The sequence below is a fragment of the Coregonus lavaretus genome, assembly GCF_964263955.1.
Source record: "Coregonus lavaretus genome assembly, contig: HAP1_SCAFFOLD_991, whole genome shotgun sequence".
Lineage (NCBI taxonomy): Eukaryota > Metazoa > Chordata > Actinopteri > Salmoniformes > Salmonidae > Coregonus > Coregonus lavaretus.
The window spans coordinates 124,718-183,843 of NW_028161979.1; the positions used below are offsets into that span (position 1 = coordinate 124,718).

General features: G+C 42.5%; 1 protein-coding gene across 1 annotated transcript; it reads right to left on the reverse strand.

Moving 5' to 3' along the window:
* Positions 1-20,959: 20,959 nt before the first annotated feature.
* Positions 20,960-28,521, reverse strand: LOC311119784 (E3 ubiquitin-protein ligase Mdm2-like; the record flags this gene model as incomplete). The annotated part of the gene is made up of 6 exons (XM_084194439.1): positions 28,477-28,521; positions 28,057-28,094; positions 25,481-25,544; positions 21,877-22,040; positions 21,057-21,324; positions 20,960-20,967 (listed from the first exon to the last, which is right to left on the reverse strand). Exons 1-6 carry the CDS (start codon positions 28,511-28,513, stop codon positions 20,960-20,962), a joined length of 579 nt encoding a protein of 192 aa, XP_084050565.1. The 5' UTR covers positions 28,514-28,521.
* Between the last annotated feature and the right edge of the window lie 30,605 nt (positions 28,522-59,126).

Here is a 59,126-nt window from a genome sequence, read left to right on the forward strand (position 1 = left end):
ACAACAGGCAATACAACTAGATTAGACAACAGGCCATACAACTAGATTAGACAACAGGCAATACAGCTAGATTAGACAACAGGCCATACAACTAGATTAGACAACAGGCCATACAGCTAGATTAGACAACACCACTAGATTAGACAACAGGCCATACAACTACATTAGACAACAGGCCATACAACTAGATTAGACAACACCACTAGATTAGACAACAGGCCATACAGCTAGATTAGACAACAGACACTACAACTAGATTAGACAACAGGCCATACAACTAGATTAGACAACAGGCCATACAACTAGATTAGACAACAGGCCATACAACTAGATTAGACAACAGGCCATACAACTAGATTAGACAACAGGCCATACAACTAGATTAGACAACAGGCCATACAACTAGATTATACAACAGGCCATACAGCTATATTAGACAACAGGCAATACAACTAGATTAGACAACAGGCCATACAACTAGATTAGACAACACCACTAGATTAGACAACAGGCCATACAACTAGATTATACAACAGGCCATACAGCTAGATTAGACAACAGGCCATACAGCTAGATTAGACAACAGGCCATACAACTAGATTAGACAACAGGCCATACAACTAGATTAAACAACAGGCCATACAACTACATTAGACAACAGGCAATACAGCTAGATTAGACAACAGGCCATACAGCTAGATTAGACAACAGGCCATACAGCTAGATTAGACAACACCACTAGATTAGACAACAGCACTAGATTAGGCAACAGACACTACAACTAGATTAGACAACAGGCCATACAACTAGATTAGACAACAGGCAATACAGCTAGATTAGACAACACCACTAGATTAGACAACAGGCCATACAACTAGATTAGACAACAGGCAATACAACTAGATTAGACAACACCACTAGATTAGACAACAGGCAATACAGCTAGATTAGACAACAGGCCATACAGCTAGATTAGACAACAGGCCATACAGCTAGATTAGACAACAGGCAATACAACTAGATTAGACAACAGGCAATACAGCTAGATTAGACAACAGGCAATACAGCTAGATTAGACAACAGGCCATACAACTAGATTAGACAACAGGCAATACAGCTAGATTAGACAACAGGCAATACAACTAGATTAGACAACAGGCAATACAGCTAGATTAGACAACACCACTAGATTAGACAACAAACCATACAACTAGATTAGACAACAGGCCATACAGCTAGATTAGACAACACCAATAGATTAGACAACAGGCCATACAACTAGATTAGACAACAGGCCATACAACTAGATTAGACAACAGGCCATACAACTAGATTAGACAACAGGCAATACAACTAGATTAGACAACAGGCCATACAACTAGATTAGACAACAGGCAATACAGCTAGATTAGACAACAGGCCATACAACTAGATTAGACAACAGGCCATACAGCTAGATTAGACAACAGGCCATACAACTAGATTAGACAACAGGCCATACAGCTAGATTAGACAACACCAATAGATTAGACAACAGGCCATACAACTAGATTAGACAACAGGCCATACAGCGAGATTAGACAACAGGCCATACAACTAGATTAGACAACAGGCCATACAACTAGATTAGACAACAGGCAATACAACTAGATTAGACAACAGGCCATACAACTAGATTAGACAACAGGCAATACAGCTAGATTAGACAACAGGCCATACAACTAGATTAGACAACAGGCCATACAGCTAGATTAGACAACACCACTAGATTAGACAACAGGCCATACAACTACATTAGACAACAGGCCATACAACTAGATTAGACAACACCACTAGATTAGACAACAGGCCATACAGCTAGATTAGACAACAGACACTACAACTAGATTAGACAACAGGCCATACAACTAGATTAGACAACAGGCCATACAACTAGATTAGACAACACCACTAGATTAGACAACACCACTAGATTAGACAACAGGCCATACAGCTAGATTAGACAACAGGCCATACAGCTAGATTAGACAACACCACTAGATTAGACAACAGGCCATACAACTAGATTAGACAACAGGCCATACAACTAGATTATACAACAGGCCATACAGCTATATTAGACAACAGGCAATACAACTAGATTAGACAACAGGCCATACAACTAGATTATACAACAGGCCATACAACTAGATTAGACAACAGGCCATACAGCTAGATTATACAACAGGCCATACAGCTAGATTAGACAACAGGCAATACAACTAGATTAGACAACAGGCAATACAGCTAGATTAGACAACACCACTAGATTAGACAACAGGCCATACAGCTAGATTAGACAACAGGCCATACAGCTAGATTAGACAACAGGCCATACAGCTAGATTAGACAACACCACTAGATTAGACAACATGCCATACAACTAGATTATACAACAGGCCATACAGCTATATTAGACAACAGGCCATACAACTAGATTATACAACAGGCCATACAGCTATATTAGACAACAGGCAATACAGCTAGATTAGACAACAGGCCATACAGCTATATTAGACAACAGGCCATACAGCTATATTAGACAACAGGCCATACAACTAGATTAGACAACAGGCCATACAACTAGATTACACAACAGGCCATACCACTAGATTAGACAACAGGCCATACAACTAGATTATACAACAGGCCATACAGCTATATTAGACAACAGGCAATACAACTAGATTAGACAACAGGCCATACAACTAGATTATACAACAGGCCATACAGCTATATTAGACAACAGGCCATACAACTAGATTAGACAACAGGCCATACAACTAGATTAGACAACACCACTAGATTAGACAACAGGCCATACAGCTAGATTAGACAACAGGCCATACAGCTAGATTAGACAACACCACTAGATTAGACAACAGGCCATACAACTAGATTAGACAACAGGCCATACAGCTAGATTAGACAACACCACTAGATTAGACAACAGGCCATACAACTAGATTAGACAACAGGCCATACAGCTAGATTATACAACAGGCCATACAGCTATATTAGACAACAGGCAATACAACTAGATTAGACAACAGGCCATACAACTAGATTAGACAACACCACTAGATTAGACAACAGGCCATACAACTAGATTATACAACAGGCCATACAACTAGATTATACAACAGGCCATACAGCTAGATTAGACAACAGGCCATACAGCTAGATTAGACAACAGGCCATACAACTAGATTAGACAACAGGCCATACAACTAGATTAGACAACAGGCCATACAACTAGATTAGACAACAGGCAATACAACTAGATTAGACAACAGGCCATACAACTAGATTAGACAACACCACTAGATTAGACAACAGGCCATACAACTAGATTAGACAACAGGCCATACAGCTAGATTAGACAACAGGCCATACAACTAGATTAGACAACAGGCCATACAACTAGATTAGACAACAGGCCATACAACTAGATTAGACAACAGGCAATACAGCTAGATTAGACAACTGGCAATACAGCTAGATTAGACAACAGGCCATACAACTAGATTAGACAACAGGCCATACAACTAGATTAGACAACACCACTAGATTAAACAACAGGCCATACAACTAGATTAGACAACAGGCAATACAGCTAGATTAGACAACAGGCCATACAGCTAGATTAGACAACAGACACTACAACTAGATTAGACAACAGGCCATACAACTAGATTAGACAACAGGCCATACAACTAGATTAGACAACAGGCCATACAACTAGATTAGACAACAGGCCATACAACTAGATTAGACAACAGGCAATACAGCTAGATTAGACAACAGGCAATACAACTAGATTAGACAACAGGCAATACAGCTAGATTATACAACAGGCCATACAGCTAGATTAGACAACACCACTAGATTAGACAACAGGCCATACAACTAGATTAGACAACAGGCCATACAACTAGATTAGACAACAGGCAATACAACTAGATTAGACAACAGGCCATACAGCTAGATTATACAACAGGCCATACAGCTAGATTAGACAACAGGCAATACAACTAGATTAGACAACAGGCAATACAGCTAGATTAGACAACACCACTAGATTAGACAACAGGCCATACAACTAGATTAGACAACAGGCCATACAACTAGATTAGACAACAGGCCATACAGCTAGATTATACAACAGGCCATACAGCTAGATTAGACAACACCAATAGATTAGACAACAGGCCATACAACTAGATTATACAACAGGCCATACAGCTAGATTATACAACAGGCCATACAGCTAGATTAGACAACACCACTAGATTAGACAACAGGCCATACAACTACATTAGACAACAGGCCATACAACTAGATTAGACAACACCACTAGATTAGACAACAGGCCATACAGCTAGATTAGACAACAGACACTACAACTAGATTAGACAACAGGCCATACAACTAGATTAGACAACAGGCCATACAACTAGATTAGACAACAGGCCATACAACTAGATTAGACAACAGGCCATACAACTAGATTAGACAACAGGCCATACAACTAGATTAGACAACAGGCAATACAACTAGATTAGACAACAGGCCATACAACTAGATTAGACAACAGGCAATACAGCTAGATTAGACAACAGGCCATACAACTAGATTAGACAACAGGCCATACAACTAGATTAGACAACAGGCCATACAACTAGATTATACAACAGGCCATACAGCTATATTAGACAACAGGCAATACAACTAGATTAGACAACAGGCCATACAACTAGATTATACAACAGGCCATACAACTAGATTAGACAACAGGCCATACAGCTAGATTATACAACAGGCCATACAGCTAGATTAGACAACAGGCAATACAACTAGATTAGACAACAGGCAATACAGCTAGATTAGACAACACCACTAGATTAGACAACAGGCCATACAACTAGATTAGACAACAGGCCATAAAACTAGATTAGACAACAGGCCATACAGCTAGATTAGACAACAGGCCATACAGCTAGATTAGACAACAGGCCATACAGCTAGATTAGACAACAGGCCATACAGCTAGATTAGACAACACCACTAGATTAGACAACAGGCCATACAACTAGATTATACAACAGGCCATACAGCTATATTAGACAACAGGCCATACAACTAGATTATACAACAGGCCATACAGCTATATTAGACAACAGGCAATACAGCTAGATTAGACAACAGGCCATACAGCTATATTAGACAACAGGCCATACAGCTATATTAGACAACAGGCCATACAACTAGATTAGACAACAGGCCATACAACTAGATTACACAACAGGCCATACCACTAGATTAGACAACAGGCCATACAACTAGATTATACAACAGGCCATACAGCTATATTAGACAACAGGCAATACAACTAGATTAGACAACAGGCCATACAACTAGATTATACAACAGGCCATACAGCTATATTAGACAACAGGCCATACAACTAGATTAGACAACAGGCCATACAACTAGATTAGACAACACCACTAGATTAGACAACAGGCCATACAGCTAGATTAGACAACAGGCCATACAGCTAGATTAGACAACACCACTAGATTAGACAACAGGCCATACAACTAGATTAGACAACAGGCCATACAGCTAGATTAGACAACACCACTAGATTAGACAACAGGCCATACAACTAGATTAGACAACAGGCCATACAACTAGATTATACAACAGGCCATACAGCTATATTAGACAACAGGCAATACAACTAGATTAGACAACAGGCCATACAACTAGATTAGACAACACCACTAGATTAGACAACAGGCCATACAACTAGATTATACAACAGGCCATACAACTAGATTATACAACAGGCCATACAGCTAGATTAGACAACAGGCCATACAGCTAGATTAGACAACAGGCCATACAACTAGATTAGACAACAGGCCATACAACTAGATTAAACAACAGGCCATACAACTACATTAGACAACAGGCAATACAGCTAGATTAGACAACAGGCCATACAGCTAGATTAGACAACAGGCCATACAGCTAGATTAGACAACACCACTAGATTAGACAACAGCACTAGATTAGGCAACAGACACTACAACTAGATTAGACAACAGGCCATACAACTAGATTAGACAACAGGCAATACAGCTAGATTAGACAACACCACTAGATTAGACAACAGGCCATACAACTAGATTAGACAACAGGCAATACAACTAGATTAGACAACACCACTAGATTAGACAACAGGCAATACAGCTAGATTAGACAACAGGCCATACAGCTAGATTAGACAACACCACTAGATTAGACAACACCACTAGATTAGACAACAGGCCATACAACTAGATTAGACAACTGGCCATACAACTAGATTAGACATCACCACTACAACTAGATTAGACAACAGGCCATACAACTAGATTAGACAACAGGCCATACAACTAGATTAGACAACTGGCCATACAACTAGATTAGACATCACCACTAGATTATACAACAGGCCATACAGCTAGATTAGACAACAGACACTACAACTAGATTAGACAACAGGCCATACAACTAGATTAGACAACAGGCAATACAGCTAGATTAGACAACACCACTAGATTAGACAACAGGCCATACAGCTAGATTAGACAACAGGCCATACAACTAGATTAGACAACAGGCCATACAACTAGATTAGACAACACCACTAGATTAGACAACAGGCCATACAACTAGATTAGACAACAGGCCATACAGCTAGATTAGACAACAGGCCATACAACTAGATTAAACAACAGGCCATACAACTAGATTAGACAACAGCCCATACAACTAGATTATACAACAGGCAATACAGCTAGATTAGACAACAGGCAATACAGCTAGATTAGACAACAGGCCATACAGCTAGATTAGACAACACCACTAGATTAGACAACAGGCCATACAACTAGATTAGACAACAGGCCATACAACTAGATTAGACAACACCACTAGATTAGACAACACCACTAGATTAGACAACTGGCCATACAACTAGATTATACATCAGGCAATACAACTAGATTATACAACAGGCAATACAGCTAGATTATACAACAGCGCTAGATTAGACAACAGGCCATACAACTAGATTAGACAACAGGCCATACAGCTAGATTAGACAACAGGCCATACAACTAGATTAGACAACAGGCAATACAACTAGATTAGACAACAGGCCATACAACTAGATTAGACAACACCACTAGATTAGACAACAGGCCATACAACTAGATTAGACAACAGGCCATACAGCTAGATTAGACAACAGGCCATACAACTAGATTAGACAACAGGCCATACAGCTAGATTAGACAACAGGCCATACAACTAGATTAGACAACAGGGCATACAACTAGATTAGACAACAGGCCATACAGCTAGATTATACAACAGGCCATACAACTAGATTAGACAACAGGCAATACAACTAGATTAGACAACACCACTAGATTAGACAACAGGCCATACAACTAGATTAGACAACAGGCCATACAGCTAGATTAGACAACAGGCAATACAACTAGATTAGACAACACCACTAGATTAGACAACAGGCCATACAACTAGATTAGACAACAGGCCATACAGCTAGATTAGACAACACCACTAGATTAGACAACAGGCCATACAACTAGATTAGACAACACCACTAGATTAGACAACAGGCCATACAGCTAGATTAGACAACACCACTAGATTAGACAACAGGCCATTCAACTAGATTAGACAACAGGCCATACAGCTAGATTAGACAACACCACTAGATTAGACAACAGGCCATACAACTAGATTATACAACACCACTAGATTAGACAACAGGCCATACAACTAGATTAGACAACACCACTAGATTAGACAACAGGCCATACAGCTAGATTAGACAACAGGCCATACAACTAGATTAGACAACAGGCAATACAGCTAGATTAGACAACAGGCAATACAACTAGATTAGACAACAGGCAATACAGCTAGATTATACAACAGGCCATACAGCTAGATTAGACAACACCACTAGATTAGACAACAGGCCATACAACTAGATTAGACAACAGGCCATACAACTAGATTAGACAACAGGCAATACAACTAGATTAGACAACAGGCCATACAGCTAGATTATACAACAGGCCATACAGCTAGATTAGACAACAGGCAATACAACTAGATTAGACAACAGGCAATACAGCTAGATTAGACAACACCACTAGATTAGACAACAGGCCATACAACTAGATTAGACAACAGGCCATACAACTAGATTAGACAACAGGCCATACAGCTAGATTATACAACAGGCCATACAGCTAGATTAGACAACACCAATAGATTAGACAACAGGCCATACAACTAGATTATACAACAGGCCATACAGCTAGATTATACAACAGGCCATACAGCTAGATTAGACAACACCACTAGATTAGACAACAGGCAATACAACTAGATTAGACAACAGGCAATACAGCTAGATTAGACAACAGCACTAGATTACAGTTTTTTCCAACTGCTTACACACAAAATATTTTCATGTCACACGATTTTTGAAACCTCTCACTCAAAGTGCAAAACTACACACAAAATCTCCAAAACCATAAGCTATTTCTCAGCCTTTGACTCAGTTGTCAATTGCATAAAAAACTTTTTTCAAAACACTACACACAATTCTCTACCTAAAACACAAAAATCTAACAGGAAGTGACTTGCTTTCCTTTTCCAAACACAACCAATCAAAATGCTACACTTATTCACCAGGTCAAACACACTCTCCTCACATGTTCAAACACTAATTGCTTAACTGATCACTAACCAATCACTGCTTTACTGTAGTATAGGACTGTTTTGAACAATGGATGCCAACAATGGACAGAGAGCAAGAGGAGTAGGAGGGAGAGAAAGGGGACAACAACGAGGACAAATTCAAAGACGAATAGTTGGAAGAGGAGGAGGAAGAGGAAGAGGAAGAAGAGGACGAGGGCAAAGAAGAGAAGGAAGGAGAGCCATCTCTGATGAGATTAGGGCAACACTTGTTGATCATGTGATCAACCACGGTTTGACCATGAGAGAGGCTGGACTGAGAGTCCAGCCCAACTTGAGTCGATTTACAGTGGCGTCCATAATTCGAACCTTCAGAAATGAGAACAGGTATGCAACTATCTAATGACTATTTTAGCATTAAAGTAATGTACTGTAAAATACGTATGACTGCATAGTATTGCATAAACATTTGTAACTCTAAGCCATCCATTTACTGCACTGCATTGAATGAATGAGGTTGGTTATCATGCTGTACTACATTTTTGTGTACATTGTTTACAGTTCCTATGCTGAACACATACTGTGTTTGAATTTTGTACAGAGTGGAAAGGCAAAGACATCATGGAGGACGAGGACGCTTGTTTACAGATGTACAGGAGACTGCAATTATAAATATGGTTTTGGCCAACAATGCAATTAGGATTTGAGAGATAAGAGAACATATCTTGAATAATGACACCATATTTAACAACATCAATGCTGTAAGCCTGTCGATCATACAACGCATCCTCCAACGGCACCAAGTGACGATTAAACAACTTTACAAGGTGCCATTTGAGAGAAACTCTGACAGAGTCAAGAATCTGCGAAATACGGGGTCCTCCATCACAATGCCATACTGGGTCCGTACAACACCGGCCATATGCTCACTTTTCTGGATGCAATTTACACAATGCTTGTCCCTGATCCAGATCAGGAGCCTGCTAGATTTGTGGTTATATGGGACAATGTTAGTTTTCACCGGGCTGTTCTGGTCCAAAACTGGTTTGCCACCCATCCACAATTTGTAGTTTTGTACCTACCCCCATATTCACCTTTTCTAAATCCCATAGAGGAATTCTTCTCAGCCTGGCGCTGGAAAGTGTATGATCGCCAACCCTATGCCCGCATGCTGCTTCTCCAGGCAATGGAGGACGCATGTGGGGACATAGAGGTTGCCTCTGTCCAAGGTTGGATACGCCATGCTAGGAGATACTTCCCTCGATGTTTGGCAAGAGAAAACGTATCTTGTGATGTGGACGAAGTATTGTGGCCAGACCCAGCCCGGAGAAGAGATGAAGCGTAGCTTAGCACTGGTGACTGCCCCCCCCTACCAATTCCTGGACTGCCCCCCCGGGACCCCACACACACAATTGTGTTCTTTACTGTATTCTAAAGAATATACTTTTGGTTTACATATGTTTATGGTTTTGTTGTATGCTACTGTATACAACAGTAATGTTTGGCCTAATAAATATTTTCTGTTTCTACATTGCATTGGTGTTTACAGTGTATTTGTTACCCCTCTCAGTAGATTACTTTCACTGTAGAACATTGTATTGAAATGTAGATATAAGCCTATGAAAGACCAAAGAGCTTTAGATTTAGAACAACAGTGTTTACATGGTATATCCAAAAATTTACTATTATGAAAGAAGTGTATGCCATTTAATGCAAATGCTTCATTCTGACATGTGTTTATGGCATTTTGAATGCAGTGTTACATTTTGAAGAAGATGTGAGGCATTTTGCATTTTGTGTGTGCAGTTTTGGGAATTGTGTGTAGCGTTTTGAAAAAAGGAGACATCGTTTTGAAAACGTGTGTAAGCAGTTGGAAAAAACTGTAAACAACATGCCATACAGCTAGATTATACAACAGGCCATACAGCTAGATTAGACAACAGGCAATACAACTAGATTAGACAACAGGCAATACAGCTAGATTAGACAACAGGCAATACAGCTAGATTAGACAACAGGCCATACAACTAGATTAGACAACAGGCCATACAGCTAGATTAGACAACAGCACTAGATTAGACAACAGGCCATACAACTATATTAGACAACAGGCCATACAACTAGATTAGACAACAGGCCATACAGCTAGATTATACAACAGGCAATACAGCTAGATTAGACAACACCACTAGATTAGACAACAGGCCATACAACTAGATTAGACAACAAACCATACAACTAGATTAGACAACAGGCCATACAGCTAGATTAGACAACACCAATAGATTAGACAACAGGCCATACAACTAGATTAGACAACAGGCCATACAACTAGATTAGACAACAGGCCATACAACTAGATTAGACAACAGGCAATACAACTAGATTAGACAACAGGCCATACAACTAGATTAGACAACAGGCAATACAGCTAGATTAGACAACAGGCCATACAACTAGATTAGACAACAGGCCATACAGCTAGATTAGACAACAGGCCATACAACTAGATTAGACAACAGGCCATACAGCTAGATTAGACAACACCAATAGATTAGACAACAGGCCATACAACTAGATTAGACAACAGGCCATACAGCTAGATTAGACAACAGGCCATACAACTAGATTAGACAACAGGCCATACAACTAGATTAGACAACAGGCCATACAACTAGATTAGACAACAGGCAATACAACTAGATTAGACAACAGGCCATACAACTAGATTAGACAACAGGCCATACAACTAGATTAGACAACACCACTAGATTAGACAACAGGCCATACAACTACATTAGACAACAGGCCATACAACTAGATTAGACAACACCACTAGATTAGACAACAGGCCATACAGCTAGATTAGACAACAGACACTACAACTAGATTAGACAACAGGCCATACAACTAGATTAGACAACAGGCCATACAACTAGATTAGACAACAGGCCATACAACTAGATTAGACAACAGGCCATACAACTAGATTAGACAACAGGCCATACAACTAGATTAGACAACAGGCCATACAACTAGATTATACAACAGGCCATACAGCTATATTAGACAACAGGCAATACAACTAGATTAGACAACAGGCCATACAACTAGATTAGACAACACCACTAGATTAGACAACAGGCCATACAACTAGATTATACAACAGGCCATACAGCTAGATTAGACAACAGGCCATACAGCTAGATTAGACAACAGGCCATACAACTAGATTAGACAACAGGCCATACAACTAGATTAAACAACAGGCCATACAACTACATTAGACAACAGGCAATACAGCTAGATTAGACAACAGGCCATACAGCTAGATTAGACAACAGGCCATACAGCTAGATTAGACAACACCACTAGATTAGACAACAGCACTAGATTAGTCAACAGACACTACAACTAGATTAGACAACAGGCCATACAACTAGATTAGACAACAGGCAATACAGCTAGATTAGACAACACCACTAGATTAGACAACAGGCCATACAACTAGATTAGACAACAGGCAATACAACTAGATTAGACAACACCACTAGATTAGACAACAGGCAATACAGCTAGATTAGACAACAGGCCATACAGCTAGATTAGACAACAGGCCATACAGCTAGATTAGACAACAGGCAATACAACTAGATTAGACAACAGGCAATACAGCTAGATTAGACAACAGGCAATACAGCTAGATTAGACAACAGGCCATACAACTAGATTAGACAACAGGCAATACAGCTAGATTAGACAACAGGCAATACAACTAGATTAGACAACAGGCAATACAGCTAGATTAGACAACACCACTAGATTAGACAACAAACCATACAACTAGATTAGACAACAGGCCATACAGCTAGATTAGACAACACCAATAGATTAGACAACAGGCCATACAACTAGATTAGACAACAGGCCATACAACTAGATTAGACAACAGGCCATACAACTAGATTAGACAACAGGCAATACAACTAGATTAGACAACAGGCCATACAACTAGATTAGACAACAGGCAATACAGCTAGATTAGACAACAGGCCATACAACTAGATTAGACAACAGGCCATACAGCTAGATTAGACAACAGGCCATACAACTAGATTAGACAACAGGCCATACAGCTAGATTAGACAACACCAATAGATTAGACAACAGGCCATACAACTAGATTAGACAACAGGCCATACAGCTAGATTAGACAACAGGCCATACAACTAGATTAGACAACAGGCCATACAACTAGATTAGACAACAGGCAATACAACTAGATTAGACAACAGGCCATACAACTAGATTAGACAACAGGCAATACAGCTAGATTAGACAACAGGCCATACAACTAGATTAGACAACAGGCCATACAGCTAGATTAGACAACACCACTAGATTAGACAACAGGCCATACAACTACATTAGACAACAGGCCATAGATTAGACAACAGGCCATACAACTAGATTAGACAACAGGCCATACAACTAGATTAGACAACAGGCCATACAACTAGATTAGACAACACCACTAGATTAGACAACAGGCCATACAGCTAGATTAGACAACAGGCCATACAGCTAGATTAGACAACACCACTAGATTAGACAACAGGCCATACAACTAGATTAGACAACAGGCCATACAACTAGATTATACAACAGGCCATACAGCTATATTAGACAACAGGCAATACAACTAGATTAGACAACAGGCCATACAACTAGATTATACAACAGGCCATACAACTAGATTAGACAACAGGCCATACAGCTAGATTATACAACAGGCCATACAGCTAGATTAGACAACAGGCAATACAACTAGATTAGACAACAGGCAATACAGCTAGATTAGACAACACCACTAGATTAGACAACAGGCCATACAACTAGATTAGACAACAGGCCATACAACTAGATTAGACAACAGGCCATACAGCTAGATTAGACAACAGGCCATACAGCTAGATTAGACAACAGGCCATACAGCTAGATTAGACAACAGGCCATACAGCTAGATTAGACAACACCACTAGATTAGACAACAGGCCATACAACTAGATTATACAACAGGCCATACAGCTATATTAGACAACAGGCCATACAACTAGATTATACAACAGGCCATACAGCTATATTAGACAACAGGCAATACAGCTAGATTAGACAACAGGCCATACAGCTATATTAGACAACAGGCCATACAGCTATATTAGACAACAGGCCATACAACTAGATTAGACAACAGGCCATACAACTAGATTACACAACAGGCCATACCACTAGATTAGACAACAGGCCATACAACTAGATTATACAACAGGCCATACAGCTATATTAGACAACAGGCAATACAACTAGATTAGACAACAGGCCATACAACTAGATTATACAACAGGCCATACAGCTATATTAGACAACAGGCCATACAACTAGATTAGACAACAGGCCATACAACTAGATTAGACAACACCACTAGATTAGACAACAGGCCATACAGCTAGATTAGACAACAGGCCATACAGCTAGATTAGACAACACCACTAGATTAGACAACAGGCCATACAACTAGATTAGACAACAGGCCATACAGCTAGATTAGACAACACCACTAGATTAGACAACAGGCCATACAACTAGATTAGACAACAGGCCATACAACTAGATTATACAACAGGCCATACAGCTATATTAGACAACAGGCAATACAACTAGATTAGACAACAGGCCATACAACTAGATTAGACAACACCACTAGATTAGACAACAGGCCATACAACTAGATTATACAACAGGCCATACAACTAGATTATACAACAGGCCATACAGCTAGATTAGACAACAGGCCATACAGCTAGATTAGACAACAGGCCATACAACTAGATTAGACAACAGGCCATACAACTAGATTAAACAACAGGCCATACAACTACATTAGACAACAGGCAATACAGCTAGATTAGACAACAGGCCATACAGCTAGATTAGACAACAGGCCATACAGCTAGATTAGACAACACCACTAGATTAGACAACAGCACTAGATTAGGCAACAGACACTACAACTAGATTAGACAACAGGCCATACAACTAGATTAGACAACAGGCAATACAGCTAGATTAGACAACACCACTAGATTAGACAACAGGCCATACAACTAGATTAGACAACAGGCAATACAACTAGATTAGACAACACCACTAGATTAGACAACAGGCAATACAGCTAGATTAGACAACAGGCCATACAGCTAGATTAGACAACACCACTAGATTAGACAACACCACTAGATTAGACAACAGGCCATACAACTAGATTAGACAACTGGCCATACAACTAGATTAGACATCACCACTACAACTAGATTAGACAACAGGCCATACAACTAGATTAGACAACAGGCCATACAACTAGATTAGACAACTGGCCATACAACTAGATTAGACATCACCACTAGATTATACAACAGGCCATACAGCTAGATTAGACAACAGACACTACAACTAGATTAGACAACAGGCCATACAACTAGATTAGACAACAGGCAATACAGCTAGATTAGACAACACCACTAGATTAGACAACAGGCCATACAGCTAGATTAGACAACAGGCCATACAACTAGATTAGACAACAGGCCATACAACTAGATTAGACAACACCACTAGATTAGACAACAGGCCATACAACTAGATTAGACAACAGGCCATACAGCTAGATTAGACAACAGGCCATACAACTAGATTAAACAACAGGCCATACAACTAGATTAGACAACAGCCCATACAACTAGATTATACAACAGGCAATACAGCTAGATTAGACAACAGGCAATACAGCTAGATTAGACAACAGGCCATACAGCTAGATTAGACAACACCACTAGATTAGACAACAGGCCATACAACTAGATTAGACAACAGGCCATACAACTAGATTAGACAACACCACTAGATTAGACAACACCACTAGATTAGACAACTGGCCATACAACTAGATTATACATCAGGCAATACAACTAGATTATACAACAGGCAATACAGCTAGATTATACAACAGCGCTAGATTAGACAACAGGCCATACAACTAGATTAGACAACAGGCCATACAGCTAGATTAGACAACAGGCCATACAACTAGATTAGACAACAGGCAATACAACTAGATTAGACAACAGGCCATACAACTAGATTAGACAACACCACTAGATTAGACAACAGGCCATACAACTAGATTAGACAACAGGCCATACAGCTAGATTAGACAACAGGCCATACAACTAGATTAGACAACAGGCCATACAGCTAGATTAGACAACAGGCCATACAACTAGATTAGACAACAGGGCATACAACTAGATTAGACAACAGGCCATACAGCTAGATTATACAACAGGCCATACAACTAGATTAGACAACAGGCAATACAACTAGATTAGACAACACCACTAGATTAGACAACAGGCCATACAACTAGATTAGACAACAGGCCATACAGCTAGATTAGACAACAGGCAATACAACTAGATTAGACAACACCACTAGATTAGACAACAGGCCATACAACTAGATTAGACAACAGGCCATACAGCTAGATTAGACAACACCACTAGATTAGACAACAGGCCATACAACTAGATTAGACAACACCACTAGATTAGACAACAGGCCATACAGCTAGATTAGACAACACCACTAGATTAGACAACAGGCCATACAACTAGATTAGACAACACCACTAGATTAGACAACAGGCCATACAGCTAGATTAGACAACACCACTAGATTAGACAACAGGCCATACAACTAGATTAGACAACACCACTAGATTAGACAACAGGCCATACAGCTAGATTAGACAACACCACTAGATTAGACAACAGGCCATACAACTAGATTAGACAACAGGCCATACAGCTAGATTAGACAACACCACTAGATTAGACAACAGGCCATACAACTAGATTAGACAACACCACTAGATTAGACAACAGGCCATACAGCTAGATTAGACAACACCACTAGATTAGACAACAGGCCATTCAACTAGATTAGACAACAGGCCATACAGCTAGATTAGACAACACCACTAGATTAGACAACAGGCCATACAACTAGATTATACAACAGGCCATACAACTAGATTATACAACAGGCCATACAGCTAGATTAGACAACAGGCCATACAGCTAGATTAGACAACAGGCCATACAACTAGATTAGACAACAGGCCATACAACTAGATTAAACAACAGGCCATACAACTACATTAGACAACAGGCAATACAGCTAGATTAGACAACAGGCCATACATCTAGATTAGACAACAGGCCATACAGCTAGATTAGACAACACCACTAGATTAGACAACAGCACTAGATTAGGCAACAGACACTACAACTAGATTAGACAACAGGCCATACAACTAGATTAGACAACAGGCAATACAGCTAGATTAGACAACACCACTAGATTAGACAACAGGCCATACAACTAGATTAGACAACAGGCAATACAACTAGATTAGACAACACCACTAGATTAGACAACAGGCAATACAGCTAGATTAGACAACAGGCCATACAGCTAGATTAGACAACACCACTAGATTAGACAACACCACTAGATTAGACAACAGGCCATACAACTAGATTAGACAACTGGCCATACAACTAGATTAGACATCACCACTAGATTATACAACAGGCCATACAGCTAGATTAGACAACAGACACTACAACTAGATTAGACAACAGGCCATACAACTAGATTAGACAACAGGCCATACAACTAGATTAGACAACTGGCCATACAACTAGATTAGACATCACCACTAGATTATACAACAGGCCATACAGCTAGATTAGACAACAGACACTACAACTAGATTAGACAACAGGCCATACAACTAGATTAGACAACAGGCAATACAGCTAGATTAGACAACACCACTAGATTAGACAACAGGCCATACAGCTAGATTAGACAACAGGCCATACAACTAGATTAGACAACAGGCCATACAACTAGATTAGACAACACCACTAGATTAGACAACAGGCCATACAACTAGATTAGACAACAGGCCATACAGCTAGATTAGACAACAGGCCATACAACTAGATTAAACAACAGGCAATACAGCTAGATTAGACAACAGGCAATACAGCTAGATTAGACAACAGGCCATACAGCTAGATTAGACAACACCACTAGATTAGACAACAGGCCATACAACTAGATTAGACAACAGGCCATACAACTAGATTAGACAACAGGCAATACAACTAGATTAGACAACAGGCCATACAGCTAGATTAGACAACAGGCCATACAACTAGATTAGATAACAGGCAATACAGCTAGATTAGACAACACCACTAGATTAGACAACAGGCCATACAACTAGATTAGACAACAGGCCATACAGCTAGATTATACAACAGGCCATACAGCTAGATTAGACAACAGGCAATACAACTAGATTAGACAACAGGCAATACAGCTAGATTAGACAACACCACTAGATTAGACAACAGGCCATATAACTAGATTAGACAACAGGCCATACAACTAGATTAGACAACAGGCCATACAGCTAGATTAGACAACAGGCCATACAGCTAGATTAGACAACAGGCCATACAGCTAGATTAGACAACAGGCCATACAGCTAGATTAGACAACACCACTAGATTAGACAACAGGCCATACAACTAGATTAGACAACAGACACTACAACTAGATTAGACAACAGGCCATACAACTAGATTAGACAACAGGCAATACAGCTAGATTAGACAACAGGCAATACAACTAGATTAGACAACAGGCAATACAGCTAGATTAGACAACAGGCCATACAGCTAGATTAGACAACAGGCCATACAGCTAGATTAGACAACACCACTAGATTAGACAACAGGCCATACAACTAGATTAGACAACAGACACTACAACTAGATTAGACAACAGGCCATACAACTAGATTAGACAACAGGCCATACAACTAGATTAGACAACAGGCAATACAGCTAGATTAGACAACAGGCAATACAGCTAAATTAGACAACACCACTAGATTAGACAACAGGCCATACAACTAGATTAGACAACAGGCCATACAACTACATTAGACAACAGGCCATACAACTAGATTAGACAACAGGCCATACAGCTAGATTAGACAACAGGCCATACAACTAGATTAGACAACAGGCAATACAGCTAGATTAGACAACAGGCCATACAGCTAGATTAGACAACAGGCCATACAGCTAGATTAGACAACACCACTAGATTAGACAACAGGCCATACAACTAGATTAGACAACAGACACTACAACTAGATTAGACAACAGGCCATACAACTAGATTAGACAACAGGCCATACAACTAGATTAGACAACAGGCAATACAGCTAGATTAGACAACAGGCAATACAGCTAAATTAGACAACACCACTAGATTAGACAACAGGCCATACAACTAGATTAGACAACAGGCCATACAACTACATTAGACAACAGGCCATACAACTAGATTAGATAACAGGCAATACAGCTAGATTAGACAACACCACTAGATTAGACAACAGGCCATACAACTAGATTAGACAACAGGCCATACAGCTAGATTATACAACACGACTAGATTAGACAACAGGCCATACAGCTAGATTAGACAACAGGCCATACAACTAGATTAGACAACAGGCCATAGAACTAGATTAGACAACAGGCCATACAGCTAGATTAGACAACAGGCCATACAACTAGATTAGACAACACCACTAGATTAGACAACACCACTAGATTAGACAACTGGCCATACAACTAGATTATACATCAGGCAATACAACTAGATTATACAACAGGCAATACAGCTAGATTATACAACAGCGCTAGATTAGACAACAGGCCATACAACTAGATTAGACAACAGGCCATACAGCTAGATTAGACAACAGGCCATACAACTAGATTAGACAACAGGCAATACAACTAGATTAGACAACAGGCCATACAACTAGATTAGACAACACCACTAGATTAGACAACAGGCCATACAACTAGATTAGACAACAGGCCATACAGCTAGATTAGACAACAGGCCATACAACTAGATTAGACAACAGGCCATACAGCTAGATTAGACAACAGGCCATACAACTAGATTAGACAACAGGGCATACAACTAGATTAGACAACAGGCCATACAGCTAGATTATACAACAGGCCATACAACTAGATTAGACAACAGGCAATACAACTAGATTAGACAACACCACTAGATTAGACAACACCACTAGATTAGACAACAGGCCATACAACTAGATTAGACAACAGGCCATACAGCTAGATTAGACAACAGGCAATACAACTAGATTAGACAACACCACTAGATTAGACAACAGGCCATACAACTAGATTAGACAACAGGCCATACAGCTAGATTAGACAACACCACTAGATTAGACAACAGGCCATACAACTAGATTAGACAACACCACTAGATTAGACAACAGGCCATACAGCTAGATTAGACAACACCACTAGATTAGACAACAGGCCATACAACTAGATTAGACAACAGGCCATACAGCTAGATTAGACAACACCACTAGATTAGACAACAGGCCATACAACTAGATTAGACAACAGGCAATACAGCTAGATTAGACAACACCACTAGATTTGACAACACCACTAGATTATACAACAGGCCATACAACTAGATTATACAACAGGCCATACAACTAGATTATACAACAGGCAATACAGCTAGATTAGACAACAGGCCATACAGCTAGATTAGACAACAGGCCATACAACTAGATTAGACAACAGGCCATACAACTAGATTAGACAACAGGCAATACAACTAGATTAGACAACAGGCCATACAGCTAGATTAGACAACAGGCCATACAGCTAGATTATACAACACCACTAGATTAGGCAACAGACACTAACCAACCAGAACATTGGTAGCTGTGGTATCCTTGTGTTGGTGAGATTTTATTATTATTATTATGGATAATATGAAACATACTGCTTTCGTGATTTCAGTGTCGTCATCGAACGAGTCCTCCTCCTCTGCTTCAAAGATGGTGACTTCACACACCTGTGAGAGAACCACAGAGACAGTGAGTCAACAGCTGCAGTTTGACCCCAGGACACTAGAGGGCGCTGTTTGAAATGACACACACACACACCAGTGTTTCCTCGGGGGGTCCGGGAGCATGCCCCCCACCCCCCCAGTGATAGCACCACAGCTAAATGAATGCAGCGGAAACACACACACACAGTTGAAAAGACAGTGAGCTGAGACCTCGTCCTCTCCAGACACTGAAGCCTCTTCGGGATCGCTGTAGGCATCCGAGTCAATGGACTCCACCTCAAACTCCACGCTGAAGTTATCAGAGTCCAGATCCTGGCTCAGAACATCGTCACACACGTCACTGACCGATGAACCTACTTCCTGTTGAGAGAGAGAGAGAGAGAGAGCTCAGTAACATGGGACTTACACAGCTAAAGTACTGAACGACCCCATGTCACATCATCTGACCATTATGTGTAGGAATTAAATCATCTCATTCCTTCATCTGTATAATTTCGTAACCCAACAGGTATTCTCTAGTTTAGGATCTCACCCTCCTTTAATTTAGGATTGATGAAACTACAGTCTTAGACAGGGTTAATAGTTGTACTGCAGTAGGCTACACAGAGATACACCAGGCTACTCATAGAGATACACCAGGCTACTCACAGAGATACACTAGGCTACTCACAGAGATACACTAGGCTACTCACAGAGATACACTAGGCTACTCACAGAGATACACTAGGCTACTCACAGAGATACACCAGGCTACTCACAGAGATACACTAGGCTACTCACAGAGATACACTAGGCTACTCACAGAGATACACCAGGCTACTCACAGAGATACACCAGGCTACTCACAGAGATACACCAGGCTACTCATAGAGATACACTAGGCTACTCACAGAGATACACCAGGCTACTCACAGTGTTACTGTGGGAGTCTGAAGACTCAGTGCTCCTCCGGTCTCGTCTCAGGCCTCCTATCACACACCAGGACATGCTGTCATCAAAGGGTAGAGAAAAGCTGTCTGACCTATGCCTCTTCCTGGGCTCACAGCCGTCCTCCTCTTGTGTCGATGATGTACCCGCTGGAATAGAACAGAGGAGATGTGAGCAGTGGTGTTAGCAGGGTTGACACATCAAATACTACTGTTAACAATTTCTTCAAATAAGCCATTTCTCCTCTGATGGCAAAAGAGAAGAATGCTGTGCATCCAATCACTCAGTTGACATATTGAAACATACTGATATAGTCTTCAACAAAGCGATTTCTTCCTTGATGACACTGAATATCTTATGTGATGTTCACAAGACATCAATGACTTTTTATAGCCGTACATGTGCATTGGCTTGAGGTACGACCAGTAGCTAAGAGCAATAAAAAAACATCTTTAAAAACGGTCCATTTCAATCCATCAGGCTAGGACTGCTGTGGATGTGGATTCCCCCCTGGTCTGGTAGGAACAGGCATGTCTTTGTTGTGTCTGTGTGTGGATGCTATGGGCCTGAAGAGACTCATTGTGAGGAGAAGTCATCTGAACACATTCTCCACAGCCTCCAGACCAGTGTGTTCCTTAGGTCTGGTCCTATCTCCTATCCCCACAGCAGGACAAGTCTGGACGGACACAGTGAAAGTGACAGTGGTTCTATGCTTTGATCAATCCATAACTCAGTCTCTGAAATATATAAAAGGAGTGTACATCTTCCCCAACAGCCTTGACAGGGTAGCACATGAAACCATCCTGTCTGACATGACACCACGAAGCCATCCTGTCTGACAAGACACCACGAAGCCATCCTGTCGGACATGACACCACGAAGCCATCCTGTCTGACAAGACACCACGAAGCCATCCTGTCTGACATGACACCATGAAGCCATCCTGTCGGACATGACACCACGAAGCCATCCTGTCGGACATGACACCACGAAGCCATCCTGTCTGACAAGACACCACGAAGCCATCCTGTCTGACATGACACCATGAAGCCATCCTGTCTGACATGACACCACGAAACCATCCTGTCTGACATGACACCACGAAGCCATCCTGTCTGACATGACACCACGAAGCCATCCTGTCTGACATGACACCATGAAACCATCCTGTCGGACATGACACCACGAAGCCATCCTGTCTGACATGACACCATGAAACCATCCTGTCTGACATGACACCACGAAGCCATCCTGTCTGACATGACACCACGAAGCCATCCTGTCTGACATGACACCATGAAGCCATCCTGTCTGACATGACACCATGAAGCCATCCTGTCGGACATGACACCATGAAGCCATCCTGTCTGACATGACACCACGAAGCCATCCTGTCTGACATGACACCACGAAGCCATCCTGTCGGACATGACACCATGAAGCCATCCTGTCTGACATGACACCATGAAGCCATCCTGTCTGACATGACACCACGAAGCCATCCTGTCTGACATGACACCACGAAGCCATCCTGTCTGACATGACACCATGAAGCCATCCTGTCTGACATGACACCATGAAGCCATCCTGTCTGACATGACACATTTACATTTACATTTACGTCATTTAGCAGACGCTCTTATCCAGAGCGACTTACAGGAGCAATTAGGGTTAAGTGCCTTGCTCAAGGGCACATTTACGTCATTTAGCAGACGTTCTTATCCAGAGCGACTTACAGGAGCAATTAGGGTTAAGTGCCTTGCTCAAGGGCACATTTACGTCATTTAGCAGACGCTCTTATCCAGAGCGACTTACAGGAGCAATTAGGGTTAAGTGCCTTGCTCAAGGGCACATTTACGTCATTTAGCAGACGCTCTTATCCAGAGCGACTACAAATTGGTGCATTCACCCTATAGCCAGTGGGATAACCACTTTACAATTATACTATTTATTTATTTATTTATTTATTTTTTTAAGGGGGGGGGGGGTAGAAGGATTACTTTATCCTATCCCAGGTGTTCCTTAAAGAGGTGGGGTTTCAAATGTCTCCGGAAGGTGGTGAGTGACTCCGCTGTCCTGGCGTCGTGAGGGAGCTTGTTCCACCATTGGGGTGCCAGAGCAGCGAACAGTTTTGACTGGGCTGAGCGGGAACTATGCTTCCGCAGAGGAAGGGGAGCCAGCAGGCCAGAGGTGGATGAACGCAATGCCCTCGCCTGGGTGTAGGGACTGATCAGAGCCTGAAGGTACGGAGGTGCCGTTCCCCTCACTGCTCCATAGGCAAGCACCATGGTCTTGTAACGGATGCGAGCTTCAACTGGAAGCCAGTGGAGTGTGCGGAGGAGGGGGGTGACGTGAGAGAACTTGGGAAGGTTGAACACCAGACGGGCTGCGGCAATCTGGATGAGTTGTAGGGGTTTAATGGCACAGGCAGGGAGGCCAGCCAACAGCGAGTTGCAGTAATCCAGACGGGAGATGACAAGTGCCTGGATTAGGACCTGTGCCGCTTCCTGTGTAAGGCAGGGTCGTACTCTCCGAATGTTGTAGAGCATGAACCTGCAGGATCGGGTCACCGCCTTGATGTTAGCGGAGAACGACAGGGTGTTGTCCAGGGTCACGCCAAGGCTCTTCGCACTCTGGGAGGAGGACACAACGGAGTTGTCAACCGTGATGGCGAGATCATGGAACGGGCAGTCCTTCCCCGGGAGGAAGAGCAGCTCCGTCTTGCCAGGGTTCAGCTTGAGGTGGTGATCCGTCATCCATACTGATATGTCTGCCAGACATGCAGAGATGCGATTCGCCACCTGGTTATCAGAAGGGGGAAAGGAGAAGATTAGTTGTGTATCGTCAGCGTAGCAATGATAGGAGAGGCCATGTGAGGATATGACAGAGCCAAGTGACTTGGTGTATAGGGAGAAAAGGAGAGGGCCTAGAACTGAGCCCTGGGGGACACCAGTGGTGAGAGCACGTGGTGCGGAGACAGCTTCTCGCCACGCCACTTGGTAGGAGCGACCGGTCAGGTAGGACGCAATCCAGGAGTGAGCCGCGCCAGAGATGCCCAGCTCGGAGAGGGTGGAGTGGAGGATCTGATGGTTCACTGTATCAAAGGCAGCAGACAGGTCTAGAAGGACAAGAGCAGAGGAGAGAGAGTTAGCTTTAGCAGTGCGGAGAGTCTCCGTGACACAGAGAAGAGCAGTCTCAGTTGAATGACCAGTCCTGAAACCTGACTGGTTTGGATCAAGAAGGTCATTCTGAGAGAGATAGCAAGAGAGTTGGCTAAAGACGGCACGCTCAATAGTTTTGGAAAGAAAAGAAAGAAGGGATACTGGTCTGTAGTTGTTGACATCAGTGGGATCGAGTGTTGGTTTTTTGAGAAGGGGTGCAACTCTCGCTCTCTTGAAGACGGAAGGGACATGACACCATGAAGCCATCCTGTCGGACATGACATCAGTCTGTTTCTCCAGGAGGAAGTTACAGCACAGATCCACGTGAGCAGGACTGGTGTAGTTAGTAGGTGTAGGCTTATGGAAACACTGTTGGAGTACTCCAACAACAACACACATTATTCAGACAGAGACAGAGAGGTACTCACCAGGGTCACTCCTCCTCCTCCTCCGTTCTGAGGTAGATGATGAAGGACAGTCTGAGTCTGTTTCCTGTAACAGATTAAAACAGGAGGAACTGTTAAGAGAAATGAACCAGTGAACCAGGACACTGTGGGAGTCTGTCTATAAAACTCACCCAGGCACAGCGACCACTTAAAAACGACATCACAGGAAAAACCACTTCAGAAGCTCCGAGGGAGACCGTCTTGGAACAATGTGGCAGCATAAACATCAGTCTTCAACAAACTATGTTGTTTCAACTTGAGGTTGAGTGCGTGTGTGTGTCTGTGTGTGTGTGTGTGTGTGTGTGTGTGTGTGTGTGTGAGACCCAGGGCTAGGCAATTAGTTTGACACAGTCTGTTTGGAACTCTTTAAAATGGAGGGTGATGGAGCAGTGTTTCCCCTACATTAATTTAGTAGCGGTGGCCCGCCGCTGTTAATTTCTTGCCACCGCTGCTAAACGTTATAGTCGTTGGCTCAATGACGAAGTCTCTGGGAACAGCTAGCATGTCATCGCACCCAACGCCAGTGGTTTCACATTTCAAGTTTTAAATGTCACGTGCACAAGTACAGTGAAATGCCTTTCTTACAAGCTTCTAAACCCATCAATGCCGTAATCAATATCCCATGTAATAATTTTTAAAAGAAAAACAAGGTAGAACAAAAACACGAGAAAGTAAGCTAGCTATATACTGGGTCAGTCAGCTCCAGTACCATATCAACAATGTGCAGGGATACTGGAGTGATGGAGGTAGATATGTATAGGGGTAAGGGGACAGGGATACTGGAGTGATGGAGGTAGATATGTATAGGTGTAAGGGGACAGGGATACTGGAGTGATGGAGGTAGATATGTATAGGGGTAAGGGGACAGGGATACTGGAGTGATGGAGGGAGATATGTATAGGGGTAAGGGGACAGGGATACTGGAGTGATGGAGGTAGATATGTATAGGGGTAAGGGGACAGGGATACTGGAGTGATGGAGGTAGATATGTATAGGGGTAAGGGGACAGGGATACTGGAGTGATGGAGGTAGATATGTATAGGGGTAAGGGGACAGGGATACTGGAGTGATGGAGGTAGATATGTATAGGGGTAGGGCATACAATTAACTCCTACCACCCACCAAACGTGGGTATATTTAGATATCGGTGGGTATGAATTTGCAGGGCTCTACAGTGAAGAGCATTACATTCACTAATCAAAAATAGTCAAAAGCCAAGTATGAGCACATGTGCGAGTCGGGGATTAGAAATATTCTGCAGTAGCTTGTTTTCAAAGTATTTCTGCTGTTTTGTTTCATAGCTGCTAATGGCACAACAACAACAATACTCATCCTATATCCCACCTGTTTCATAGCTGCTAATGACACAACAACAACAATACTCATCCTATATCCCACCTGTTTCATAGCTGCTAATGACACAACAACAACAATACTCATCCTATATCCCACCTGTTTCATAGCTGCTAATGACACAACAACAACAATACTAATCCTATATCCCACCTGTTTCATAGCTGCTAATGACACAACAACAACAATACTAATCCTATATCCCACCTGTTTCATAGCTGCTAATGACACAACAACAACAATACTCATCCTATATCCCACCTGGTGCAGCAACACTGCCTGGCAGGGTGAAGGTTTGGCACAGTGTCTTGTGTTATATAGATGGATTTCAGAATTAACCTGGAAGAATCCATTGAAGGGGTTAGGTAAACTGTCTGGGAGGTGTTAGTATTTGTAGATGAAAGTGCATAATTGGCGTACATTAACGTCGTAAATAGACAAGATATTGAGTTGGTACTCAGCAGACCTGAAATTTGCTCAGTGATGAAAAAAATTAAAGGGAACATTGGTTGGGGGCGGTATGCAAATTGGAGTGGGTCTAGGGAAGGGGTCTCAAACAGGGCAGATGAGTCGAAGTCAAACATTTAAAGGTAAGTAACTACAGATCTGATGTTCAAAAGTTCTTGTCGGTTGTAAGAAATTACAGCGGAAACAATTCATGGAGAAAAAAAAATTACGACAAAAGAATCACAAAACAGCAAAGTTGGGTCGGAGCCTGTAAAATAGCAGCTATCCAGTACCCCGTTATAGCAACGCCCCCACTGGAGTGTTTCAACCAACCAAACACATGGATTTTCAAATCAAATCAAATGTTATTGGCCACATGCGCCGAATACAACAGGTGTAGACATTACAGTGAAATGCTTACTTATAAGCCCTTAACCAACAGTGCAGTTTTTTTATTTTTATAAGACAAGTCAAATAAAACAACAACAAAAAAGTGTTGAGAGAGAAAAAATAAAATAACATTAGGGAGGCTATATATACAGGGGGGTACCGGTGCAGAGTCAATGTGCGGGGGCACCGGCTAGTTGACGTAGTTGAGGTAATATGTACATGTGGGTAGAGTTAAAGTGAATAAATTACAAATAACACGGGAAAACACACATAATAGTACAACTGGTTAGAGGGTTCCCTTCATTTAGTTTAGTGTGTCTACCATAGAAATAAAATGAATAGATCCTCTTTCTATGTTGTCTTCCTACCTTAGGCCCTCTATCCGGTTTATCCAGAGACTGGGATTCTTAAGGAAAAAGAAACATCCACATTTAAAAACTCTGAATAGACTACCGGTACTTCTTCAGTGTCTTATCAACCCCAATACATAACACAGCATTGAACTGCCTAGCGTAACAAATGGCTTTTTCAAAAAGTGATGTATATGAAACCCCACATCTTTAAGGAATACCTGGGATAGGATAAAGTAATCCTTCTACCCCCCCCCCCCACCTAAAAAAAATATATATATATATATTTAAAAAAATAATTGTAAAGTGGTTATCCCACTGGTTATAGGGTGAATGCACCAATTTCTAAGTGGCTCTGGATAAGAGCGTCTGCTAAATGACGTCAATGTAAATGTAAACTAGTAACTACAGGACAATAACTGAAAAGGGGAAAAGTACCTTGATTTTGCACTGCTAGGAGATTTTGTGTGATCATAGCGAAGAGGACTCTGAAAGAGCAAAACACACAAGGCTAACATTAGCATACTGAAACAGTTTCCGTTTCAGCCATCTCAAATTTGTTTAGCAAAAAGAAGCCTGCTCATCAACTTCAGTAACTTCTTTTTGAAACATCAGTACACATCTGAGCCAACACATGCCACAGGTGACAGCATATTAAGTGGCTGTATTAGAGGGCCAGAGAGCCTGTATTAAAGGCTGTGTAGAGGGGATGTATTAGAGGCTGTGTAGAGGGGATGTATTAGAGGGGATGCATTACAGGCTGTGTAGAGGGGATGTATTAGAGGCTGTGTAGAGGGGATGTATTAGAGGCTGTGTAGAGGGGATGTATTAGAGGATGTATTAAAGGCTGTGTAGAGGGGATGTATTAGAGGCTGTGTAGAGGGGATGTATTAGAGACTGTGTAGAGGGGATGTATTAGAGGCTGTGTAGAGGGGATGTATTAGAGGCTGTGTAGAGGGGATGTATTAGAGGCTGTGTAGAGGGGATGTATTAGAGGACCAGAGAGCCTGCATTACAGGCTGTGTAGAGGGGATGTATTAGAGGCTGTGTAGAGGGGATGTATTACAGGCTGTGTAGAGGGGATGTATTAGAGGCTGTGTAGAGGGGATGTATTAGAGGATGTGTAGAGGGGAAGTATTAGAGGATGTATTAAAGGATGTGTAGAGGGGATGTATTAGAGGCTGTGTAGAGGGGATGTATTAGAGAGCCAGAGAGCCTGTGATGTATTAGAGGCTGTGTAGAGGGGATGTATTAGAGGCTGTGTAGAGGGGATGTATTAGAGGCTGTGTAGAGGGGATGTATTAGAGGCTGTGTAGAGGGGATGTATTAGAGGCTGTGTAGAGGGGATGTATTAGAGGCTGTGTAGAGGGGATGTATTAGAGGGCCAGAGAGCCTGTGATGTATTAGAGGCTGTGTAGAGGGGATGTATTAGAGGCTGTGTAGAGGGGATGTATTAGAGGATGTATTAAAGGCTGTGTAGAGGGGATGTATTAGAGGCTGTGTAGAGGGGATGTATTAGAGGATGTATTAAAGGCTGTGTAGAGGGGATGTATTAGAGGCTGTGTAGAGGGGATGTATTAGAGGGCCAGAGAGCCTGCATTAGAGGGCCAGAGAGCCTGTATTACAGGCTGTGTAGAGGGGATGCATTAGAGGCTGTGTAGAGGGGATGTATTAGAGGGCCAGAGAGCCTGCATTAGACGGCCAGAGAGCCTGTATTACAGGCTGTGTAGAGGGGATGCATTAGAGGCTGTGTAGAGGGGATGTATTAGAGGATGTATTAAAGGCTGTGTAGAGGGGATGTATTAGAGGCTGTGTAGAGGGGATGTATTAGAGGGCCAGAGAGCCTGCATTAGACGGCCAGAGAGCCTGTATTACAGGCTGTGTAGAGGGGATGCATTAGAGGCTGTGTAGAGGGGATGTATTAGAGGATGTATTAAAGGCTGTGTAGAGGGGATGTATTAGAGGCTGTGTAGAGGGGATGTATTAGAGGGCCAGAGAGCCTGCATTAGAGGGCCAGAGAGCCTGCATTACAGGCTGTGTAGAGGGGATGTATTAGAGGCTGTGTAGAGGGGATGTATTAGAGGCTGTATTAGAGGGACTGTATTAGAGGCTGTGTAGAGGGGATGTATTAGAGGCTGTGTAGAGGGGATGTATTAGAGGATGTATTAGAGGGACTGTATTAGAGGCTGTGTAGAGGGGATGTATTAGAGGCTGTGTAGAGGGGATGTATTACAGGCTGTGTAGAGGGGATGTATTAGAGGACCAGAGAGCCTGCATTACAGGCTGTGTAGAGGGGATGTATTAGAGGGCCAGAGAGCCTGTATTAGAGGGGCTGTATTAGAGGACCAGAGAGCCTGCATTACAGTCGGTATGTCCGCAAAGTACAGGTTTACGCAGAAACACAACTCCAGGGCACAAAACATGCACACTGGAAAATACAAGGCACACAGGAAATACTCCCTTCAATACACGATACACAAGCGCCACCGAGCTTCACTAACCTCCACAATAAACAATCACCCACACAGACAAGGAAGCAGAGGGAACACTTATACCATGACTAATGAGGGAATAAGGACCAGGTGTGTGTGATTGAAGACAAGACAAATGGAGTGATGATAAATGGATCGGCAGTAGCTAGTAAGCCGGTGACGCTGAATGCCGAAATCTCCTAGAGATTAACGTACTTTGGTGCGAAAAGTGCAAATCAATCCCAGAACAACAGCAAAGGACCTTGTGAATATGCTGGAGGAAACCGGTACAAAAGTATTTATATCCACAGTAAACCGTGTCCTATATCGACATAACCTGAAAGGCCACTCAGCAAGGAAGAAGCAACTGCTCCAAAACCGCCATAAAAAAGCCAGACTATGGTTTGCAACTGCACATGGGGACAAATATCGTACTTTTTGGAGAAATGTCCTCTGGTCTGATGAAACAAAAATATAACTGTTTGGCCATAATGACCATTTATGTTTGGAGGAAAAAGGGGGATGCTTGCAAGCCGAAGAACTCCATGCCAACCGCGAAGCACAGGGGTGGCAGCATCATGCTGTGGGGGTGCTTTGCTGCAGGAGAGACTGGTGCACTTCACAAAATAGATGGCATCATGAGGAAGGAAAATTATTTGGATATATTGAAGCCACATCTCAAGATATCAGTCAGGAAGATAAAGCTTGGTCGCAAATAGGTCTTCCAAATGGACAATGATCCCAAGCATACATCCAAAGTTGTGGCAAAATGGCTTAAGGACAACAAGTCAAGGTATTGGAGTGGCCATCACAAAGCCCTGACCTCAATCCTATAGAAAATGTGTGGGCAGAACTGAAAAAGCGTGTGCGAGCAAGGAGGCCTACAAACCTGACTCAGTTACACCAGCTCTGTCAGGAGGAATGGGCCAAAATTCACCCAACTTATTGTGGGAAGCTTGTGGAAGGCTACCCGACACGTTTGACCCAAGTTAAACAATTTAAAGGCAATGCTACCAAATACTAATTGAGTGTATGTAAACATCTGACCCACTGGGAATCTGATGAAAGAAATTAAAGCTGAAATAAATCATTATCTCTACTATTATTCTGACATTTCACATTCTTAAAATAAAGTGGTGATCCTAACTGACGTAAGACTGGGAATTTTTACTAAGATTAAATGTCAGGAATTGTGTAATACTGAGTTTAAATGTATTTGGCTAAGGTGTATGTACACTTCCGACTTCAACTGTACACTGTGTAGTGTGTACTTTGTAATGTTAATGATTTGCTGTCAATTCTTAGCTACCTGATCTATTAAAATGAGATCAGTGTTTGACTTGGACAGAAGCTCAACAGAGCTGAATATCAGCACCTGAAATGTCTACTGCTTGAGCTCATGTTCCTCTTATAGAATATTAGCTCAAAGGTATTGTGGGGCTCCTGCACCGAAATATATACCGTACCGGCGTTGTGCCAGTAACCGAAAGGTTGCTGGTTCTAATCCCCGAGCCGACTAGGTGAAAAATCTGCCGATGTGCCCTTGAGCAAGGCACTTAACCCTAATTGCTCCTGTAAGTCGCTCTGGATAAGAGCGTCTGCTAAATGACTAAAATTTTAAATGTACATTTGGATGAATTTCAAGGCCTACCTTCAAACTCAGTGCCTCTTTGCTTGACATCATGGGAAAATCAAAATAAATCAGCCAAGACCTCAGGAAAAAAATGGTAGACATCCAAGTCTGGTTCATCCTTGGGAGCAATTTTCAAATGCCTGAAGGTACCACGTTCATCTGTACAAACAGTAGTATGCAAGTATAAACACCATGGGACCACACAGCCGTCATACCGCTCAGGAAGGAGACGCGTTCTGCCTCCTAGAGATGAACGTACTTTGGTGCGAAAAGTGCAAATCAATCCCAGAACAACAGCAAAGAACCTTGTGAAGATGCTGGAGGAAACAGGTACAAAAGTATTTATATCCACAGTAAACCGTGTCCTATATCGACATAACCTGAAAGGCCACTCAGCAAGGAAGAAGCAACTGCTCCAAAACCGCCATAAAAAAGCCAGACTATGGTTTGCAACTGCACATGGGGACAAATATCGTACTTTTTGGAGAAATGTCCTCTGGTCTGATGAAACAAAAATATAACTGTTTGGCCGTAATGACCATCGTTATGTTTGGAGGAAAAAGGGGGATGCTTGCAAGCCGAAGAACTCCATGCCAACCGCGAAGCACAGGGGTGGCAGCATCATGCTGTGGGTGTGCCTTGCTGCAGGAGAGACTGGTGCACTTCACAAAATAGATGGCATCATGAGGAAGGAAAATGATGTGGATATATTGAAGCAACATCTCAAGATATCAGTCAGGAAGATAAAGCTTGGTCGCAAATAGGTCTTCCAAATGGACAATGATCCCAAGCATACATCCAAAGTTGTGGCAAAATGGCTTAAGGACAACAAGTCAAGGTATTGGAGTGGCCATCACAAAGCCCTGACCTCAATCCTATAGAAAATGTGTGGGCAGAACTGAAAAAGCGTGTGCGAGCAAGGAGGCCTACAAACCTGACTCAGTTACACCAGCTCTGTCAGGAGGAATGGGCCAAAATTCACCCAACTTATTGTGGGAAGCTTGTGGAAGGCTACCCGACACGTTTGACCCAAGTTAAACAATTTAAAGGCAATGCTACCAAATACTAATTGAGTGTATGTAAACATCTGACCCACTGGGAATCTGATGAAGGACATAAAAGCTGAAATAAATCATTATCTCTACTATTATTCTGACATTTTCACTTAAAATAAAGTTGTGATCCTAACTGACGCAAGACTGGGAATTTTTACTAAGAATAAATATCAGGAATTGTGTAATACTGAGTTTAAATGTATTTGGCTAAGGTGTATGTACACTTCCGTCTTCAACTGTACATTGTGTAGTGTGTACTTTGTAATGTTAATTATTTGTTGTCAATTCTTAGCTACCTGATCTATTAAAATGAGATCAGTGTTTGATTTGGACAGAAGCTCACCAGAGCTGAATATCAGCACCTGAAATGTCTACTGCTTGAGCTCATGTTCCTCTTATGGAATATTAGCTCAAAGGTATTGTGGGGCTCCTGCACCGAAATATATACCTTACCGGCACCCAAAATTAGTACTTTTTCAGTCAAACACTGAATTAGATGATTGAAAAATACAAAATATTTTTAGAGAATAAAGAATGTGCCTGAATTGTCAAGACAATAACTTTTGTTTCCGTTTCTCTTTATTACTACTTGCCAACTCAGGTATAAGTCCGGTAACATCAACAGTGAGGACAAACCCAGCCTGCCCCTCTCCTTCCACACTAAGTCCAAACCTACAGTCAGTGGGTCCTGATTGTGACAGTGGAGCCCAGTTTGCACTGCAGGATCCAGAGATGGCATCAGTGAAGCTGGAAGACTGCAGTCAAACACTGGAGCTGAATGTCAACATTAAAGATGAAGAAGAGGAGGAGAAGATTGGGAAATCTGTTTCTCATGGTAAGAGCAGGTTCTATATAACTAATTTTGTTTGTTCAAACTTCTCACTGTGCATGAAAAGTTGCAGTTGAACTGTTTCATGATGGCATTGAGATGCTGCGCCACCCGGTACAGCCAGAAGAGGACTGGTTCCTCTCCATGTTTCTCCCTGGGTTCCTGCTTTATACTGAGTTTTTAGTAGCCACTGTGCTTCTACATCTACATTGCTTGATCTTTCGTGATTTTAGGAAGTGTTTCTGTAAAGCACTTTGTGACTTTGCGGATGTAAAAAGGGCTTCAAAAAATAAATGTGATTGACATGTACATTACCAGTCAAAGGTTTGGACACACCTACTCATTCAAGGGTTTATCTTTATTTTGACTATTTCCTACATCCTACATTGTGTAATAGTAGTGAAGACATCAAAGCTATTCAACAACACATATGGAATCGTTTAGTAACCAAAAAAGTGTTAAACATATCAAAATATATTTTATACTTTAAGTTCTAAGTAGCCACCCTTTGCCTTGATTACAGCTTTGCACACTCTTGGTATTCTCTCAACCATCTTCATGAGGTAGTCACCTGGAATGCCTTATCAGAAGTTCATTTGTGCAATTTCTTTCATTATTAATGCATTTGAGCCAATTAGGTGTGTTGTGACAAGGTAGGGGTGGTATACAGAAGATAGCCCTATTTGGTAAAAGACCAAGTCCATATTATGGCAAGAACAGCTCAAATAATCAAAGAGAAACGACAGTCCATTATTACTTTAAGACATGAAGGTCAGTCAATCCGTAAAATTTCAAGAACTTTTCAAGTTTATTCAAGGGCTGTCGCAAAAACCATCAAGCGCTATAATGAAACAGCCTCTCACGAGGACCGCCACAGGAAAGGAAGACCAAGTTACCTCTGCTGCAGGGGATAAGTTCATTAGAGTTACCAGCCTCAGAAATTGCAGCCCAAATAAATTATTCAGAGTTCAAGTAACAGACACATCTCAACATCAACTTTTCAGAGGAGACCGTGTGAATCAGGCCTTCAAGGTCGAATTGCTGAAAAGAAACCACTACTGAAGGACACCAATAATAAGAAGAGACTTACTTGGGCAAAGAAACATGAGCAATGGACATTAGACTGGTGGAAATCTGTCCATTGGTCTGATGAGTCCAAATGTCCGATTTTTCGTTCCAACAGCCGTGTCTTTGTGAGAGACAGAGTAGGTGAACGGATGAACTCTGCATGTGTAGTTCCCACAGTGAAGCATGGAGGAGGAGGATGTGTGATGGTGTGGGGGTGCTTTGCTGGTGACACTGTCTGTGATATTTTTAGAATTCAAGGCACACTTAACCAGCATGGCTACCACATCATTCTGCAGTGATACTCTATCCCATCTGGTTTGCGCTTAGTGGGACAATGACCCAACACACCTACAGGCTATGTAATGGCTATTTGACCAAGAAGGAGAGTGATGGAGTGCTGCATCAGATGACCTGGCCTCCACAATCATCTGACCTCATCCCAATTCAGATGATTTGGGATGTTGGACCACAGAGTGAAGGAAAAGCAGCCAACAAGTGCTCAGCATATGTGGGAACTCCTTCAAGACTGTAGGAAAAGCATTCCAGGTTAAGTTGATTGAGAGAATGCCAAGAGTGTGGAAAGCTGTCAAGGCAAAGGGTGGCTACTTTGAAGAATCTAAAATATAACATATTTTGATTTGGTTAACACTTTTTTTGGTTACTACATGATTCCATATGTGTTATTTTATAGTTTAGATGACTTCACTATTATTCTACAAGGTAAAAAATAAAGAAAAACCCTTGAATTAGTAGGTGTGTCAACTTATGACTGGTACTGTATATTACACCAACTGACTGGTTCTTCTGATGTTGTTCACACAGGAGACCATGTTGAGACATTCTCTACATCCAGAGAGCAACAGCAGGAAGATCACAGAGCTAAGAGGTCTCACCACTGCCCACATTGTGAGGAGATTTTCCCAATTCTATCAAAGTTAAAAATACACCTACAAATACACACAGGAGAGAATCTGTATTTCTGCACTGACTGTGGGAAGAATTTCACAACATCAACTAAGCTAAAACGCCATCAGAGAACACACACAGGAGAGAAGCCTTACTTCTGCTCTGACTGTGGAAAATGTTTTAAATCATCAGCTGAACTAAAAGTTCATCAGAGAACACACACAGGAGAGAAGCCTTACTTCTGCTCTGACTGTGGAAAATGTTTTAAATCATCAGCTGAACTAAAAGTTCATCAGAGAACACACACAGGAGAGAAGCCTTACTCCTGCTCTGACTGTGGAAAGAGTTTCTCTCGACTGGGCCACTTAAAACGACATGAACGTATACACACAGGAGAGAAGCCTTACGCCTGCTCTGACTGTGGGGTGAGTTTCTCTCAACTGGGCAACTTAAAACAACATGAACGTATACACACAGGAGAGAAGCCCTACTCGTGCTCTGACTGTGGGGCAAGTTTCTCTCAAATGGGCTCCTTAAAACAACATGAACGTATACACACAGGAGAGAAGCCTTACGCCTGCTCTGACTGTGGGGCAAGTTTCTCTCAAATGGGCTCCTTAAAACAACATGAACGTATACACACAGGAGAGAAGCCTTACTTCTGCTCTGACTGTGGAAAGAGTTTCTCTCTACTGGGCCACTTAAAACAACATGAACGTATACACACAGGAGAGAAGCCTTACTTCTGCTCTGACTGTTGGGTGAGTTTCTCTCAACTGGGCAACTTAAAACAACATGAACGTATACACACAGGAGAGAAGCCTTACGCCTGCTCTGACTGTGGGAAGAATTTCTCTCTACTGGGCAACTTAAAACGACATGAACTTATACATACAGGAAAGAAGCCTTATTTCTGCTCTGACTGTGGATGTTTATTTAAAACAAAATATGAGCTAATACTTCATCAGAGAACACACACAGGAGAGAAGCCTTACTTCTGCTCTGACTGTGGGGTGAGTTTCTCTCAACTGGGCAACTTAAAACAACATGAACGTATACACACAGGAGAGAAGCCTTACTCCTGCTCTGACTGTGGGGCCAGTTTCTCTCGACTGGGCAACTTAAAACAACACAAACATATACACACAGGAGAGAAGCCTTAATACTGCTCTGACTGTGGAAAATGTTATAAAACATCAGTTGAGCTAAAAGGTCATCAGAGTACACACACAAGAGAAAAGCCTCATCAGTTGTCTCAGACCAGTTAAGATTAAAGTCACTACATTCTCACCTCAGAAAGGAAGTGGTAACAGTGAATTTGATAACATTAAGAAAGAGTAACACTCTATTGTAATCCTATTGTTTCTCTCTGTGAGAGAACTGTGCAGAGGAAAGGGAACGTTATAGAATGTTAGCCTGTCTTGACTTTACTGATCAGTGTTCACCTGGTCAGTTTTGGTGTGTTTTGTTATCTTCTACTGTAAAGATACTGAGATGACCTTGGATTTGCCCTTAGGGTTGAATACACTCAGTGAGGTCTGATAGATGACTGGGTGGTACTGCTTTCCTCTGCAGTTTTCTGTGGGAATGAGCTAGTTCGGACACTCATCGGTACAACACAAGACATGCAGCAAGAGGTTTCTTCACAGTCCCCAGGTCCAGAACAGAGGCTGGGAAACACACAGTATTAAATAGAGCCATGACTACATGGAACTCTCTGCCAGGTAACTCAAACTAGCAATAAAACCAGATTCAAAAAAACATAAAATAAAATAAACCTTATGGCACATTACAAAAATAACAACAGGAACTTTTAGCTCAGCTGATGTTGTGAAGCATTTTACACATCTCATATGTATATACTGTATTCTATAATATTCTACTGTATCTTAGTCCATGTCGCTCTGTCATTGCTTGTCCATATTCAGTTGAAGTCGGAAGTTTACATACACTTAGGTTGGAGTCATTAAAACTTGTTTTTCAAGCACTCCACAAATTTCTTTTTAACAAACTATAGTTTTGGCAAGTCGGTTAGGACATCTACTTTGTGCATGACACAAGTCATTTTTCCAACAATTGTTTACAGCCAGATTATTTCACTTATAATTCACTGTATCACAATTCCAGTGGGTTAAAAGTTTACATACACTAAGTTGACTGTGCCTTTAAACAGCTTGGACAATTCCAGAAAATGATGTCATGGCTTTAGAAGCTTCTGATAGGCTAATTGACATAATTTGAGTCAATAGGAGGTGTACCTGTGGATGTATTTCAAGGCCTACCTTCAAACTCAATGGCTTTTTGCTTGACATCATGGGAAAATGAAAAGGAATCAGCCAAGACCTCAGAAGAAATTTTGTAGACCTCTACAAGTCTGATTCATCCTTGGGAGCAATTTCCAAACACCTGAAGGTACCACGTTCATCTGTGCAAACAATAGTACGCAAGTATAAACACCATGGGACCACGCAGCCGTCATACCGCTCAGGAAGGAGATGCGTTCTGTCTCCTAGAGATGAACGTACTTTGGTGAAAATCAATCCCAGAACAACAGCAAAGGACCTTGTGAAGATGCTGGAGGAAACGGGTACAAAAGTGTCTATATCCACAGTAAAATGAGTCTTATATCGACATAACCTGAAAGGCCGCTCAGCAAGGAAGAAGCCACTGCTCCAAAACCGCCATAAAAAAGCCAGACTACGGTTTGCAATTGCACATGGGGACAAAGATTGTACTTTTTTGAGAAATGTCCTCTGGTCTGATGAAACAAAAATAGAACTGTTTGGCCATAATGACCATTGTTATGTTTGGAGTAAAATAATGTTATGTTTGCAAGCAGAAGAACACCATCCCAACCGTGAAGCACGGGGGTGGCAGCATCATGCTGTCGGGGTGCCTTGCTGCAGGAGAGACTGGTGCACTTCACAAAATAGATGGCATCATGAGGAAGGAAAATGATGTGGATATATTGAAGCAACATCTCAAGATATCAGTCAGGAAGATAAAGCTTGGTCGCAAATAGGTCTTCCAAATGGACAATGATCCCAAGCATACATCCAAAGTTGTGGCAAAATGGCTTAAGGACAACAAGTCAAGGTATTGGAGTGGCCATCACAAAGCCCAGACCTCAATCCTATAGAACATTTGTGGGCAGAATTGAAAAAGCATGTGCGAGCAAGGAGGCCTACAAACCTGACTCAGTTACACCAGCTCTGTCAGGAGGAATGGGCCACAATTCACCCAACTTATTGTGGGAAGCTTGTGGAAGGTTACCCGACACGTTTGACCCAAGTTAAACAATTTAAAGGCAATGCTACCAAATACTAATTGAGTGTATGTAAACTTCTGACCCACTGCGAATGTGATGAAATAAATAAAAGCTGAAATAAATAATTGTCTCTACTATTATTCTGACATTTCACATTCTTAAAATAAAGTGGTGATCCTAGCTGACCTAAGACAGGGAATTTTTACTAGGATTAAATGTCAGGAATTGTGAAAAACTGAGTTTAAATGTATTTGGCTAAGGTGTATGTAAACTTCTGACTTCAACTGTATGTAAATAAGGTATTATTGTTTTTAATAAATGTGAAAACATTTCTAAGAACCTGTGTTTGCTGTTGAGGATGATATGGCTCATAATTTGCATGACTTTTGTCCCTTTTTTTAGCTTTCGACTCTTACCAACTTTTAGAATAGTTTCCCCCCCCCTTTTGTATTGTACAGCCTACTGATATGTAAACATATGTCACCTGGTACAGCCAGAAGAGGACTGGCCACCCCTTTAAGCCTGGTTCCTCTCTATGTTTCTCCCTGGGTTCCTGCTTTATAGGGAGTTTTTAGTAGCCACTATGTTGTCTCTCCTGGCTATCATAAGATGAATGCACTAGCTGTGGGTCTCTCTGGACGGGAGCATCTGCAACATGACTAAATTGTAAATGTAGTGCTTGATGATGTATTGTATGTATTTTTTGTGTTTCCTGTTTGTACCCCAGGAAGAGTAGCCGCTGGGGATCCTAATAAAATACTCCATTGTACTGAATGTATCAGATAGAGATGATGTGATGATCAGTTTTCACCATTAGTCTGTTTTTGGGCCATTTATGAATGTGTTATTCAATGTGTTTCTATTGGATATAGTAGTAAAGGCCAAATTCATTTTTAAATATATATTTTTATAACTAAAGGGGTCCTAAAATTCAAAATCAAAGGGAGCGTTATAGAATGTTAGCATCTCTTTACTTTACTGATCAGTGTTCACCTGGTCAGTTTTGGTGTGTTTTGTTTGCTTCTACTGTAAAGATATTGAGATAACCTTGGATTTGCCTTTAAGGTTGAATATCCTATTTGAGGCGTCTCACAATGGAGTCTGATGGTTGACTGGGTGGTACATTACATTTACATTTTAGTAATTTAGCAGACGCTCTTATCCAGAGCGACTTACATGAGCAATTAGGGTTAAGTGCCTTGCTCAAGGTCACATCTGCAGTTTTCTGTGGGAATGAGCTAGTAGACACAACATACACTGAGTGTACAAAACATTAAGGACACCTGCTCTTTCCATGACATAGACTGACCAGGTGAACCCAGGTGAAAGCTGTGATCCTTAAAGATGTGGGCCCTTGATGAAAGTGAATTTGACTGCCACAGGATATCTAAACATCATTGCCAATCAGGTGCATCCCTTCATGGCAGCAGTGTATCCATCTGCAAAATAGATTTTTTCAGCAGGATTATGCCCCATGCCACAAGGCTTGTCCAGGAATGGTTCCACCAACATGACAGTGAATTCAGCTTACTGCAGTGGCCTGCCGAGTCACCAGATCTCAATCCAATTGTGCATCTGTGGGAGGAGATGGAACGAGCTATTCGGAATAGAGATCCACTCCCAGCCAACCTGACACAACTGTGGGAAGCATTGCAGTCAACATGGTCCAGCATCCCTGTGGAATGCTCTCAACACCTTGGAGAGTCCATGCCTTGACGAATTGAGGCTATTCTGAGGACAAGGGGGGGTGCAACTCAATATTAGGAAGGTGTTCCTAATGTTTTGTACACTCAGTGTATATCAGATAAAGATGGTGTGATGATCAGTTTTCAGCATTAGTTTGTGTGGATTATTTTATATTACTAAACAACTTTTATTAATTATAAAAAGGCTATGAATCGACTACTTGTGTTTTTTAAATTATCTTTTAAAATTAGATTCATTATTTTATTCATTGATTATGAATGTATTTGGATAACTGTATTGAAGTTAATTGATCTGGTGGCAGGTAGCCTAGCGGTTAAGAGTGTTGGGCCAGTAACTGAAAGGTCTCTGGTTTTCAATCCTGAGCCAACTAGGTTAAAAATATGTCGTTGTGGCCTTGATCAAGGCAATTAACCCTAATTGGTCCTGTAAGTCGCTCTGGATAAGAGCATCTGCTAAATGACAATGTAATGAAAAATAATGTTTGTACATTAATTTATGCTGGGCAACCTCTTCTTCTCTTGTGTATAATTAAATGAAACAAACTGTTTTAAGTGAAATAGTGTCTATATATAAAACAAATTTGATCCCATTCACATTCTCCCAAACAAATGGCCTATACTGTATATACAAGACACAACATTACCTCTTTGTTTACCCTGGTCAGAGGGACAGGGCCATAGTAGGCTAGACTATGTACAGTGCCTTGTAAAAGTATTCATACCCCTTGGTGTTTTTCCTATTTTGTTGCATTACAACCTGTAATTTAAATTGATTTTTATTTGGATTTCATGTAATGGACATACACAAAATAGTCCAAATTGGTGAAGTGAAATGAAAAAAATTACTTGTTAAAAAAATTAATAAAAAACATTACGGAAAAGTGGTGCGTGCATATGTATTCACCCCCTTTGCTATGAAACCCCTAAATAAGATCTGGTGCAACCAATTACCTTCAGAAGTCACATAATTAGTTAAATAAAGTCCACCTGTGTGCAATCTAAGTGTCACGTGATCTGTCACATGATCTCTGTATATATATACCTGTTCTGAAAGGCCCCAGAGTCTGCAACACCACTAAGCAAGGGGCACCACCAAGCAAGCGGCACCATGAATATCAAGGAGCTCTCCAAACAGGTCAGCGACAAAGTTGTGGAGAAGTACAGATCAGGGTTGGGTTATAAAAAAATATCCTAAACTTTGAACATCCTACGGAGCACCATTAAATCCATTATTAAAAAATTGAAAGAATATGGCACCACAACAAACCTGCCAAGAGAGGGCCGCCCACCAAAACTCACGGACCAGGCAAGGAGGGCATTAATCAGAGAGGCAACAAAGACACCAAAGATAACCCTGAAGGAGCTGCAAAGCTCCACAGTGGAGATTGGAGTATCTGGCAATAGGACCACTTTAAGCCGTATACTCCACAGAGCTGGGCTTTACGGAGAAGTAACCTGAAAAAAGCCATTGCTTAAAGAAAAAAATAAGCAAACACCAAAAGCCATGTGGGAGACTCCCCAAACATATGGAAGAAGGTACTCTGGTCAGATGAGACTAACATTGAGCTTTTTGGCCATCAAGGAAAATGCTATGTCTGGCGCAAACCCAACACCTCTCATCACCCCGAGAACACCATCCCCACAGTGAAGCATGGTGGATGTTTTTCATCGGCAGGGACTGGGAAACTGGTCAGAATTGAAGGAATGATGGATGGTGCTAAATAAAGGGAAATTCTTGAGGGAAACCTGTTTCAGTCTTCCAGAGATTTGAGACTGGGACGGAGGTTCACCTTCCAGCAGGACAATGACCTTAAGCATACTGCTAAAGCAACACTCAAGTGGTTTAAGGCGAAACATTTAAATGTCTTGGAATGGCCTAGTCAAAGCCCAGACCTCAATCCAATTGAGGCTAGACTATGTAGCTGCTGTTGTTAGTAGCCTGCAGTTTCCATGCAATACAGCATGTCAGATCGCTAGCGTTTAGGTGTATAGGCTTCTACATTTATGCAAGAGTTTGTGCTTGTGTCTGTCGGGGGTGATGTGTTACCAGGCTTGCTAAATAACTACAGGAGGGAAGAGCACTCCTTGAGCTTTGTGCCCGGTCCACGCGACATGGTCAAGAGACGCAAAGAGCCAGCATTAGCACTCCGATGTGAAGGACAGCCCTTACAAAAATGTACCATGGTAGAAAAATTAACAACAACATTCCATTGTACTATGATGTGTTTTGGGTCACTACCAAGGCAGGAAAATACTATGGCACTGGTGCAAATACCATGGCATTTTCCTGCCACTGTAGTGACCCAATAAACATGATAGTACCGTGGTATCTTTTTAATTGTAATACCATGTCAGGGAAATACCATGGTAGTTGCACCAGTAACATGGTGTTTTCCTGACATGGTACTGAACAAAAAACACAGATTGATGTAAAAAATGATACTAGGCCAAGAAACATGGAGAGAAGAAACTGCCAGATGTGTCATAATAGGACCATTTGATATGGAACATTGGATACATTCAGCAGGGTGGGAAAAAACACAGTCAAACACGTTTTAAATGGATTGGCGGAAGGGCTGTGGTCACCATTCATGTAATACATTAAATATATACATCAGACGGTATTGGGGAGCTATTTCATAGGGTGTTCACAGGTACATTATTTTCCCATTTCAATCTTATACCAACCAGATGTAATTTACAATATAGGGGGGTTGGCAACTAGGTTTGGCCTCCAGTCAATGTGTTGCTGAGCTTGTAGCTAGTCTGCAGGCCAGAACATAATTAGCCTATTAACAAATAGCCTATAGCTGCCCAATTCATAGTCCTACACAGTGTAGCTACACTACACATTTAACACGTGGTTAGTGGGCTAATCAATTCAATGACCATAACATAATAATGTCCATCTGGTTACAGTGGTAAAATCACCAATGTCTATATTAATTACATTTTAGTCATTTAGCAGACGCTCTTATCCAGAGCGACTTACAGTTAGTGAATGCATACATGTTTTTTTTGTTTTTTTTCCATACTGGCCCCCCGTGGTAAACAAACCCACATCCCTGCCGGCCAAACCCTCCCCTACCTTGGACGACGCTGGACCAATTGTGCGCCGCCCATGGGTCTCCTGGTCGCGGCCGGCTGTGGCACAGCTAGCATTACGATGCAGTGCCTTAGACCACTGCGCCACTCGGGAGATATTAATAGTCCTACCTGTTCTATGAAAATATATTCATCGTATTTCTACAATATCAAACCAGTGTGTCTTTTTTGCAATGAAACTGTCGCTGTTTGCGAAGAGTTCAATCTGAGATGTTAGTATGCATCTAAGCATGGTACTTTCAGAAGTAGATTTTCCACCCTAGACATGAGGCCGAAGTCCGACGCAGAAAGGAAGGTAGGCCTAAGGAGTGAACACCCAATGTGTTTTACATTGTCCATTTTAATATGTACATATTTTATTAATATTATTGAACCTATATTTAACTCGGCAGTTCCTATTGACTTACACAAATCCAGAAGGAGACCATGGTGTTGAAAGGAAAGCTCAAACTTTATGCTGGACTAACAATAATTATGTTACAAATGGTTTAAGCGTTCCGATATTGTCACTAATCTGGATTTAGACTCTGCTACTTCAGGTCTAAATAGGGGTATAATCTATACCTTGTGACAATGTAGGACTACTGAAACCATTGTAAGACAGACTTTGTGTTAGCCTTTAAGGCGTCAGCATGTTTCCCAGCCGAAACAGTTCGGAAGAGTTTGTGCATATATTATGACAACATTTAGTTAGGTTTTCGTTTTGGACTTTCGGTAAGGGTTTTTTCGGCTTTTCGGGAACACAACATTTTTTCCTCGAGGCAAGTCGGTAGCCGAACTCGACGCCCCTTCGTTGGTGATTGGTCAACAGTAGGGATTCTTCATTAAAGTCTTTGTTGTCATTAAACTTGAGAAGACTCGTTTTCATGCAGGTTTTTTCATTGAGAAATACTGAACCAAACATGTTAGTTAGATGTAAAATTGCACGACTAAGATTTCCTCTGCAAAAATATCAACATTAAAGACGGATTTCTTGAGTTTTCTGACTATTTTGAGGAAGTGGTTATAGACCCTTTTCCAGTACATGACACACTGACGTCACAAACAGATGCGTGCGACTCTTGGCGGCAGTAGTCTAGATTTACATTTGTATTTCTTCTAAATAAAATAACTTTTTTGGGCTCTCATAGGCTTAGAATTATGTTTTGATAATTGCTTGAACAATCGCAAAAATTATATTTGGTTGTGATCTTTGCAAAATAACAATTTTGGATGCAGCAGTTGTTAGCTACAATGCTAACGATGATTGATATAGGCTATAGCAAAAGCTAGCCAAAGAGCCATTTTACTGGTTGAAGTGTTTAAGTATAATGCAGTTGATTTGTGATGATGCCACAAACATTATATTAAGCAGGACATTCATACGAGCCTTAAAATCCAATTATAATCCAAAGTAGTGTGAAATATACTCATAAGCAACATGTAAATAGAGGCTTTTTTTTTTGCTGGCGTTCTATTAGTGCCCCTTGTTCTGCCACCTACTCGCGACCATCCCCCTCTTGCAGCAATGTTTGTAAACACAGAAAGGGGTCTATGGCGTCTCAAAATGGACAAACCGTACTACTGCCACTTTTTTCTTGTTTTTCAAGCAAAGGTATTTTAAGGGAGTGTGGAAGCACTCGTTCGGTTGGCCTATCCTTCTTAAGAGATGACAAAATACGTTTTCTTTATAAAATAAAAGAATGTTTATTTATAGCACATGCTTAGAGCAAATGCACCTCTGACTAAGTGTAACTCCAGAGCGTCTGCTAAATGACTCAAATGTAAAAATGTGTACATGTTTGTTTTTGCCCTCACATACCTTATTCCATTCAAAGGCTGGAGTTGCTTAGTTGAGTCCACTGTGTGAGTGTTAAGGCAAAAACTAAAAAGCTCACCCCTTTGTGTCCCATGGACCAGGATTGGGAAACACTGTAGTACATTGCAAAAATTGTGATGATGCAAATTGTATGCAATTATCATTTTCCTCATTTGCATCATCACACTTGTTTCTCTGTACTGAAATCTTGAAAACTTTAATTGCTAACATGCAACATTTTTGCCGTTGTATTAACAGTGGACTAATGAACAAAATACAACATTATATCGTTGTTCTTTTTAAACATCCCTTTCATAGCACCTACCACTCCATTAAAGGAGTAGTTCACTATTTTACAACTTGAAGTCCTATATGTAAGGTTTATATACAGGAGACGTCGGTCTGTACTCAAGATTCGAAGGTATGTACTCAGGAGAAGAATCTCTGATTTTAGCAGCGCCATTTTTTACATCTTCGCGGCATTGCACTGTGGTTCTTCAATGTTTTCCTGCCCGTCGAACGGATAAAACATTTGTGGATCTTTAGAAAATGTCTCCTGTATCTGCCGTTTCCATCATGTTGCAATGATTTCTTTGCTAAATGTTTTTTTGTCAAATAAACCTAGGCCAATGGAAACCTGTCTACTGATGCCATCTCTAGATCATGCAATGCAAACTAGGCTCCACTGTCACAATCAGGACTAGGTGACTATAGGATTAGAATCAGTGTGGAAGGAGAGAGGCAGGCTGGGTTTGTAATCTGTCAACTCTGGATCCAATACATAGTCAATGGTAGCTTGGCTATATACATGGGGTGCCAATACCTAGTCAATGGTAGCTTGGCTATATACATGGGGTGCCAATACATAATCAATGATAGCTTGGCTATATACATGGGGTGCCAATACCTAGTCAATGATAGCTTGGCTATATACATGGGGTGCCAATACCTAGTCAATGGTAGCTTGGCTATATACAGTGCAATCTGAAAGTATTCAGACCCCTTGACTTTTTCCACATTTTATTACGTTACAGCCATATTCTAAAGTTGGTTAAATCAGTTTTTCCCCTCATCAATCTACACACAATACCCCATAATGTCAAAGCAAAAGACAGGTTTTTAGACATTTTTCCTAATTTATTAATAAAAAACTGAAATATCTAAGTATTCAGACCCTTTACTCAGTACTTTCTTGAAGCACCTTTGGCAGCGATTACAGCATTGAGTCTTCTTGGGTATGATGCTACAAGCTTGGCACACCTGTATTTGGGGAATTTCATTCATTCTTCTCTGCAGATCCTCTCAAACTCTATCAGGTTGGATGGGGAGCGTTGCTGCACAGCTATTTTCTGGTCTCTCCGGAGATGTTCAATCGGGTTCAAGTCTGGGCTCTGGCTGGGCCAGGTGAACCTTCGCCCCAGTCTGAAGTCCTGAGCGCTCTGGGGCAGGTTTTCATCAAGGATTTCTCTGTACTTTGCTCCGTTCATTATTCCCTCGATCCTGACTAGTCTCCCAGTCACTGCCTCTGAAAAACATCTGCACAGCATGATACTGCCACGACCATGCTTCACCGTAGGCATGGTGCCAGGTTTCCTCCAGAAGTGACGCTTGGTATTCAGGCCAAAGAGTTCAATCTTGGTAACAACAGACCAAAGAATCTTGTTTCTCATGGTCAGAGTCCTTTAGTTGCCTCTTGGCAAACTCCAAGCGGGCTGAACTCTGGAGCTCTGTCAAAGTGATCATCGGGTTCTTGGTCACCTCCCTGACCAAGGCTCTTCTCCTCCGATTGCGCAGTTGGCCGGGCGGACAGCTCTAGGAAGAATCTTGGTGATTCCAAACTTCTTCCATTTAAGAATGGAGGAGGCCACGGTGTTCTTGGGGACCTTCAATGCTGCAGACATTTTTTGGTACCCTTCCCCAGATCTGTGCCTCATCACAATCCTGTCTCTGAGCTCTACGGACAATTCCTTCAACCTCATGGCTTGGTTTTTGCTCTGACATGCAATGTCAACTGTGGGATGTTATATAGACAGGTGTGTGCCTTTTCAAACCATGTCCAATCAATTGAATTTATCTCAGGTGGACTCCAATCAAGTTGTAGAAACATCTCAAGGAATATCAATGGAAATAGGATGCACCTGAGCTAAATTTCGAGGTTCATAGCAAAGGGTCTGGAATACTAATGTAAATAAGGTTCTGCAAAAATGTCTAAACCTGTTTCCACTTTGTCATTATGGGGTATTGTGTGTAGATTGATGAGGGATTTTTGTTGTTGTTTGTAAAAAACAAAACATTTTTACAATAAGGCTGTAACTTATTTTTTTGTTGAAAAAGTCAAGGGGTCTGAATTATTCTCGGTCAGCGTCCGTTGTCAGCGTCCGTAATACAAGAAACAACGCTTCTATTGCAACATTGTGTGAAATTGTTTACCCACCAGACATCCAGATGGAGAAAGCTAAGAAAAGTTTCAAAGGTTTGATGATGGAACAGAACCATGAATGCCTGTTTGCAGATCTTACCAGTTGCAAAACAAGGGCACATATGAAAAAGGGTTATTTGCAACAATTTCCCTTTCTCAAAAAAGAGAGGCATCAGCCAAGGATGTCAGATCAGCATTTTTGAAGAAGCTGACAAGAGCAACACGTATTAAACAGTAAACTTATATAATAATGGAACTGTATTGATACAAGGCAATGATTCAAGCCTCCAGGATTTTGAGAATATGTTTGCTACCCTAAAAAACTGAGGAAAAAGTCAATGAGGGAGATGGAGAAAAGCAGGCCCCAACGGTCTCTGTGACACAGCAAGAAGCCCTCAGTGTCCCTCTACCTACCTCACCTGCAGCAGACAAAGCCAAGGACATGCCTACGACACCAAGAACACCTGCTATGCAATGTTTCCACAACACCCTCTCTCTAATTGAAGCAGAGGTCATATAATTCAAAGAGAGGGAGGAGGACACTGTCCAGAAACTAAAAGAAGAGATGAAACAGTTCAATCAGACAAATGATGACCTCAGAGACCATCTGAGCACAACAAGAAAGGAGCTAGAACAAAGAGAGAGGTACATTGAGACCCTCAACCAGCAGCTAGTCAATATGTCCTCTGCATCTAGAGAACATGTCCACCAGCCTGGTACAACACAAGCAGAACCTGAGACCAGCATGGCCTCCACCACACAGCCTGATGACACTGCACCCGCCTACCAGTCTGCTCCAGTCCAGATCAGCCAACCAGCATCCCACTCTGCTCTAGCCCAGGTCAGCCTACCTGCTTCCCAGTCTGCTCCAGCACAGTGTGCTCCAACCCAGGTCAGCCAACCAGCAAACCAGTCTGCTCCAACCCAGGTCAGCCAACCAGCCACCCAGTCTGCTCCAGCCCAGGTCAGCCAACCAGCCTCCCAGTCTGCTCCAGCCCAGGTCAGAATACCAGTCTCCCAGTCTGCTCCAGCCCAGGTCAGAATACCAGTCTCCCAGTCTGCTCCACCCAGACAGTCACCCACAACTGCAATCATTATTGATTCAAATGGGAAGTTCTTAGTCCAGGAAAGATTATTCCCTAGACACCAGGTGTATAAGTTCTGGTGTCCTACAACTGAGAGTGCAATGCAGCTACTCAGTCAGACCAGGATTGACACCCCGGACAACGTCATCATCCACACTTCCCAGGAAAGTTGATCGAAAAAATAAATCAACAGATCACTGTGGACTGTGCCTCACTGCTCAACGGCTCACCACCCCACTCTGACATGTGAACATTTATACGATAATGTACATCTTGATCAGGACAGTATCAGAACCTTTGCCAAAGACCTAAAGGATGCAACACTTGGCAGGGACCCACACACCCATCACCTCAGCAACAGAGCCCCCCCCCCCCCCCCCCCTCCCCCCCCCCCCTCCCCCCGCCCCACCTTCTGAAACAACAGTACCCCCACCATCCCCAAGAGAGAATAGCCAGACACGGCTTATTACAGCACAGCTCTACAAGACCAGGCCCAACACAGCACAGATTTACCAGACCAGACCCGCCTCAGGACAGCACGACCAGACCCGTCCCATCACAACACAGCTCTACTAGACCTGGCCCATCACAACACAGCACTGCCCACTACTCCAGGGTCGGGCAGAACACTGTCCTTCAGAGAAGTACACCACATGATGCAGTCCACACCATGTATCATTCAGATCATCAGCCTACATATGCTGAGGTAACCTCTGGCAAAAGACACCTAGAACTATCAGAGATTGGAGAGGTGCGCCAACTACTGCATCTAATATGCATACTACTGGGATAAACAGACCCTTTCATTCACACGCACGCACACACGCACACACACAGACACAGGGTTGCAGATTGCTTTGTACTTATTTTTTGGGCCATTCTTATTAATTTGTTTACAACTATCCTTTATTTTAATGCCACTGGTATTTTAATAATAGTGATGTGTAATGGTGTGTGTGTGTGTATGTGTATATGTCACGTTCGTCGAGGAGTGAAGGAGACCAAGGCGCAGCGAGTGAAAAGAACATGTTGACTTTATTTACTTAAAGCAACCAAAAACAACAAACCAAAGCGACGAATGTGAAGTCCAACAGTACAAATACTGAAAACGGAACAAAAACCCACAACCCTCATGAGAACACAAACAGTTTAAATATGGCTCCCAATCAGAGATAACGAGCCGACAGCTGACACTCGTTACCTCCGATTGGGAGTCACACGACACCACAATTAACTCACCCAAAACACAACCAAACGAATACACCCTATACAACAAAACCCCACAACAAAACCCCACAAAACAAATACACCCTGGCTCAAATACAAAAGTCCCGGAGCCAGAGTGTCACAGTACCCCCCCCTAAAGGTGCGCACTCCGGGCGCACCAGCATACAGTCTAGGGGAGGGTCTGGGTGGGCGTCTGTCCACGGTGGCGGTTCTGGCCCTGGTCGTGGTCCCCACCCCACCTTAGTCACCACCCGCTTCCATAGCCTCCTCCACATGACCACCCTCCAACTTACCCCACCTGGATTTAGGGGCAGCACCGGGCTAAGGGACAGCACCTGGCTAAGGGGCAGCACCGGACTAAGGGACAGCATCGGGCTAAGGGACAGCCCCGGACTCGATGGCGGATCCTGGCTGGCTGGCTCTGGCGGATCCTGGCTGGACGGCTCTGGCGGATCCTGGCTGGACGGCTCATGGCTGGCTGAAAGATCTGGCTGCTCATGGCTGGCTGACGGATCTGGCTGCTCATGGCTGGCTGACGGATCTGGCTGCTCATGGCTGGCTGACGGATCTGGCTGCTCATGGCTGGCTGACGGATCTGGCTGCTCATGGCTGGCCGACGGATCTGGCTGCTCGTGGCTGGCCGACGGATCTGGCTGCTCATGGCTGGCTGAAGGATCTGGCTGCTCATGGCTGGCTGACGGATCTGGCTGCTCATGGCCGGCGGAAGGCTCTGGCTGATCCTGTCTGGCGGAAGGCTCTAGCGGCTCCGGTCTGGCGGACGGCTCTGACGGCTCATGGCAGACGGGCGGCTTAAGCGCCTTTGGGCAGACGGGCAGTTCAGGCCCCGTAGGGCAGACGGCAGACTCTGGCCGTCTGAGGCGCACCGTAGGCCTGATGCGTGGTGCCGGAACTGGAGGTACCGGGCTGAGGACACGCATCTCCGGGCTAGTGCGGGGAGAAGCAACAGGGCATGCTGGACCCTGGGAACGCACATAAAGCCTAGTGCGGAGAGCCGGAACAGGGCATGCTGGACCCTGGGGACTCACATAAGGCCTAGTGCGGAGAGCAGCAACAGGGCATGCTGGACCCTGGGGACGCACATAAGGGCTAGTGCGGAGAGCCGGAACAGGGCATGCTGGACCCTGGGGACTCACATAAGGCCTAGTGCGGAGAGAAGCAACAGGGCATGCTGGACCCTGGGAACGCACATAAAGCCTAGTGCGGAGAGCCGGAACAGGGCATGCTGGACCCTGGGGACTCACATAAGGCCTAGTGCGGAGAGCAGCAACAGGACGCACAGGGCTCGGGGGACACACAGGAGGCTTGGTGCGTGGTGTAGGCACTGGTGGGAAAAGGCTGGAGACACGCACCATACAGCTAGTGCGTGGAGGAGACACAGGGCTCTGCAGACGTACAGGAAGCCTAGTGCGTGGTGTAGGCACTGGTGGTACTGGGCTGGAGCGGGGAGGTGGCGCCGGAAATACCGGACCGTGCAGGCTTACTGGCCCCCTTGAGCACTGAGCCTGCCCAACCTTACCCGGGTTGATGCTCCCCGTCGCCCGACCAGTACGGGGAGGTGGAATAACCCGCACCGGCCTATGTGGGCGAACCGGGGACACCATGCGTAAGGCTGGTGCCATGTAAGCCGGCCCGAGGAGACGCACTGGTGGCCAGATGCGTTGGGCCGGCTTCATGACATCCGGCTCAACGCTCAATCTAGCCCGGCCGATACGTGAAGCTGGAATGTACCGAACCGGGCTATGCCTGCGTACAGGAGACACCATGCGCTCTACTGCGTAACACGGTGTCTGCCCGTACTCTCGCTCTCCACGGTAAGTCCAGGGAGTAGGCGCAGGTCTCCTACCTGACTTCGCCACACTCCCTTTTAGCCCCCCCCCAAGAAATTTTTGGGTAGTACCCACGGGCTTCCAGCCTTGACTCCGTGCTGCCTCCTCATACCGCCTCCTCTCGGCTTTAGCTGCCTCCAGCTCTTCACGAGGGCGGCGATATTCTCCCGGTTGTGCCCAAGGACCCTTTCCATCCAGAATCTCCTCCCATGTCCATGAATCCTTGATAGGCGTCCATAAATCCTGTTGCCGCTTGACACGCTGCTTGGTCCTTTTATGGTGGGTTTTTCTGTCACGTTCGTCGAGGAGTGAAGGAGACCAAGGCGCAGCGAGTGAAAAGAACATGTTGACTTTATTTACTTAAAGCAACCAAAAACAACAAACCAAAGCGACGAATGTGAAGTCCAACAGTACAAATACTGAAAACGGAACAAAAACCCACAACCCTCATGAGAACACAAACAGTTTAAATATGGCTCCCAATCAGAGATAACGAGCCGACAGCTGACACTCGTTACCTCCGATTGGGAGTCACACGACACCACAATTAACTCACCCAAAACACAACCAAACGAATACACCCTATACAACAAAACCCCACAACAAACACCCTGGCTCAAATACAAAAGTCCCGGAGCCAGAGTGTCACAGTATATGTATGTATATATGTGTATGTGTATATATGTATGTATATATATATGTGTATGTGTATATGTATGTATGTACAGTGGGGAAAAAAAGTATTTAGTCAGCCACCAATTGTGCAAGTTCTCCCACTTAAAAAGATGAGAGAGGCCTGTAATTTTCATCATAGGTACACGTCAACTATGACAGACAAAATGAGAAAAAAAATCCAGAAAATCACATTGTAGGATTTTTAATGAATTTATTTGCAAATTATGGTGGAAAATAAGTATTTGGTCAATAACAAAAGTTTCTCAATACTTTGTTATATACCCTTTGTTGGCAATGACACAGGTCAAACGTTTTCTGTAAGTCTTCACAAGGTTTTCACACACTGTTGCTGGTATTTTGGCCCATTCCTCCATGCAGATCTCCTCTAGAGCAGTGATGTTTTGGGGCTGTCGCTGGGCAACACGGACTTTCAACTCCCTCCAAAGATTTTCTATGGGGTTGAGATCTGGAGACTGGCTAGGCCACTCCAGGACCTTGAAATGCTTCTTACGAAGCCACTCCTTCGTTGCCCAGGCGGTGTGTTTGGGATCATTGTCATGCTGAAAGACCCAGCCACGTTTCATCTTCAATGCCCTTGCTGATGGAAGGAGGTTTTCACTCAAAATCTCACGATACATGGCCCCATTCATTCTTTCCTTTACACGGATCAGTCGTCCTGGTCCCTTTGCAGAAAAACAGCCCCAAAGCATGATGTTTCCACCCCCATGCTTCACAGTAGGTATGGTGTTCTTTGGATGCAACTCAGCATTCTTTGTCCTCCAAACACGACGAGTTGAGTTTTTACCAAAAAGTTATATTTTGGTTTCATCTGACCATATGACATTCTCCCAATCCTCTTCTGGATCATCCCAATGCACTCTAGCAAACTTCAGACGGGCCTGGATATGTACTGGCTTAAGCAGGGGGACACATCTCGCACTGCAGGATTTGAGTCCCTGGTGGCGTAGTGTGTTACTGATGGTAGGCTTTGTTACTTTGGTCCCAGCTCTCTGCAGGTCATTCACTAGGTCCCCCCGTGTGGTTCTGGGATTTCTGCTCACCGTTCTTGTGATCATTTTGACCCCACGGGGTGAGATCTTGCGTGGAGCCCCATATCGAGGGAGATTATCAGTGGTCTTGTATGTCTTCCATTTCCTAATAATTGCTCCCACAGTTGATTTCTTCAAACCAAGCTGCTTACCTATTGCAGATTCAGTCTTCCCAGCCTGGTGCAGGTCTACAATTTTGTTTCTGGTGTCCTTTGACAGCTCTTTGGTCTTGGCCATAGTGGAGTTTGGAGTGTGACTGTTTGAGGTTGTGGACAGGTGTCTTTTATACTGATAACAAGTTCAAACAGGTTCCATTAATACAGGTAACGAGTGGAGGACAGAGGAGCCTTAGTTAGTTAATCATTAGTCTAACAGTTGTTTTTCATTTTATTGTTTTCATTTATTTTATTTCTCACATTAAACAGACATTTGAGAAGGATTTGAGAAGAGAATTGCTTGCAGTTGTACCTATGACACACAGACACACTAAAGCTGTACAGTAGTTAGAAAAGTCAGTTTACATTATTTGCAGATGTGTTCCCTTTTATTTACAAATCGAAAAATGTAACATTTGAAATGAATGTGACAGAACAGTTAAGCCAAGAGTTCCTGTGGGAGTCTTCTCCTTCAGTCTTTTTGCCTCCTATGCCTCGTTTCCCATTAGATGGGATTTTCCCAATGCCAACTTCACCTGAGACAGCCACTATCCAGTGTCATGTGTTGCTGAATTACAGATCTCGCTATCCCAATGTCGCTGCTGTCCATGGTGCTGAAATATCCAATCTCGGCTATTTGCATACATAGGACCATCCACACTTGACACCACACACACAAGTTAATGCTTTTTCTCTCACACACTTTTGAACATTGCACAACCTGCAACAAGACACTGAAACAACACTTAATTTCAAGTTTGTTTTTTTCTGAATAAGATGAAATCAATGTGTGGAAGGAGATTGGACAATGTATAGGCATTCCCTATAGCTGTTTTTGACTGGAGCATGATCCGATTGCTTTGTTTGAGCCAGAATGGAAATTTGGTCTGAGAAACGACGCCCATTTTAGCATGACTATTTCAGACAAAATTAACTTTATGTTATATGTAAAAATATAAATAAGGCAATGTTTATATGTCACGCCCTGGCTCTGGGGACTATGTTATGTTGAGCCAGGGTGTGTAAGTCTATGTTTGTATATCTATGTTGGCCTGAGTGACTCCCAATCAGAGGCAACGAGTGTCAGCTGGTTGTCTCTGACTGGGAGCCATATTTAACTATCGGTCTTTTCACTTTGTGTTGTGGTTTCTTGTTCCGTTAAGGTTTGTTCGTGTTGTAACCTTAGACGTCACGCATCGTTGGTTATTGTTTTGATCGTGTTGATCAGTTAATAAATATATATTATGTTCACCTTCAACGCTGCGCATTGGTCCTCTCTCGTAGACGAGCGTGACATTATATGACCCCCTTTCAAACAGTCACTTATTTATCACTTTCTTGCAGATATACAGTGCATTCAGAAAGTATTCATACCCCTTAACTTATTCCACATGTTGCTTTCTTACAGCCTGAATTCAAAATGGATTCAATTATAACATTTTCTCTCACGCAGCTACACACAATACCCCATAATGACAAATTGAAAACACGCTTTTGAAATTTTTGCAAATGTATTGGAAATTACATACAGAAATATCTCATTTACATAAGTATTCCCACCCCTGAGTCGATTAAAGCTGTGTCTTACTTGATAAATCTCCAAGAGCTTTGCACAACTGGATTGTAAAATATATGCATTATACAATATATAGACAGACATTTTTTTTTTGCCATAGGTTTTCAAGCCGAATTAAGTCAAAACTGTAACTAAGCCACTCAGAAACATTCAATGTCGTCTTGGTAAGCAACTCCAGTGAATATTTGGCCTTGTGTTTTAGGTTATTGTCCTGCTGAAGAGGGAATTTGTCTCCCAGTGTCTGTTGGAAAGCAGACTGAACCAGGTTTTCCTCTAGGAATCTGCCTGTACTTAGCTCTATGCCGTTTATTTTTATCCTAAAAAAGTATCTAGTCCTTGCCAATGACATGCATACCCATAACATGATGCAGCCACCACCATGCTTGGAAATATGAAGAGTGGTACTCAGTGATGTGTTGTGTTGGATTTGCCCCAAACATTAGGCTTTGTATTCAGGGCATTAAGTTCATTTCTTTGCCACATTATTTGCAGTTTTACTTTAGTGCCTTATTGCAAACACAATGCATGTACAGGTTTCCTTCTTTTACATTTACATTTTAGTCATTTAGCAGACGCTCTTATCCAGAGCGACTTACAGTTAGTGAGTGCATACTCTGTCAATTAGGTTAGTATTGTGGAGTAACTACAATGTTGATGATTCATCCTCAGTTTTCTCCTATCAAAGCATTAAACTTTCTAACTGTTTTAAAGTCACAATTGGCCTCATGGTGAAATCCCTGAGCGTTTTCCTTCCTCTCTGGCAGCTGAGTTAGGATGGACACCTGTATTTTTGTGGTGACTGGGTGTATTGATACACCATCCAAAGCATAATTAATAACTTCACCATGCTCAAAGGAATATTCAATGTCTGCTTTATTTGTACCCATCTACCAAAAGGTGCCCTTCTTTGCGAGGCATTGGAAAACCTCCCTGGTCTTCATGGTTGAATCTATGTTTGAAATTCACTGCTCGACTGAGGGACCTAATAGATAATTGCATGTGTGGGGTACAGAGATTATGTATTCGTTCAAAAATCACTATTATTGCACACATAGTGAGTACATCTAACTGATTATGTGACTTGTTAAGCATATTTTTACTCCTGAGCTTATTTACACTTGCCATAACAAAGGGATTGAAAACGAATTGATTAGATTACTAGATACTAGACTCTGTCAATATGTTTTTGGAAGTGGCTCTGCATTTCTTGCATACATATCATATTTATGTAAGGATTATGATGACTTTCTAAAAGGACAAAGCTGTTTATGTGTGTTCCCTTGTCTCCACTGTCACCACATCCCTCGATGCGTGCAAACAGAGCATCTATATCAGGGATGGGCAACTCCAGTCCTCGGGACCTGATTGGTGTTACACTTTTTCCCCAGCCCCAGCTAACACGTTTGACTCTAATAATCAAGTGCTCATGGGTTTCAGTTTAGAATGCAATAAGTTTAATCATCTGTGTTTGCTAGGGATGGGGAAAAAGTGTGACACCCCTCCGACCCCCAAGGACTGGAATTGTCCATCCCTGATCTATATGGTACAACCAGTACCAGACCTTAATGAATGTGTCTGTTTTGAATATTCACGGAGACAGAATGATGTGGTTGATAGCAGAGACGTCATGCCCAAAGGGGGCACAGGGTCACTTGCCCCCTCAGATTTGTGATGTTTAAATTTGTCTTGTTATATTTTCTCTGTCATACTACTAACCATGAAGTTGGCTTTAGCTAGCCCAGATAGGATCCCAATCTCCCAACCTAATAACTACACTGAACAAAAATATAAACGCAACATGTAAAGTGTTGGTCCCATGTTTCATGGGCTGAAATAAAAATCCCAGAAATGTTCCATTTGCACAAAAAGCTTATTTCTCTCAAATTGTGTACACACATTTGTTTACATCCCTGTAAGCAAGCATTTCTCCTTTGCCAAGATAATCCATCCACCTGACAAATATGGCATATCAAGAAGCTGATTAAACAGCATGATAATTACACAGGTGCACCTTGTGCTGAGGACAATAAAATGCCACTCTAAAATGTGCAGTTTTGTCACACAACACAATGCACAGATGTTTCAAGTTTTGAGGCAGCGTGCAATTGGCTTACAGACTGCAGGAATGTCCACCAGAGCTGTTGCCAGATACGTTTATGTTAATTTCTCAACCATAAGCCAAGGCGGCTTTAGAGAATTTGGCAGTACTTCTAACTGGCCTCACGACTTCAGACCACTTGTAAAGCAGCGTATGGGCGAGCTGTTGGCTGATGTCAACGTTGTGAATGCTCCATGGTGGCAGTGGGGTTATGGTATGGGCAGGCATAAGCTACGGACAATGAACACAATTGCATTTTATCGATGACAATTTGAATGCACAGAGATACCGTGGGATAGTGTACGTGCACAAAGTGAGTTTGTAACATGTATATCATTCTTGCTTGTTGTTCTTTATAGTTACTACCATTGCCTATTGTAAGTTGCCTCTCTGTGTTTTACTGTGTTGTGTAATACTCCGCAGGTAGCATTATGCCATTAATACAGCCCTTCCTTTGTTAATAGCGTTGTTGCTCTACTTGTGCTATCAGTTATTGTGCATATTCATTACCCCTGTTATCTGTCCATTACAGGACCACTATCATTCCACTACCTTTCCATGTCCATTTCATCCGTGTGTGTCAATAAAGTATCCTTGGATGTAACTCTGAGGTTGCCTTATTCCCCTCTTACCGAGGGAGGTGAAAGCGCAACCTGGTCTCAGAACATTTCAAGGCAAAGGGTGGCTACTTTGAAGAATCTCAAATCTGAAATATATTTTGATATGTGTAACACGTTTTTGGTTACTACATGATGCCATATGTGTTATTTAATAGTTTTGAAGACTTCACTATTATTCTACAATGTAGAAAATACACAAGACACAGAGGAGGAGAAACTATCCAACACCCTGGGAGAGAGAACGAGTGACCTCAGTCGAACTCATAGCCAGAAAGATGGGTTAGATACAGGAGAGGAGGAGGTTACCCCGAATGCCATCACCCTTGCTCCTGTGATCAGGCCAACGGGCAGGCGGAGCGAGAGGTCATAGTGATAGTGATTCACACCCAGAGAGAGACAGACAACCCATACAACCTCTTGGCTGAGATTAACCACACAGAGGTAGAGGTAGAGGGCCTTCAGGGCAAGCCAGTCAGTCTGCCTGCTCTGATCCTCAAG